The sequence below is a fragment of the Amaranthus tricolor genome, chromosome 16 (assembly GCF_026212465.1).
Source record: "Amaranthus tricolor cultivar Red isolate AtriRed21 chromosome 16, ASM2621246v1, whole genome shotgun sequence".
NCBI classification, from domain to species: domain Eukaryota; kingdom Viridiplantae; phylum Streptophyta; class Magnoliopsida; order Caryophyllales; family Amaranthaceae; genus Amaranthus; species Amaranthus tricolor.
The window spans coordinates 20,939,773-21,011,861 of NC_080062.1; the positions used below are offsets into that span (position 1 = coordinate 20,939,773).

At 32.0% G+C, this 72,089-nt stretch overlaps 2 protein-coding genes across 20 annotated transcripts in view; both read right to left on the bottom strand.

Moving 5' to 3' along the window:
• Window positions 1–9,890: 9,890 nt before the first annotated feature.
• On the bottom strand, window positions 9,891–37,791 carry LOC130802383 (uncharacterized). Of its 19 annotated transcripts, none has more exons than XM_057666368.1 (39): window positions 37,580–37,791; window positions 35,628–35,981; window positions 34,899–35,204; window positions 34,465–34,746; window positions 32,236–32,517; window positions 31,248–31,529; window positions 30,538–30,642; window positions 29,537–29,842; window positions 29,102–29,383; window positions 28,395–28,700; window positions 27,960–28,241; window positions 26,895–27,200; window positions 26,459–26,740; window positions 25,824–26,129; window positions 25,388–25,669; window positions 24,755–25,060; window positions 24,319–24,600; window positions 23,684–23,989; window positions 23,248–23,529; window positions 22,529–22,834; window positions 22,132–22,374; window positions 21,472–21,777; window positions 21,036–21,317; window positions 19,962–20,243; window positions 19,322–19,546; window positions 18,886–19,167; window positions 18,252–18,557; window positions 17,816–18,097; window positions 16,981–17,262; window positions 16,346–16,651; window positions 15,909–16,190; window positions 15,073–15,354; window positions 14,438–14,743; window positions 14,000–14,281; window positions 13,164–13,445; window positions 12,528–12,833; window positions 12,090–12,371; window positions 11,364–11,669; window positions 9,891–10,413 (listed from the first exon to the last, which is right to left on the bottom strand). In XM_057666368.1, exons 1-39 carry the CDS (start codon window positions 37,637–37,639, stop codon window positions 10,093–10,095), a joined length of 10,950 nt encoding a protein of 3,649 aa, XP_057522351.1. In that variant the 5' UTR covers window positions 37,640–37,791; the 3' UTR covers window positions 9,891–10,092. The 19 variants fall into 19 exon arrangements, with proteins under 19 accessions (XP_057522351.1, XP_057522350.1, XP_057522349.1 ...); XM_057666367.1 differs by having other exon boundaries at window positions 34,899–35,210; XM_057666366.1 differs by having other exon boundaries at window positions 35,628–35,987.
• A 23,806-nt stretch (window positions 37,792–61,597) lies between these two features.
• LOC130802390 (probable sulfate transporter 4.2) overlaps window positions 61,598–72,089 on the bottom strand; it is a 15,427-nt gene continuing 4,935 nt past the window's right edge. The window contains exons 3-17 of the mRNA XM_057666396.1: window positions 71,907–72,089; window positions 71,223–71,391; window positions 68,737–68,802; window positions 68,539–68,646; window positions 67,428–67,535; window positions 67,278–67,343; window positions 66,985–67,045; window positions 66,356–66,483; window positions 66,045–66,086; window positions 65,638–65,754; window positions 64,534–64,585; window positions 63,714–63,852; window positions 63,494–63,582; window positions 62,847–62,923; window positions 61,598–62,554 (exon numbers count right to left, since the gene is read on the bottom strand). The exon at window positions 71,907–72,089 is cut by the window's right edge and continues 19 nt beyond it. Of these exons, the coding sequence (XP_057522379.1) occupies window positions 62,240–62,554; window positions 62,847–62,923; window positions 63,494–63,582; window positions 63,714–63,852; window positions 64,534–64,585; window positions 65,638–65,754; window positions 66,045–66,086; window positions 66,356–66,483; window positions 66,985–67,045; window positions 67,278–67,343; window positions 67,428–67,535; window positions 68,539–68,646; window positions 68,737–68,802; window positions 71,223–71,391; window positions 71,907–72,089 (1,720 nt within the window). The 3' untranslated portion in view covers window positions 61,598–62,239. The remainder of the gene's footprint in view (window positions 62,555–62,846; window positions 62,924–63,493; window positions 63,583–63,713; window positions 63,853–64,533; window positions 64,586–65,637; window positions 65,755–66,044; window positions 66,087–66,355; window positions 66,484–66,984; window positions 67,046–67,277; window positions 67,344–67,427; window positions 67,536–68,538; window positions 68,647–68,736; window positions 68,803–71,222; window positions 71,392–71,906) is intronic.

Consider the following 72,089-nt stretch of genomic DNA (forward strand, 5'->3'; position numbering starts at 1 on the left):
TGTAAAATTATCTTTAATTTGATATATTTATTATATTACCATTTTCGTGTCCCCGTGTCCGCCATTTTTAAATTGGCGTTTTCCCGTACCCGTGTCGTGTCCGTGTCCGTGTCCGTGTCCGTTTTATTGCAACCTATATGCTTTTAGAAGGAATTTAAGGCAGGTAAAGGTTAACTTTCGCTAATCTTGGGCTTGGTTTAAGAGGAAATCAAGGCACTCAAAAAGTAATTACCACTAATATAAGGTCGTGGTATTTAGGGTCAATCAAGTTAACGATTAGTATTTAGTACATAAAAGAAAGTACTCCTTTTTTTTTTCTTATTTACTTTTTACATTTTTATATTAAATTTTAAACTTTAATAACTCTAATTGCAAATAATAAAAAATAATAAAAATATATGATAAAAAAATATATACATCAAAATAAATCTAACGAGATTTAACATGAATATACTTTATCTTCTAAATATGTGTCAACTACATTAATTAAAATTTTCTCCCTCAATGTTTCAAATAGAAAGAGAGAAAGTATTTTGGCTTTCAAAAATAAAACCCGATCCTTAAATATCGCCACCCTTTTCATTTTATCGCCACTTCTCTCCAAATGAAATTACGAATTTGCCCATGATTTTAAAAAAATTACAATTTTGCCACTCATTTTAAATTTCTTATTTATAATAATAATAATAATAATAATAATAATAATAATAATAATAATAATAATAATAATAATAATAATAATTAACTTTTTTATATTCTTTAAAAAAATATAAATAAAATTAATAATAATAACAGTAATAATAATAATAATAATAATAATAATAATAATAATAATAATAATAATAACAATAATAAAATTAAAAATAATTATTATTATTCAAAAAGAAAAAAAAAAGAAATTGGAGTCGCCTAGAACCGGCCGATTGGACCCCGGTTCAATCGCTAGAAAACTGACTATTGAATCGGGGTCCAATCGCCCGGTTCTGGGCGACTCCCATTTCTTTTTTTTTTCTTTTTGGAAAATTTAAATAATAATAATAATAATAATAATAATAATAATAATAATAATAATAATAATAATAATAATAATAACATTAATACAACAACAATTGGTGGTTCCCATGACATTAATTATGAAATGGTGATTCCCATGACATTAATTATGAATTGGTGGTTCCCATGACATTAATTATGAATTGGTGGTTCCCATGACATTAATTATGAATTGGTGGTTCCCATGACATTTATTAATAATAAGCCTTAATAAAGGGCATTCAAAGATTTAAATTTTCCAAAAAGAAAAAAAAAAAAAGAAATGCCCAGAACCGGGCAATTGGACCCCGGTTCAATCGCCAGTTTTCTATAATAATCCTATCTATTGATTAAATATAATTTCCTATAATAATCCTACCTATTGATTAAATATAATTAAATCCAAAAATAGGGGGTCTTTGCCTTGAACAGACTCTGATAATCGGATGACTTGTTATAGTAGGTAATTTACCATAAAAGTAAACTGAAAATAAATGTTAAATTAGAGAAAAGTTTTGCACATAAAAAATTTTAAATAATAAAAAAGACAGGAAATTTCTTATAACCTTTTTCAACATTTTATATTAATTTATCTTTTTTCTAAAAATAAAACTTGTTATAACAAATCATTCGATTATCGGGTTTACTCTTGGAAAATAGCTCCTAAAGTTTAAATTATTTATGGTTAATTAATAGGTGGAATTATAGTAGAAAAATCATAAAAAAATAAAATTATTCTAGGTAATGTCTTTTTTTATTAGCTGAATATTTTGCCCTATGAAATGTATAATAATGATACTTCAGTAATGCATAATCTTCATTCATGGATACTCATAAAGAAGGGTGTTAAATTTAATATCTAGATGTCCATTTTGGTTTAGAAATGTAATCCTATAATAGTATGTATCAGTAAGTTCATATTTCCAACTATTACAACTCAAATAAATGTAAACTTATTTTTGGTAATGAAAATCTCATTATATAATCTTGATGGATGATAATAAAGCTGTCTAAGCAAACAAGTTCATATATAAAATGTTTGACTATAAAAAGAAACACAAATAGTGTTTTGGGTTCAAGACTCCAATAATAATTGGGCCAGATATTTAGTCAACGATAGTTCATGGGTTGGTCAAAGCCCAATTTCAGGTTACGTATCTATAACACCCCGTAATTTATCGGGTTTAAAAAGAAAATATAATAAAATAAAATAAATAAGTATTATAAAATTATATTATTTTACATAGATAATTATAAGAAATAAAGTAAGTTAAATTTTAACGGTAACGAGATTTATAGCGTACGATGTTATCGCATGGCGTTTTTTTTCTGTTTTAACAATAATATAATAATTACTTAATTAATTAATTGAAAAAAAATTAGGGGAAAATGAAGGGGGTGGCCGGTTGTGTGGAGCATGGGAGGAGTCTTGTAACTCTTCTCATAATTGTGTATTATGGCACATTAAAATCATTTTTTTAATTGCCTATTAATCCTTAAGCTTCCTTTGATTTCATCACCATTCTAAATCTTCAAGTGAACACAAAAAAATTCAGGAAATTCTCTCTCTTTGCTCTTTGATTTCGGCACACTCAAAGAAAAAAATAAAAAATTTTGTTGTTCCATCTAATCTTTTGATCAAAGAGTAAGTTTAATTGAATTGTTAATTATAAATTTTATATACAAGATTTCTAAGATGAATTATATTTTATGAATGATGATATTGTATGACTTTTAAGGAGGATTGAGTATTTTTCTTGTGTATATGTAGTGTTCTCTAATAATCCTTTAATAAACTTTAATTTGTTAAAAGGATTAAGTTATGTTTCTTTTATATAAAAAAAAAAACTTTCTTGATTTATATTCTTTAACAAAATTTAAATTTGTTATAAGAATTAATTTTATATTGATATTTAAATAAATTTCTTTTATGATTTATATTTCTCTAACAAAATTTCAATTTGTTAGATGAAATTTAAATGATATGGATCAAGTAATGTAATCATCCAAGAATTTATAAATCCTTTAGCAAAATTGATTTTCTTGAAGGATTGTGTTTATATATATGTCTTGATTTAAAAGGGTAATTTGGTTTTATGATTCTCTAAAAAATTTTAATTTGTTAAGAGAATTAAGTATTTAATTTATATTATCATAATCTATGAAAATTTTAAGTTCCTTGAAGGATTTTTGTGGATGGACATGTTTCCTTTTATTTGATGACTTATATGCTTTGTTGATGGGGTTTTGTGTGCTAATATATGTGTGGAAATATCAAGTGGTTGTATGATAGAAAATTGGTCTTCTTTGTTTTATCTTAGTAGTTGTGAATGTGGCCTTGTTAGATTTATTTTGGCCATGAGATTTAAGAGATTAATAATTTGAATAATGTATATATAAAATAATAATGATAATAAAAAAAAAATTCGGGCAGCAGCAGTTCTGTCTTGGTAATGGTGCTGATCCCGAAACGTAATCGTGTTCCGTTGTTGTTTTATGTACCGATGCGTTAAAAACTCGTTAAACGCTTAAAATAATTAAAAATAGTAATTGGATGTTAGAAATTATGAAATTTGGTACCCAAGGTAATTGACGCGTTCCAGACGCAGTGGCGAAGTCGGATTTTCCATTGCGAAGTCGGATTTTCCATTTGAATTTTCTAAACTGTCCAAATTGTCCGTTTAAGTTTCTGGTTAAAATTTAAAGTTTGGAACTATTGGATATTGGATGAAAACATTTAAAATTATCAAGCCTTAGTAATATCTTAGTAGTATGGAGTGGATTAAATTTGTAAACATGTTCTGATACGTGATCGTTTTGTGTGTGTTATTAGGACCCCGATTCATAAGAGGGCGAAATTTCTATCGTGATTAAACATCGTTTGGTTGCAGCGCTTAAAGGTACATGCTTAGACCATACTGTTTATGTGGTTGTGCGAGTAGTGTTGTTTCATTTCTAATCGAGGCATTGTAAATCACATAAGGATTAGACACTTCAAATAATTTGAAAGAAATTAATTGGAAATTGAGAATTTATGTGTTTGTCACCCAAAGGGGTTGACGTTTGGTTGTATTATGTTACCCAAAGGGGGTTAACGTATTGGTTTGGATTATTACAATTATTGTTCCCATGGCAGTTTTGGATCATTATGGTCATCATGGGGTTATGCATACTTTTGCCTTTGACGACCCGAACAGGACGGACAACGTCTTAGGTCGGTGGTTGTCTTGGGATTAGCTCTCCCAAGTGTATTCCTCCAAAAGATTTGAATTTACACTTGAACGACCCGAACAGGACGGGAAACGTTACAAGTTGGGATAAACTAATAATGAATGTATTAGAGCCTATGCATGCTAGGATAAACACATTTCTTGTTTTCAACCTATTTGACATTTGTATGAAGTCTCTGACGTGTTTGGATTGTTTCTTTGGAACCTATTGTGTGTTGTCATACGACGACTGGTAGGTTGATTGCAGGTGGGGACTGGAGTGAGGTCTCGACTTAGAACCCGTAACCATCAAGACTATGCTTTTGTCTTTTGTATTTAGATTATGAGTAGAAAGAAACTCTGAATTTATATAACACGAGATAGAGTTGTTTTTTTTTTGCTCTCGCTTATTTTAATTAGTTTATCTAGAGGCCTATAGGCTCTCGAGTTGTACGTAAGAACTTCCACTGACTTATTTCTTTCACGTTGGTACTGTTTTCTGTTTTAATTTTATTTCTTTATCGAAGGAACGTTGACGATCCTAGAGGAGACTTTTCTCTAGAGTCCAAAGAGTGAACCGGAGTACGTAATTTCATATGAATTTCCGAGTCAATTAACCCCGACCATTACAATATTAGTCCGTTTCATCAATTATCGGTTCGTAAGTTAGATTCAACCAGTTTCATTATCAGTACAAATCTAACTACTATAATTACTCACAAATCACCTTAATGAAGTAAGTTTTTTGTCTAATATTGTCTATAATTGATTCAACTCTCATATTATTCACATTCAATTGTTAGCTGACAAAAGCATCGGAGGAGCTTTTCCGTGTGTCGCCGCCGGGATAGTAACCTTTATTCATTTTATAGGTTCATTCGAAGATCTTCAACCTCCCTCGACCACATTCGACCGCATTCAACGTCACAGATTTGAACTGAGCCACCCTATACTTGAACATGTGGATAATTCTCCTTGCACATACATTTGGCATTACCCTTCCCCCCACTCAATACAAATTGTAAGTAAGTTTCATTCGAAACTGCTTGGCGCCATCTGTGGAAAAAAGAGGAGTATACTCAGACATACTTTAGTTTTTAAAAGCACATAAATTGTCAAACTTCTCTACAATCTTTAATGGAGTCCATAAAAAAGTAAAATTGGAGTATGCTAGGACTCTAAAATGGTAGAGTATTTGAAAATTTCCAAGAAAGTGAAATTTATGTATGCTCGAACTTCTTCCATTGAAGAACTCGGAAACCCCATTATGTACAAGTACAATTTCCATTCAAATGGTACAAAGTAGGTTACTTTCATTGTCATGATAAAGGTGAGAAACAAGTAGAAAACTAAAGGAATTTCATCAAATACTTCATGGGCATTGATGTTTCCTTTGTATCTTTTTAAGAAATTCAACCTTACTACACTCATATGTTCAAGGCAAATTAGAAAAAACATTGGTAGGCAAAATAACATACCCGAATGTTCGACTTGAAAATTTCAATCCCCAAATTGCTTCCGATTCTCGTTATCTTTTTAGGCATGTTTAGAAGAACTGAATTGCTCTCTGTTATGAGGGGCGATATGTTCAGACTACAAAATGCATGAGTATCCGAAACTTTTCAAGGAGAAATTTCAATTTACACAACCTCTTGTAAAATGGAGAAAAAGGCAGAGAAAGTGATGAGAGATAATAGATAATGGAAGACAATGACATATTTAATTCCTTGAAAGAAGAAATGAAAAAAAGAAGAAGAGTAAGGCATTGAAAGAAAAGTAGTACAAAACCTCAAATTTGCATATGCTTGGATTCTTTAGAGTCCCCATAAATTATTTTTCTCAAAGAATCTTTTTGACTGAGAAGGAGAAAGGGGGGCGAAATAGAAGAACAAGAAGTGTATTAGTTGTGCCTGTATTCAAAAAGCAAGTGGAAAAAATAAAAAAATCAAAAGGAGAGGGGGGCATGTTTTAAAAAGAGATGGGGGGGGGGGGGGGGGGGGGGGGGGGGCATGTAATTGGTATAAAAGGTAAGGAGGGCAAGTCACAAGTGTATCATCATGATTCATGGAGAGGGAGATAGGGGGGCATGTCACATGTGAATACCAAGGCAATGCTGTGTATGCTCGGCCTCTTTCTTGGCCTCCAATGTTTTTTTAATCAATTGTTTTCTATTTTCTTATCCTATCTCCAAGTGGTCTATCCTTATTTTAGTCCTTTTTGTCTTTTTATTTTTTCAAATTTTCAAAAAATTCCTTATTCATTTCTTCTCTATCCCTTAATATTAATTTCTTGGGGCTTATTAGCCCACATAAGTTCTAAAACCTAGCTACATTCATACCCCATAGGGCTCCTTAGTCTAAGGATTTACCAATTCCAATAATTTCTCCAATAAAGGCTAAGAAATTAAAACGTCATTATAAGTCATTATCAGATTGAAGCGCTCTGATAGTATTTCACCAAAAGCCCTTTATTATCGAGTTTCCGTAATTAGTCTGACAATTATCGTTCGACATCAACGCCCAATATGCGTGGGGCTAATGTTGTGTGTCTAAGGCCCTAATATTAATTGGGCCTCATTTTTAGTCAACGATAGTTCATGGGTTGGTCAAAGCCCAATTTCAGGTTACGTATCAGTCCGTTTTATCAATTATCGATTCGTAAGTCAGATACAACCAGTTTCATTATCAGTACAAATCCAACTACTATAATTACTCACAAATCATCCTAATGAAGTAAATTTTTTCTCCCATATTGTCTATAAGTGATTCAACTCTGATATTATTCACATTCAATTGTTAGCTGACTTAAGCATCGTAGGAGCTTTCCCGGGTGTTGCTCCCCGGATAGTAACCTTTGTTCGTTTTGTAGGTTCATTCGAAGAACTTCAACCTCCCTCGACTACATTCGACCGCATTCAACGTCACAGATTTGAACTGAGCCACCCTATACTTGAACACGTGGATAATTCTCCTTGGACATACATTTAGCATTACCCTTCCCTCCACTCAATACAAATTGTAACTAAGTTTCATTCGAAATAGTTTGGCGCCATCTGTGCAAAAAAAGAGGAGTATGCTCAAACATAGTTTAGTTTTCAAAAGGACATAAATTGTCGGACTTCTCTACAATCTTTAATGGAGTCCCTAAGAAAAAAAAATTGGAGTATGCTAGGACTCTAAAATGGTAGAGTATTTGAAAATTTCCAAGAAAGTGAAATTTGTGTATGCTCGGACTTCTTCCATTGAAGGACTCGGAAACCCCATTATGTACAAGTACAATTCCCATTTCAATGGTACAAAGCAAAATTTCCATTGTCATGATAAACAAGTAGAAAACTAAAGGAATTTCATCAAATACTTCATGGGCATTTTTTTGATGTTTCCGTTGTATCTTTTTGAAAAATTCAACTTTACTACACTCATATGTTCAAGGCAAATCAGAAAAAACATTGGTAGGCTAAATAACATACCCGTATGTTCGACTTGAAAATTTCAACCCCCAAATTGCTTTCGATTCACGTTATCTTTTTGGGCATGTTTGGAAGAACTGAGTTGCTTCTTTTGTGAGGGGCAATATGTTCAGACTACAAAATGCATGAGTATCCGAAACTTTTCAAGGAGAAATTTAAAATTTCACAACCTCTTGTGAAATGGAAAAAAAGGCAAAGAAAGTGATGAGAGATAATAGATAATGGAAGACAATGACATATTTAATTCCTTGAAATAAGAAATGAAAAAAATAAGAAGAGTAAGACATTAAAAGAAAAGGAGTACATAACCTCAAATTTGCATATGCTTGGACTCTCTAGAGTCCCCATAAGTTATTTTTCTCAAAGAATCTTTTTGACTGAGAAGGAGAAAGGGGGCCGAATTAGAAGAACATGGAGTGTAATAGTTGTGCCTGTATTCAAAAAGCAAGTGGAAAAAATAAAAAAAATCAGAAGGGGAGGGGGGCATGTTTTACAAAGAGAAGGGGGGCATGTAATTAGTATAAAAGGTAAGGGGGGCAAGTCACAAGTGTATCATCATGATTCAAGAAGAGGGAGATAGGAGGGCATGTCACATGTGAATACCAAGGCAATACTGTGTATGCTCGGCCTCTTTGTTGGCCTCCAATTTTTTTAATCATTTTTTTTCTTTTTCTTTATCCTATCTCCATGTGGTCTATCCTTTTTTTTAGTCCTTTGTCTTTTTATTTTTTCATATTTTCTAAAAATTCCATATTCATTTCTTCTCTATCCCTTAATATGAATTTCTTGGGGCTTATTAGCCCACATAAGTTCCAAAACTTAGCTACATTCTTACCCCTTGGGGCTCCTTAGTCTAAGGATTTACCGATTCCAACAATTTCTCCAACAAAGGCTAAGAAATTAAAAAGTCATTATAAGTTATTGTCAAATTGAAGCGCTCCGATAGAACTTCACCGAAATTGTAACAAAGTTTCACCGGAAACAAATAGTATTATAATTAAATAAATAATCTTAAATACTATTAAAAGAACTGTAAAATCACAAATTAGAATTCTTTAGATTTTTGTCAAATGTCAAACTTTTACAAGATTTTATTTGATTACATGGCATAAAGTTATCCAGTTGGCAAACATTTGTGAAAAAATTGTAATTAAAAATTAAACATAAGATGTAATATTATAGGGTATGATGTCTGTTAAAATTAAAATTTGATTGAACTTTAAAAAAAATATCTATTATTTATTTTTTGAAATATTTAAATTTTAAGTATTGATTAATTGTTATTGTGCAATTTTGCCAGACTAGAATCAAGAGCATAATATTATTAGGTATAATTAACTAAATTACAAATAAACCATATCATACTCATAAATACAATAAAAAGAACTGTAAATAAGAAATGACATCTCTTTAGAGCTTTGTCAAATGTCATGATGTGACAGGATTTTATTTGATGACATGGCATAAAGTTACGCAGTCAGACAAACTCTTTGTGAAAAAATTATAATTAAAAATTAAATATAAGTTGTAATATTTATGGGTATCTTATAACTGTTAAAATTAACATTTGATTGAACTTTAAAAAATATATCTATTTTTTATTTTGGGAATTAGATTGATCTTTATAAAAGATATTTATTTTTTTTTTTATTTTTGAAGATATTTAAATTTTAAGTAGTGAGACCATAATCAAGTGCACAATAATATTAGGTATATTAGCTAAGTTAGCAATAAATAAGGAATATTTAAATTATTTTTAAATATAATTTCAGCTATTAAAACACTAACTTTTAAATTGGTCAATCACTAAAGTATGTGCACTTAAATTTATTGGAATATCACAAACAATTCAATCAATTAATTTTATAATTTTTCCAGACTATAATCAAGTGCATAGTATTATTAGGTATAAATAGCTAACTTAGAAATAAATAACGATTAATTAATTATTTTTAACATAATTTTAGCTATTAAAACAGTGAATTTTAAATTGATTAATCACTGAAGTATGTACACTTGAATTTTGGAATATCACAAACAATACAATCAATTAAATTTATAATGACTTCAGAATTGACTACACATATAAGAAAATTGAATCATATATACAAGACATTAAGGAATTATAAAAATTCTGAAAATTAATGAAATATTGTATGTTCAAAAATGAAAATTCGTCAAGATAATTTAAGTATATGCAGTTGTGAGATTCTATTAAATAATCATGTGTTTTTTTATATATCAATTATCATGCGAATTATGATATCTTAAATATCCTACATAAAATTACAAACTTTTTCAATTAAATTTTATTTATAAATAAAATTGTATGAGTTTCTATACTAATCATAAAATAAAACTACGTATAAAAGTAGATTTGACTTATTTCTTGTTTTTATTTAACTTGATGATTACATCTTCAGAAGCAAATGGAGCAGAAGTGCATGTCATAGCTTTTTTCACTTTAGAGATTGAATGTTTCACCTTCGATCCAACACCTGATAATATGTTTAGTGACTTTTTATGCGTTGTCTTTAGATCATCAATAGCCCCCACTGTCATGCCTGAATCAAAATCTCTTTGATTTGAAGTTTCAGTTTCCTCTTCATCACTAGCTTTTGGTTCAATTACTTGGTTGTCTTTGGTTGCATCTTTAACTTCTTTGGCTTTTGAAATATCTTGTTTGTTATCTGTAATAATGATCTGCATTTGATGAAATACGTTAGATTGTCCTGACATACGAATATATCATTACTCAGAAACCAATTAAACAAAAAGCTTAAGTCGATAGTTGAAGCCCCATGATATATTATATACTCTAATACGCTTCCTCGCACAAGAGCCCTTTGGGTTAGAAGTGTGGATGCAGCACAAACCGTCTTTTAAATTGGTTGTAAACCTGCTTTCTCAATAAATGTCGTACTACAATCACTCTCTTTGGTGTTTTAGAAGGTTATAGCATTAACTTCTTTAACCTCTATGGAGTTTATTTGTTCAAATGCTTCATTATTCTTTTTTCCTTAAATGATGTTCGTTTCCTCATTTCGATTCTAAATGTCATAGTTTGGAAATACATTTAGTATCGTATTACAATTCAAACAAATAACTATAATGTACCATTTTTCATTTTTATAAGTTTGACAAAAACAAACTTTAAAATCAATAGAATTAGTGCTTTTCTATGATATACTTTTAGTATTATTGATTGATTCAAACCCTCAATAGTGGCTATTCCAATAATGTTTTCTTTTATAATGTCCGCTTCTTTGAACTCGTTCAAAGACACGTTAACTTCTTTTTTTTTTGTTCATGTTGAAATTCTAAAATTGTTGTAGGTGTTTCACCAATTTCTTTATTTGTAACTTTACTACAAAAACCATGCTTTTTTGAACATTCATTACCACTTTATTGTTATCTTCAACAACTTCAAAACCATCTTCTAACTTAGTTTCATCATATCTTTTTTCTTTCTTTTGTGATTGAATGTTATCTAATTCTATATTTGTATCCTAAAATAAGTAATGGTTAGTCAAGTTATTAAACGATACTTAAATAGAATGAAAAAAAATAATTAGGTTGAGTATTAACCTGGTTTGAAAAAAAATATTATATCCTAAAAGATTTTATATGTTCATGCTTTAGTATGTGGTTACCTGATTTACACTGTCAACAGTGGCTATTGCACTAACATTTTCTTCAACAATGTCTGCTTCTTTGAACTCATTCGAAGACACATGAACTTCTATTTGTTGTCGATGTTGAAAATCAGAAACTCTTTTAGGCGCTTCACCAGTTTCTTTATTTGTGTTTTCACAACAAAATCTATGTTTTTTTAAACTTTCATTTGCATCCTCTTCTTTGTCATCTTCATCAACTTTGGAACTATCTTTTGAGATAGTTTCATCAACTAATTTTAATTCCCTTTTTAATTGAATGATATTTGATTCTGTATAGGAGGCCTGAAACTTGCAATGGCTGGTTAATTTATTAAATGATACCTAAATATGATGAGAAAGATATAATTGGATTTAGTGTTGTTCAGATATGTTTACTGACTATACATCACTTATCGGATTAGAGTACATTAATGTTTTTTTACCTAGAATGTTATTGAATGTCTTTGAATTATTACCTTGTACTTTTTTAGAATCACTCACTTGAGATGTTTGGTTGGTGATGTCATATATTTCTGTACTCTCATTTGATGCAGTTTGTGTAAATGATTTATTTTCCTTTATTGAATATATGAAGTTTAATTATTATAATTATAGTTTTTTAATATTTTTTTAGCGTCATATTTTATTAATTTTAATTAATCTTCATGGGCAATGCTAATCATTTTTATTCTTAATAACATGCATAAATTCCTGGTAGCTGACCTGATTTGAAGGATCGTGATCTTCTTCTTGGTCTTCGTGTTCAAAACAGGTGTTATGTTCCTCTTTTTCCATATATGTATCGTCCACATTTTCATTATCTTTGTGTTCTTCAACAAGAGGCACATCACATTTGCTTTGTTCAACAAAGATCGTACTAGAATCACTCTCTTGGTTGGTTTGGATTGTTGTAGCTTCATTCTCTTTAACCTCAATGGAACTCATTTGCTCACATGCTTCATCCTCATTTTTTCCTTGAATGATGTTTACTTCGTCATTTAAATCCTAAATGTCATAGTTTGGAAATACATTTAGTATCTTAGTGGAATTTAACAAAGAACTATAATGTACCATTATTCACTTTTCATTAGTTTGACGAACAAAAGTCTATGGTCATTCGAATAAAAGATTTCCTCAAGCCATGTTTTTTTTTTTGGTTACCTGATTCACACTGTCGACAGTGGTTGTTTCACTATTATTTGCTTCAACAATGTCCACTTCTTTGAACTCAATCGAAGACACGTGAAGATCTATTTTTTCTTGATGTTGAAAATCAGCAGCAGTCGTAGGTGCTTCACCCACTTGTTTATTGATGTTTTCACCACAAAAACCATCTATTTTTAAACTTTCATTTGCAACCACTTCTTTGTCATCTTCAACAATTTTGAAACTATCTTTAATGATAGTTTCATCATCTATTTTTACTTCCCTTTGTAGATGAATGATATCTGATACAATATTTATAGCCTGAAAATTACAATGGTTAGTTAATTTATTACTTAGATATAATGAAAATGATATAATTGATTTAGTGTTGTTTAGATATGTTTAGTAACTATACATCACTTCTCGATTTATTTTACAATAATGTGTTTACCAAGAATGTTGTTAATTGCATATCTTTAATTTGTTACCTTATACAATTTTAGAATCACTAACTTGCGATGTTTGGTAAGTGATGCCATGTATTTCTTAACTCACATTAGATGCATGTGTTGGAAATTATTTATTTTCCTTTATTTGAATATAAAAAGTTTAATTACTATAAATAGTATGCATATTTTCCATATAGCTGACCTGATTTGAAGGATCGTGATCTTTTTCCTGGTCTTCGTGTTCAAAACACGTGTTATGTTCCTCTTTTTCCATATATGCATCGTCCACATTTTCATTATCATTGTGTTCTTTAACGTGAGGCTCATCGCATTTGCTTTGTTCAACAATGATCGTACTACAATCACTCTCTTTTTTGGTTTGGATTGTTGTAGCTTCATTCTCTTTAACCTCAATGGAGCACATTTCCTTGAATGCCTCATCATCCGTTTTTCCTTGACTGATATTTACTTCCTCTTTTAAATCCTAAATATCATAGTTTCGAAATACATTTAGTATTGTAGTGGTATTTAAAAAAGAACTATTATGTACCATTTTTCACGTTTGATTATTTTAAAGAACAAAGGTCTGTGGTTAGTTAATGAAATCTGATTTAATATTCGAAGCCTGAAAATTGCAATGGTTAGTTAATTTATTAAAGAGTATTTAAATTGGAAGAAAATGATATATATGATTTAGTGGTGTTCAGATATGATTAGTCATTATACATCACTTCTCGGATTAGATAACATTAAGATTTTTACCTATCATGTTGTTATTGAATATCTTTAATTTGTTAGCTTAAACTATTTTAAAATCAATCACTTGAGATTGTTGGTAGGTGATGCCATATATTTCTTAACTTTCATTAAACACAGGTTGCGGAATTAATTTATATTTCTTTATTGAATAAAAGAAGTTAATTACTATAATTATAAGATTTTTAAAACTACACCTGTAACATGATAATTTATTAATTTTAACTAATCTACATGGGTAATGCTAATCATTCTATTATTAATAATATGCATGTAGCTGACCTGATTTGAAGGATCGTGTTCTTTTTCCTGGTCTTCGTGTTCAAAACAAGTGTTATGTTCCTCTTTTTCCGTATATGTATCGTCCACATTTTCATTATCTTTGTGTTCTTCAACGTCAGGCTCATCGCAGTTGCTTTGTTCAACAAAGATCGTAATACAATCACTCTCTTGGTTGGTTTTGATCGTTGTAGCGTCATTCTCTTTAACCTCAATGGAACTCATTTGCTCAAATGCTTCATCCTCATTTTTTCCTTGGATGATGTTTACTTCGTCATTTAAATCCTAAATGTCATAGTTTTGAAATACATTTAGTATCTTAGTGGAATTTAACAAAGAACTATAATGTACCATTATTCACTTTTCATTAGTTTGACGAACAGAAGTCTATGGTCATTCGAATAAAAGATTTCCTCAAGCCATGTTTTTTTTTTTGGTTACCTGTTTTACACTATCGACAGTGGTTGTTTCACTATTATTTGCTTCAACAATGTCCACTTCTTTGAACTCAATCGAAGACACGTGAAGATCTATTTTTTCTTGATATTGAAAATCAGCAGCAGTCGTAGGTGCTTCACCCACTTGTTTATTGATGTTTTCACCACAAAAACCATCCGTTTTTAAACTTTCATTTGCAACCACTTCTTTGTCATCTTCAGCAATTTTGAAACTATCTTTAATGATAGTTTCATCATCTATTTTTACTTCCCTTTGTAGATGAATGATATCGGATACAATATTTATAGCCTGAAAATTATAATGGTTAGTTAATTTATTACTTAGATATAATGAAAATGATATAATTGATTTAGTGTTGTTTAGATATGTTTAGTAACTATACATCACTTCTCTATTTTTTTTACAATAATGTGTTTACCAAGAATGTTGTTAATTGCATATCTTTAATTTGTTACCTTATACAATTTTAGAATCACTAACTTTCGATGTTTGGTAGGTGATGCCATGTATTTCTTAACTCACATTAGATGCATGTGTTGGAAATTATTTATTTTCCTTTATTGAATATAAAAAGTTTAATTACTATAAATAGTATGCATATTTTCCAAAAAGCTGACCTGATTTGAAGGATCGTGATCTTTTTCCTTGTCTTCGTGTTCAAAACACGTGTTATGTTCCTCTTTTTCCATATATGCATCGTCCACATTTTCATTATCATTGTGTTGTTTAACGTGAGGCTCATCGCATTTGCTTTGTTCAACAATGATCGTACTACAATCACTCTCTTTTTTGGTTTGGATTGTTGTAGCTTCATTCTCTTTAACCTCAATGGAGCACATTTCCTTGAATGCCTCATCATCCTTTTTTCCTTGACTGATATTTACTTCCTCTTTTAAATCCTAAATGTCATAGTTTCGAAATACATTTAGTATCGTAGTGGTATTTAAAAAAGAACTATAATGTACCATTTTTCACGTTTGATTATTTTAAAGAACAAAGGTCTGTGGTTAGTTAATGAAATCTAATTTAATATTCGAAGCCTGAAAATTGCAATGGTTAGTTAATTTATTAAAGAGTATTTAAATAGGAAGAAAATGATATATATGATTTAGTGGTGTTCAGATATGATTAGTCATTATACATCACTTCTCGGATTAGATAACATTAAGATTTTTACCTATCATGTTGTTATTGAATATCTTTAATTTGTTAGCTTAAACTATTTTAAAATCAATCACTTGAGATTGTTGGTAGGTGATGCCATATATTTCTTAACATTCATTAAACACAGGTTGCGGAATTAATTTATATTTCTTTATTGAATAAATGAAGTTAATTACTATAATTATAAGATTTTTAAAACTACACCTGTAGCATGATAATTTATTAATTTTAACTAATCTACATGGGTAATGCTAATCATTCTATTATTAATAATATGCATGTAGCTGACCTGATTTGAAGGATCGTGTTCTTTTTCCTGGTCTTCGTGTTCAAAACAAGTGTTATGTTCCTCTTTTTCCGTATATGTATCGTCCACATTTTCATTATCTTTGTGTTCTTCAACGTCAGGCTCATTGCAGTTGCTTTGTTCAACAAAGATCGTAACACAATCACTCTCTTGGTTGGTTTTGATCGTTGTAGCTTCAGTCTCTTTAACCTCAATGGAACTCATTTGCTCAAATGCTTCATCCTCATTTTTTCCTTGGATGATGTTTACTTCGTCATTTAAATCCTAAATGTCATATTTTTGAAATACATTTAGTATTTTAGTGGAATTTAACAAAGAACTATAATGTACCATTATTCACTTTTCATTAGTTTGACGAACATAAGTCTATGCTCATTCGAATAAAAGATTTCCTCAAGCCATGTTTTTTTTTTGGTTACCTGTTTCACACTATCGACAGTGGTTGTTGCACTATTATTTGCTTCAACAATGTCCACTTCTTTGAACTCAATCGAAGACACGTGAAGATCTATTTTTTTTTGATGTTGAAAATCAGCAGCAGTCGTAGGTGCTTCACCCACTTGTTTATTGATGTTTTCACCACAAAAACCATCCGTTTTTAAACTTTCATTTGCAACCACTTCTTTGTCATCTTCAGCAATTTTGAAACTATCTTTAATAATAGTTTCATCATCTATTTTTACTTCCCTTTGTATATGAATGATATCTGATACAATATTTATAGCCTGAAAATTACAATGGTTAGTTAATTTATTACTTAGATATAATGAAAATGATATAATTGATTTAGTGTCGTTTAGATATGTTTAGTAACTATACATCACTTATCGATTTATTTTACAATAATGTGTTTACCAAGAATGTTGTTAATTGCATATCTTTAATTTGTTACCTTATACAATTTTAGAATCACTAACTTGCGATGTTTGGTAGGTGATGCCATGTATTTCTTAACTCACATTAGATGCATGTGTTGGAAATTATTTATTTTCCTTTATTATATATAAAAAGTTTAATTACTATAAATAGTATGCATATTTTCCATATAGCTGACCTGATTTGAAGGATCGTGATCTTTTTCCTGGTCTTTGTGTTCAAAACACGTGTTATGTTCCTCTTTTTCAATATATGCATCGTCCACATTTTCATTATCATTGTGTTCTTTAACGTGAGGCTCATCGCATTTGCTTTGTTCAACAATGATCGTACTACAATCAGTCTCTTTTTTGGTTTGGATTGTTGTAGCTTCATTCTCTTTAAGCGCAATGGAGCACATTTCCTTGAATGCCTCATCATCCTTTTTTCCTTGACTGATATTTACTTCCTCTTTTAAATCCTAAATGTCATAGTTTCGAAATACATTTAGTATCGTAGTGGTATTTAAAAAAGAACTATAATGTACCATTTTTCACGTTTGATTATTTTAAAGAACAAAGGTCTGTGGTTAGTTAATGAAATCTAATTTAATTTTTGAAGCCTGAAAATTGCAATGGTTAGTTAATTTATTAAAGAGTATTTAAATAGGAAGAAAATTATATATAGATTTAGTGGTGTTCAGATATGATTAGTCATTATACATCACTTCTCGGATTAGATAACATTAAGATTTTTACCTATCATGTTGTTATTGAATATCTTTAATTTGTTAGCTTAAACTATTTTAAAATCAATCACTTGAGATTGTTGGTAGGTGATGCCATATATTTCTTAACTTTCATTAAACACAGGTTGCGGAATTAATTTATATTTCTTTATTGAATATATGAAGTTAATTACTATAATTATAAGATTTTTAAAACTACACCTGTAGCATGATAATTTATTAATTTTAACTAATCTACATGGGTAATGCTAATCATTCTATTATTAATAATATGCATGTAGCTGACCTGATTTGAAGGATCGTGTTCTTTTTCCTGGTCTTGGTGTTCAAAACAAGTGTTATGTTCCTCTTTTTCCGTATATGTATCGTCCACATTTTCATTATCTTTGTGTTCTTCAACGTCAGGCTCATCACAGTTGCTTTGTTCAACAAAGATCGTAATACAATCACTCTCTTGGTTGGTTTTGATCATTGTAGCTTCATTCTCTTTAACCTCAATGGAAATCATTTGCTCAAATGCTTCATCCTCATTTTTTCCTTGGATGATGTTTACTTCGTCATTTAAATCCTAAATGTCATAGTTTGGAAATACATTTAGTATCTTAGTGGAATTTAACAATGAACTATAATGTGCCAATTTTCACTTTTCATTAGTTTGACGAACAGAAGTCTGTGGTCAATCGAATAAAAGATTTCCTCAAGCCATGTTTTTGTTTCGTTACCTGATTCACACTATCAACAGTGGTTGTTCCACTATTATTTGCTTCAACAACATCCACTTCTTTGAACTCAATCGAAGACACGTGAAGATCTATTTTTTCTTGATGTTGAAAATCAGCAGCTGTCGTAGGTGCTTCACCTATTTGTTTATTTATGTTTTCACCACAAAAACCATCCGTTTTTAAACTTTCATTTGTAACCTCTTCTTTTTCATCTTCATCAATTTTTAAACTATCTTTAATGATAGTTTCATCATCTATTTTTACTTCCCTTTGTAATTGAATGATTTCTGATTCAATACTTGTAGCCTGAAAATTTCAATGGTTAGATAATTTATTACTTAGATATAATGAAAATGATATAATTGATTTATTGTTGTTCATATACGACTAGTGACTATGCATCAGTTCTCGATTTATTTTACATTAATGTTTTTACAAAGAATGTTGTTATTACATATCTTTAAATTGTGTCCTTATAAAATTTTAGAATTAGTTACTTGACATATTTTGTAGGTGATGCCATGTATTTCTTAACTCACATTAGATGCATTTTGTGGAAATTATTTATTTTCCTTTATTGAATATAAGAAGTTTAATTACTTTAAATAATATGCATATTTTCCATATAGCTGACCTGATTTGGAGGATCGTGATCTTTTTCCCGGTCTTCGTATTCAAAACACATGTTATGTTCCTCTTTTTCCAAATATGTATCGTCCACATTTTCATTATCATGGTGTTCTTCAACGTGAGGCTCATCGCATTTGCTTTGTTCAACAACGATCGTACTACAATAACTCTCTTTGTTGGTTTGGATTGTTATAGCTTCATTCTCTTTAACCTCAATGGAACTCATTTGATTAAATACCTCATCATCCTTTTTTCCTTGACTGATATTTACTTCCTCATTTAAATCCTAAATGTTATAGTTTGGAAATACATTTAGTATCTTAGTGGAATTTTACAAAGAACTATAATGTACCATTTTTCACTTTTCATTATTTTGACGAACAAAAGTCTATGGTAAATAAAATAAAAGATATCCCACAACCATGTTTTTGTTTGGTTACCTGATTCACACCATCGATAGTGGCTGTTCCACTATTATTTGCTTCAACAATGTACACTTCTTTGAACTCAATCGAAGACATGTGAAGATCTATTTTTTCTTGATGTTGAAAATCAAAAGCTATCGTAGGTGCTTCACCAACTTTGTAACTATCTTTAATGATAGTTTCATCATCTATTTTTACTTCCCTTTGTAATTTAATGAAATCTGATTTAATATTTGAAGCCTGAAAATTGCAATGGTTAGTTAATTTATTAAAGAGTACTTAAATAGGAAGAAAATGATAATAATTGATTTAGTATTGTTCAGATATGATTAGTCATTATGGATCACTTCTCGGATTAGTTTACATTAAGATTTTTACCAATCATGTTGTTATTGAATATCATTAATTTGTTAGCTTAAACTATTGTAAAATCAATCACTTGAGATTGGTGGTAGGTGATGCCATATATTTCTTAACTTTCATTAAACACAGGTGGTGGAATTGATTTTATATTTCTTTATTGAATGTATGAAGCTAATTACTATAATTATAAGATTTTGATAACTACAGCTGCAGCATGATAATTTATTAAATTTAACTAATCTACATGGGTAATGCTAATCAATCTATTATTAATAATATGCATGTAGCTGACCTGATTTGAAGTAACGTGTTCTTTTTTCTGGACTTCCTGTTCAAAACAGGTGTTATGTTCCTCTATTTCCGTATATGTATCTTCCACATTTTCATTATCATTGTGTTCTTCAACGTGAGGCTCATCAAAGTTGCTTTCTTCATCAAAGATCGTAATACAATCACTCTCTTGGTTGGTTTCAATCGTTGTAGCTTCATTCTCTTTAACCTCAATAGAACTCATTTGTTCAAATGCTTCATCCTCATTTTTTCCTTGAATGATGTTTACTTCGTCGTTTAAATCCTAAATGTCATAGTTTGGAAATACATTTAGTATCTTAGTGGAATTTAACAAAGAACTATAATTTAGCATTATTCACTTTTCATTAGTTTGACGAACAAAAGACTTAGGCAAATCAAATAAAAGACTTTTCACAACCATGTTTTTGTTTGGTTACCGGATTCACACTATCGACAGTGGCCGTTCCACTATTATTTGCTTCAACAATGTCCACTTCTTTGAACTCAATCGAAGACACGTGAAGATCTATTTTTTCTTGATATTGAAAATCAGCTTCTGTCGTAGCTGCTTCACCCATTTGTTTATTTATGTTTTCACCACAAAAACCAATTATTTTTAAACATTCATTTGCAACCTCTTCTTTTTCATCTTCATCAATTTTGAAACTATATTTAATGATAGTTTCATCATCTATTTTTATTAATTCCTTTTGTAATTGAATGATATTTGATTCAATATATGTAGCCTGAAAATTGCAATGGTTAGTTAATTTTTTTACTTAGATATAATGAAAATGATATAATTGATTTAGTGTTGTTCACATATGATTAGTGACTATCCATCACTTCTTGATTTATTTTACATTAAATTTCTTACCAAGAATGTTGTTATTGCATATCTTTAATTTGTTACCTTATATAATTTTAAACACACTCACTTGAGATAATTGGTAGGTGATGCCATGTATTTCTTAACTCATATTAGATGCATTTGTTGGAAATTATTTATTTTCCTTTATTGAATATAAAAAGTTTAATTACTATAAATAATATGCATATTTTCCATATAGCTGACCTGATTTGAGGGATCGTGATCTTTTTCCTTGTCTTCGTGTTCAAAACACGTGTTATGTTCCTCTTTTTCCGTATATGTATCGTCCGCATTTTCATTATCATTGTGCTCTTCAACGTGAGGCTCATCGCATTTGCTTTGTTCATCAATGATCGTACTACAATCGCTCTCTTTGTTGGTTTGGATTGTTGTAGCCTCATTCTCTTTAACCTCAATGAAACTCATTTGCTCAAATGCTTCATCCTCATTTTTTCCTTGAATGATGTTTATTTCGTCATTTAAATCCTAAATGTCATAGTTTGGAAATACAATTAGTATCTTAGTGGAATTTAACAAAGAACTATAATGTTCCATTTTTCACTTTTCATTAGTTTAACGAACAGAAGTTTGTGGTCAATCGAATACAAGATTTCCTTGAGCCGTGTTTTTATTTGGTTACCTGATTCACACAATCAATAGTGGCTGTTCTACTAGTATTTGCTTCAACAAAGTCCACTTCATTGAACTCAATCGAAGACACGTAAAGATCTATTTTTTCTTGATGTTGAAAATCAGCAGCTGTCGTAGGTGCTTCACCCATTTGTTTATTTTTGTTTTCACCACAAAAATCATCCCTTTTTAAACTTTCATTTGTAACCTCTTCTTTTTCATCTTCATCAATTTTTAAACTGTCTTTAATGATAGTTTCATCATCTATTTTTACTTCCCTTTGTAATTGAATGATATCCGATTCAATACTTGTAGCCTGAAAATTGCAATGGTTAGATAATTTATTACATAGATATAATGAAAATGATATAATTGATATAGTGTTGTTCAGATACGATTAGTGACTATACATCACTTCTCGATTTATTTTACATTAATGTTTTTACCAAGAATGTTGTTATTACATATCTTTAATTTGTGTCCTTATAAAATTTTAGAATCAGTTACTTGACATATTTGGTAGCTGATGCCATGTATTTCTTAACTCACATTAGATGCAATTTGTGGAAATTCTTTATTTTCCTTTATTGAATATAAAATTTTAATTACTTTAAATAATATGCATATTTTCCATATAGCTGACCTGATTTGAAGGATCGTGATCTTTTACCTGGTCTTCGTGTTCAAAACTCTCTTTTTCCGTATATGTATCGTCCACATTTTCATTAGCATTGTGTTCTTCAACGTGACGCTCATCGCATTTGCTTTCTTCAACAACGAACGTACTACAATAACTCTTTTTGTTGCTTTGGATTGTTGTAGCTTCATTCTCTTTAACCTCAATGGAACTTATTTCCTTAAATGCTTCATCATCCTTTTTTTCCTGACTGATATTTATTTCCTCATTTAAATCCTAAATGTCATAGTTTGGAAATACATTTTGTATCTTAGTGGAATTTTACAAAGAACTATAATGTACCAGTTATCACTTTTCATTATTTTGACGAACAAAAGTCTGTGGTAAGTCAAATAAAAGATTTCCCACAATCATGTTTTTGTTTAATTACCTGATTCACGCCATCGATAGTGGCTGTTCCACTATTATTTGCTTCAACAATGTACACTTCTTTGAACTCAATCGAAGACATGTGAAGATCTATTTTTTCTTGATGTTGAAAATCAAAAGCTATCGTAGGTGCTTCACCGATTTCTTTATTTCTGTCTTCACCACAAAAACCATCCTTTTTTAAACTTTCATTTGCAACCTCTTCATTGTCATCTTCATCAACTTTGAAACTATCTTTAATGATAGTTTCATGATCTATTTTTACTTCCCTTTGTAATTTAATGAAATCTGATTTAATATTTGAAGCCTGAAAATCACAATGGTTAGTTAATTAATTAAAAAGTACTTAAATAGAAAGAAAACGATATAATTGATTTCTTGTTGTTCAGGTATGATTAGTGACTATATATCATTCTCGGATTAGTTTACATTAATATTTTTAACAATAATGTTGTTATTGAATATCTTTAATTTGTTACCTTATACTATTTTAAAATCAATCACTTGAGACTGTTGGTAGGTGATGCCATATATTTCTTAACTTTCAATAAACACAGGTGGTGGAATTGATTTCATATTTCTTTATTGAGTATATAAAGCAAATTACTATAATTATAAGATTTTTATAACTACACCTGTAGCATGATAATTTGTTAATTTTAACTAATCTATATAGGTAATGCTAATCATTCTATTATTAATAATATGCATGTAGCTGACCTGATTTGATGGAACGTGTTCTTTTTCCTGATCTTCATGTTCAAAACAGGTGTTATGTTTCTCTTTTTCCGTATATGTATCTTCCACATTTTCATTATCTATGTGTTCTTCAACGTGAGGCTCATCGAAGTTGCTTTGTTCAACAATGATCGTAATACAATCACTCTCTTGGTTGGTTTCAATCGTTGTAGCTTCATTCTCTTTAACCTCATTGGAAGTCATTTGCTCAAATGCTTCATCCTCATTTTTTCCTTGAATGATGTTTACTTCGTCATTTAAATCCTAAATGTCATAGTTTAAAAATACATTTAGTATCTTAGTGGAATTTAACAAAGAACTATAATGTACCATTATTCACTTTTCATTAGTTTGACAAACAAAAGTCTAAGGTAAATAAAATAAAACACTTCCCACAACCATGTTTTTGTTTGGTTACCTGATTCACACTATCGACAGTGGCTGTTCCACTATTATTTGCTTCAACAATGTCCACTTCTTTGAACTCAATCGAAGACACGTGAAGATCTATTTTTTCTTGATGATGAAAATCAGCAGTTGTCGTAGGTGCTTCACCCATTTGTTTATTGATGTTTTCACCAAAAAAACCATATGCTTTTAAACTTTCATTTGCAACCTCTTCTTTGTCATCTTCATCCATTTTGAAGCTATCCTTAATGATAGTTTCGTCATCTATTTTTACTTCCCTTTGTAGTCGAATTATATCTGATTCAATATTTGTAGCCTGAAAAATTACAATGGTTAGTTAATTTATTACTTAAATATAATGAAAATGATATAATTCTTTTGGTGTTGTTCAGATTTGATTAGTGACTATACATCACTTCTCGATTTATTTTACATTATTGTTTTTACCAAGAATGTTGTAATTGCATATCTTTAATTTGTTACCTTATAAAATTTTAGAATCACTTACTTGAGATATTTGGTAGGTGATGCCATGTATTTCTTAACTCACATTAGATGCATTTGTTGGAAATTATTTATTTTCCTTTATTGAATATAAAAAGTTTAATTACTATAAAAAATATGCATATTTTCCATATAGCTGACCTGATTTGATGGATCGTGATCTTTTTCCTTGTCCTCGTGTTCAAAACACGTGTTATGTTCCTCTTTTTCCGTATATGTATCGTCCACATTTTCATTATCATTGTGCTCTTCAACGTGAAACTCATCGCATTTGCTTTGTTCAACAATGATCATACTACAATCACTTTCTTTGTTGGTTTGGATCGTTGTAGCCTCATTTTCTTTAACCTCAATGGAACTCATTTGATCAAATGCTTCATCCTCATTTTTTCCTTGAATGATGTTTACTTCGTCATTTAAATCCTAAATGTCATAGTTTTGAAATACATTTAGTATCTTAGTGGAATTTCATAAAGAACTATAATGTACCATTTTTCACTTTTCATTAGTTTGACGAACAGAAGTCTGTGGTGAATCGAATTAAAGATTTGCTTGAGCCATGTTTTTGTTTGGTTACCTGATTCACACTATCGACAGTGGTTGTTCCACTATTATTTGCTTCAACAAAGTCCACTTCTTTGAACTCAATCGAAGACACGTGAAGATCTAGTTTTTCTTGATGTTGAAAATCAGCAGCTGTCGTAAGCGCTTCACCCATTTGTTTATTTATGTTTTCACCACAAAAACAATCCATTTTTAAACTTTCATTGGTAACCTCTTCTTTGTCATCTTCATCAATATTGAAACTATATTTAATGATAGTTTCTTTATCTATTTTTACTTCCCTTTGTAATTGAATGATATCTGATTCAATATATGTAGCCTGAAAAATTGCAATGGTTAGTTAATTTATTACTTAAATATAATGAAAATGATATAATTCTTTTAGTGTTGTTCAGATATGATTATTGACTATACATCACTTCTCGATTTATTTTATATTATTATTTTTACTAAGAGTGTTGTAATTGCATATCTTTAATTTGTCACCTTATAAAATTTTAGAATAACTTACTTGAGATATTTGGAGGTGATGCCATGTATTTCTTAACTCACATTAGATGCATTTGTTGGAAATTAATTGTTTTCCTTTATTGAATATAAAAAGTTTAATTACTATAAATAATATGCATATTTCCATATAGCTGACCTGATTTGATGGATCGTGATCTTTTTCCTTGTTGTCGTGTTCAAAACACGTGTTATGTTCCTCTTTCTCCGTATATGTATCGTCCACATTTTCATTTTCATTGTGCTCTTCAACTTGAAACTCATCGCATTTGCTTTGTTCAACAATGATCGTACTACAATCACTCTCTTTGTTAGTTTGGATCGTTGTAGCCTCATTCTCTTTAACCTCTATGGAACTCATTTGCTCAAATGCTTCATCCTCATTTTTTCCTTGAATGATGTTTACTTCATCATTTAAATCCTAAATGTCATAGTTTGGAAATACATTTAGTATCTTAGTGGAATTTAACAAAGAACTATAATGTACCATTTTTCACTTTTCGTTAGTTTGACGAACAGAAGTTTGTGGTCAATCGAATAAAAGATTTGCTTGAGCCATGTTTTTGTTTGGTTACCTGATTCACACTATCAACAGTGTTTGTTCCACTATTATTTGCTTCAATAAAGTCCACTTCTTTGAACTCAATCAAAGACACGTGAACATCTATCTTTTCTTGATGTTGAAAATTAGCAGTCGTCGTAAGCGCTTCACCCATTTGTTTTTTTATGTTTTCACCACAAAAACCATCCGTTTTTAAACTTTCATTTATAACCTCTTCTTTGTCATCTTCATCAATTTTGAAACTATCTTTAATGATAGTTTCATTATCTATTTTTACTTCCCTTTGTAATTGAATGATATCTGATTCAATACTTGTAGCCTGAAAAATTGCAATGGTTAGTTAATTTATTACTTAAATATAATGAAAATGATATAATTCTTTTAGTGTTGTTCAGATATTGTTAGTGACTATACATCACTTCTCGATTTATTTTACATTAATGTTTTTACCAAGAATGTTGTAATTGCGTATCTTTAATTTGTTACCTTATAAAATTTTAGAATCACTTACTTGAGATATTTGGTAGGTGATGCCATGTATTTTTTAACTCACATTAGATGTATTTGTTGGAAATTAATTATTTTCCTTTATTGAATATAAAAAGTTTAATTACTATAAATATTATGCATATTTTCAATATAGCTGACCTGATTTGAAGGATAGTGAACTTTTTCCTTGTCTTCGTGTTCAAAACACGTGCTATGTTCCTCTTTTTCCGTATATGTATCGTCCACATTTTCATTATCATTGTGCTCTTCAACGTGAAACTCATCGCATTTGCTTTGTTCAACAATGATCGTACTACAATCACTCTCTTTGTTGGTTTGGATCGTTGTAGCCTCATTCTCTTTAACCTCAATGGAACTCATTTGCTCAAATGCTTCATCCTCATTTTTCCCTTGAATGATGTTTACTTCGTCATTTAAATCCTAAATGTCATAGTTTGGAAATACATTTAGTATCTTAGTGGAATTTAACAAAGAACTATAATGTACCATTTTTCACTTTTCATTAGTTTGACGAACATAAGTTATTGGTCAATCGAATAAAAGATTTGCTTGAGCCATGTTTTTGTTTGGTTACCTGATTCACACTATCGACGGTGGCTGTTCCACTATTATTTGCTTCAACAATGTCCACTTCTTTGAACTCAATCGAAGACACGTGAAGATCTATTTTTTCTTGATGTTGAAAATCAGCAGCTGTCGTAGGTGCTTCACCCATTTGTTTATTTATGTTTTCACCAGAAAAACCATCTGTTTTTAAACTTTTATTTGTAACCTCTTCTTTGTCATCTTCATCAATTTTGAAACTATCTTTAATGATAGTTTCATTATCTATATTTACTTCCCTTTGTATTTGAATGATATAAGATTCAATACTTGTAGCCTGAAAATTGCAATGGTTGGTTAATTTATTACTTAGATATAATGAAAATGATATAATTGATTTAGTGTTGTTCAGATACGATTAGTGACTATACATCACTTCTCTATTTATTTTACATTATTGTTTTTACTAAGAATGTTGTTATTACATATCTTAAATTTGTTACCTTTTAAAATTTTAGAATCAGTTACTTGACATATTTGGTAGGTGATCCCATGTATTTCTTAACTCACATTAGATGCATTTTGTGGAAATTATTTATTTTCCTTTATTGAATATAATAAGTTTAATTACTTTAAATAATATGCATATTTTCCATATAGCTGACCTGATTTAATATTTGAAGCCTGAAAATTGCAATGGTTAGTTAATTTATTAAATAGTACTTAAATAGAAAGAAAATGATATAATTGATTTCTTGTTGTTCAGATTTGAGTAGTGACTATACATCACTTTTCGGATTAGTTTACATTAATATTTTTTCCAACAATGTTGTTATTAAATATCTTTAATTTGTTAACTTATACTGTTATAAAATCAATCACTTGAGATGCTTGGTAGGTGATGCCATATATTTCTGAACTTTCATTAAACACGGGTTTTGGAATTGATTTATATTTCTTTATTGAATATATGAAATAATTACTGTAATTATAAGATTTTTATAACTGCACCTGTAGCGTGATAATTTATTAATTTTAACTAATCTACATGGGTAATACTAATCATTGTATTAATAATAATATGCATGCAGCTCACCTGATTTGAAGTATCGTGTTCATTTTCCAGGTCTTCGTGATCAAAACACGTGTTATGTTCCTCTTTTTTCGTATATGTATCGTCCACTTTTTCATTATCTTTGTATTCTTTAACGTGAGGCTCATCGCATTTTCTTTGTTCAACAAAGATCGTACTACAATCACTCTCTTGGTTGGTTCGGTTTGTTGTAGCTTCCTTCTCTTTAACCACAATGGAACTCATTTTCTCACATGCTTCATCAACATTTTTTCCTTGAATGATGTTTACTTCCTCATTTAAATCCTAAATGACATAGTTTGGAAATACATTTAGTATTTTAGTGGAATTTAACAAAGAACTATAATGTACCATTTTTCACATTTCATTAGTTTGACGAACAAAGTCTGTGGTAAATCAAATAAAAGATTTCCCACAACCATGTTTTTGTTTGGTTACCTGATTCACACCATCGACAGTGGCTGTTCCACTATTATTCGCTTCAACAATGTCCACTTCTTTAAACTCAATTGAAGACACGTGAATATCAATTTTTTCTTGATGTTGAAAATCAGAAGCTATCGTAGGTGCTTCACCGATTTCTTTATTTATATTTTCACCAAAAAAACCATCCTTTGTTAAACTTTCATTTGCACCCTCTTCATTGTCATCTATATCAACTTTGAAATTATCTTTAATGATAGTTTCATCATCTATTTTTACTTCCCTTTGTAATTTAATGAAATCTGATTTAATATTCGTAGCCTGAAAATTGCAATGCTTAGTTAATTTATTAAAGAGTACTTCAATAGGATGAAAATGATATAATTGATTTAGTGTCGTTCAGATATGATGATTGACTATACATCACTTCTCGGATTAGTTTACATTAATATTTTTACCAATAAAGTTTTTATTGAATATCTATAATTTGTTACCTGATACTATTTTAAAATCAATCACTTGAGATGGTGGTAGTTGATGCCATATATTTCTTAACTTTCATTAAACACTTGATTTATATTTCTTTATTGAATATATGAAGTTAATTACTATAATTTTAATATTTTTATAACTTTGCAAATAGCATAATAATTTATTAATTTTAACTAATCTACATGGGTAATGCTTATCATTCTATTAATAATAATATGCATGTAGCTGACCTGATTTAAAGAATCGTGTTCTTTTTCCTGGTCTTCGTGTTTAAAACACGTGTTATGTTCCTCTTTTTCCGTATATGTATCGTCCACATTTTCATTATCATTGTGTTCTTCAATGTGAGGCTCTTCGCATTTGCTTTGTTCAATAAATATCGTACTAAAATCACTCTCTTGGTTGGTTTGGATTGCTGTAGCTTCATTCTCTTTAACCTCAATGGAATTGATTTGCTCACATGCTTCATCCTTGTTTTTTCCTTGAATGATGTTTACTTCCTCATTTAAATCCTAAATGTCATAGTTTGGAAATACATTTAGTATCTTAGTGGAATTTAACACAGAACTATAATGTAACTTTTTTCACTTTTCATAGTTGAACGAACAGAAGTTTGTGGTCAATCGAATAAAAGATTTCCTCGAGCCATGTTTTTTTTTGATTACCTGAATCATACCATCAACAGTGGCTGTTCCACTATTATTTTCTTGAACAATGTGCACTTCGTTGAACTCAATCGAAGACAAGTGGAGATCTGTTTTTTCTTGATGTTTAAAATCAGAAGCTATCGTAGGTGCTTCACCCATTTCTTTGTTTATGTTTCCACCACAAAAACCATCGTTTTTTAAACTTACATTTGCAACCTCTTCTTTGTCATCTTCATCAACTTTGAAACTATCTTTAAAGATAGTTTCATCCTCTATTTTTACTTCCCATTGTAATTGAATGATATCTGATTCAATATTTATGACCTGAAAATTGCGATGTTTAGTTAATTTATTAAAGAGTACTTAATTATGATGAAAATTATATAATTGATTTATTGTTGTTCATATATATCTTTAATTTGTTACCTTATACTATATTAGAATAACTCACTTGAAATGTTTGGTAGGTGATGCCATATATTAACTCTCATTAGACGTAGGTTGTGGAAATGATTTATATTTCTCTATTATATATATGAAGTTTAATTACTATAATTCTAAGATTTTTTTTATCTACACCTGCCGCATAATACTTTTTAAATTTTAACTATTATAAATGGGCAATGCTAATCATTATATTCTCAATAACATGCATATTTTCATTATATGTCTGTTCTTCAGCGTTATGCACATTGCATTTGCTTTTTTTCACAATGATCGTACTATATTCACTCTCTTGGGTGATTTGGATTGTTGTAGCTTCAATCTCTTTAACATCAATTGAGCTCATTTGCTCAGATGATTCATTATTATTTTTTCCTTCAATGATTTTTACTTCCTCATTTAAATCCTAAATGTCATCGTTTGGAAATCATTTAGTATCCTATTAGAATTTAACAAAGAACTATAATGTAACATTTTTCATTTTCATGATTTTGAAAATAATTAAATAAATAAATAAATAAATCTCTGGTCAATCGAATATAAGATTTTCTATGGTCATAATTTAGTATGGTTACCTGATTCACACAATCAACAGTGGTTGTTTCACTGATCCTTACTTCAATAATGTCCGCTTCTTTGAACTCATTCGAAATCATGTCAACTTCTATTTTTTCTTGATGCTGAAAATCAAAAATTGTTGTATGAGCTTCTTAAATTTCTTTATTAGTGTTTTCACAACAAAATTTTCTTTAAACTTTCATTTGCAAACTCTTCATTATCATCTTCTTCAACTTTGGAACTATCTTTAAAGATAGTTTCATCATCTATTTTTACTTCTCTTTTTAATTGAATGATATCCGATACAATATTTGTAGCCTAAAACTTGAATGGTTAGTTAATTATTTAAATGGTACTTAAATATGATGAAAAAAAATATAATTGGATTTAGGGTTGTTTAGATACGTTATTGACTATACAATACTTCTCGAATTAGTTTGCATTAATGTTATTACTAAGAATGTTGTTTAATATCTTAAAATTTTTATTTTGTAAGAATCACTCTCTAATTGAGATGTTTGTTAGGTGATGCCATATATTTTTTAACTCTCTTTTGCATTGTTTTTGTAAATGATACATTTTCCTTTATTGATTATGTGAATTTTACTTATTAAAAGTTTTTGATAACCATACCTATAGCATCATATTTTATTAAAATTAACTAATTCTCATGAGAAATACTAATCATTATATTCTTAATAACATGCATAAATTCCATGTAGCTGACCTTATTTGAAGAATCGTGGACTTCTTCCAGGTCTTCGTGTTCAAAACGCGAGTTATGTTCCTCTTTTTCAATATACGTATCTTTCTCATTTTCATTATCTTTGTGTTCTTTAGCGTGAGGCACATCGCATTTGCTTTGTTCAAAAAAGATCGTACTATAATCACTCTCTCGAGTGGTTTGGATTGTTGTAGCTTCAATCTCTTTGACATCAATGGAGCTCATTTGCGTAGATGCTTCATCATCATATTTTCCTTGAATGATGTTTATTTTCTCATTTAAATCCTAAATATTATAGTTTGGAAATGCATTTAGTATCTTATTAGAATTTAACAAATAAATATAATGTACCATTTTTAATTTTCACGAGTTTGACAAAAAAACACTCTGGACAATAGAATATAAGATTTTTTACAGTTATGTTTTCGTACGATTACCTGATTCACACCATCAACAGTGGATGTTCTAATAATATTTTGTTAAACAATGTCCACTTCCTTTAACTCATTTGAAGACACGTGAAGTTTTATTCTTTCTTGATGTTGAAAATCAGAAACTGTTGTAGGTGCTTCACCAATTGATTTATTTGTGTTTTCACAACAAAAACCATGATTTTTTAAACTTTCATTTGCAATCTCTTCTTTGTCATCTTCATCAACTTCGGAACTATCTTTAAAGATATTTTCATCATCTATTTTTACCTCCATTTGTAATTGAATGACATCTCATTCAATATTTGTAGCCTAAAACTATGTTAGAATCACTCACTTGAGATGTTTGGTAGGTGATGCAATATATTTCTTAACTCTCATTTGACGCAGATTGTGTAATGATTTATTTTCCTCTATTAAATATATGAAGATTATTACTATCATTTTAAGTATTTGATAACCATACCTATAGCATCATATTTAATTAATTTCAACTAATCTTCATGAGCAATAATAATCATTCTATTCTTAATAACATGTATAATTTCCATGTAGCTAACCTGATTCGTAAAATCGCGATCTTCTTCCTGATCTTCGTGTTCAAAACGGGTGTTATGTTCCTCATTTTCAATATACGTATGTTCCTCATTGTCGTTTTCTTTGTGTTCTTCAGCGTGAGGCACATCACATTTGCTTTGTTCGAAAAAGATTGTACTACAACAACTCTCTGGGGCGGTTTGGATTGTTGTAAGTGCAATCTCTTTAACCTCAATGGAGCTCATGTGCTCAGATGCTTCATTACAATTTTTTCCTTTAATGATGTTTACTTCCTCATTTAAATCCTAAATGTTATAGTTTGGAAATACATTAAGTATCTTCTTAGAATTTAACAAAGAACTATTTTCATTTTCATGAGTTTGATGAAAAAGACTCTGTGATCAGTCGAATAAAAGATTTTCTATGGTCATGTTTTAATACGTTTACCTTATTCATACAATAAATAGTGGTTGTTCCAAAAATAATGGCTTCAACGATTTCCACTTCTTTGAACTCATTCGAAGACACGTGAACTTCTATTTTTTCTTGATGTTGAAAATCAGAAACTAATGTAGAAGCTTCACCAAATGTTTTATTTGTGTTTTCACAAAAAAAAACCATGATTTTTCAAACTTTTATTTGCAACCTCATCTATATCATTTTCCTTAATTTCATAATTATTAAAGATAGTTTCTTTAATTGAGTAATATTTGCTTCAATATTTGTAGCCTAAAACTTGCAATAGTTAGTTAATTTATTAAATAGTACTTAAATATAAAGAAAAATAATAATTGGATTTAGTGTTGTGCAGATATGTTTCTTTACATACATCACTTCTCGGATTAGTTTACATTAATGTTTTTACCAAGAATGTTATTGAATAATATCTCTAATTTGTTACCTCGAACTATGTTAGTTACGGTCATTTGAGATGTTTGCTAGGTGATGCCATATATTTCATTACTCTCATTGCATACAATTCGTATAAATGATTTATTTTTCTCTATTGAGTATATGAAGTTCACTTACTATTATTATAAGTTTTGATAACCATTCCTATAACATCATATTTTATTAATTTTAACTGATCTTCATCTATTCTTAATAACAAGCATATTTTCCATGTAGCTGACCTGATTTGAAGGATCGTCATCTTGCTCCATGTCTTTTTGTTCAAAACAAGTGTTATGTTCCTCTTTTTCAATATACGTATGTTTCTCATTTTCATTATCTTTATCTTCTTTCGCGTTAGGCACATCGCATTTGTTTTGTTCAACAATGATTGTACTACAATCACTCTCTAGGGTGGTTTGATTATTGTAGCTTTAATATCTTTAACCTCAATGGAGCTCATTTACTTAAATGCTTCATCTTCATCTTTTCCATGAATGATGTTTACTATCTTGTCAGAATTTAAACAAAGATTTATAATATACCATTTCTTATTTGCATGAGTTTGACAGAAAAAGCTCTATGGTCAATAGAATAATGGATTTTCTACGTTCAAACTTTAGTGTGGTTGCAAGATTCATGCCATCAACAGTGGCTATTTCACTAATATTTGCTTCAACAATGTCCGCTTCTTTGAACTCATTCGAAGACACTTGCACTTCTATATGTTCTTGATGTTGAAAATAAAAAAATGTTGTAGGTGCTTCACCATTTTCTTTATTTGTGTTTTCACAACAAAATCCATGAGTTTTTAAACTTTCATTTGCTAGCTCTTCTTTGTCATCTACATCAACTTTGAAAGTATCTTTTGAGATAGTTGCATCATCTATTTTTCCTTTCCTTTGTAATTAAATTATGTTTGAATCAATGTTTGTAGCTTGAAACTTACAATGCTTAGTTAATTTATTAAATAATTCTAAAATATGATAAAAAATATATAATTAGATTTAGTGTTGTTCAGGTATGTCTAGTAACTGTACATTACTTCTAGGATTAGCTTATATTAATGTCTTTACAAAGAATGTTATTAAATATCTTTAAGTTGTTTCCTTGTACTATGTTAGAATCATTCACTTGAGATGTTCGGTAGGTGATGCCATATATTTCTTAACACTAATTTGACGCAATTTGTGTAAATGAATTATTTTCCTCTATTGAATATATGAAGTTTATTTACTATAATTATAAGTTTTTGATAACCATATCTATAACATTATATTTTTATTAATTTTATTAAGAATAAAATGATTAGTACAAATCATTCTATTCTTAATAACATGCATAATTTCCATGTAGCTGACCTGATTTGAAGGATCGTCATCTTCTTTCTGGTCTTCGTGTTCAAAACAAGTATTATGTTCCTCTTTCTCAATATATGTATCTTTCTCATTTTCATTATCTTTGTGTTCTTCAGCATGAGGCACATCGCATTTGCTTTGTTCAACAAAGATCGTACTACAATATCTCTCTTGGGTGGTTTGGATTGTTGTAGCTTCAATCTCTTTAACCTCAATGGAGCTCATTTTCTCAGATGCTTCATCATCATTTTTTCCTTGAATAATGTTTACTTCCTCATTTAAATCCTAAATGTTATAGTTTGGAAATACATTAAATTCTTATTTGAATATAACATAGAACTATAATGTATCATTTTTCATTTTTATGAGTTTGACGAAAAAAACTATAAGGTAAATAAAATAAAAGATTCTATATGTTCATACTTTAGTACGGTTACCTGATTTACATCATCAACAATGGCTATTCCACTAATATGTTCTTCGAAAATGTCTACTTCTTTGAACTTATTCAAAGACACATGAACTTCTATTTGTTCTTGATGTTGAAAATCAGAAGTTGTTGCAGGTGCTTCACCAATTTCTTTATTTGTGTATTCAGAACAAAAATCATGATTTTTTAAACTTTCATTGTCAACTTCTTCTTTGTGATCTTCATCAAATTCGGAACGATCTTCTAATATAGTTTCTTCATCTCTTTTTACTTCTCTTTGTAATTGTATGTTATCTGATTCACTATTTGTTGCCTGAAACTTGCAATGGTTAGTTAATTTAGTAAATGATACGTAAATATTATAAAAAAGATATAATTGGGTTTAGTGTTGTTCTAATACGATTAGTGAATATGCATCACTTTTGGAATTAGTTTACATTAATGTTTTTACCAAGAATGTTATTGAATATCTTTTATTTGTTTCCTAGTACTATGCTAGAATCACGCACTTGATATGTTTGGTATGTGATGCCTTCTATTTCTAACTCTCCTTTGACAAAGTTTTTTTAAATGATTCGTCGTCCTTTATTGAATATATAATGTTTAATTACTATAATTTAATGTTTTTGGTTACCATACCTATATATAGCATCATATTTTGATAATTTTAACTAATATTCATGATTAATTATGATCTTTATAGCTTGATAACATGCAAAGTTTAATTGTAGCTTACCTGAATTGAAAGATGATGATCTTCTTCCTTTTCTTGGTGTTCAAAATATGTGTTATGTTTTCGCTTTTCGTTATGTGTATCTTTCTCAATTTTGTCATCTTTGTGTTCTGATTCAATGCTACTACCCTGAATCATGCCACATTCACGTACATCATCAAAGATAACTTCATTGCCTCCATTTAATTTGATGGGAATAATGTTATTATCTCCTAATGATGCATTACTATAATCACTTTCTCCTATGCTTTGAATATTACAACTTCCATTCTCATCAACATCCTTCTGCAACTTAGATTCTTCTTCTCTTTTTCCTTCCCTTTGTAATTGAATGTTATCCAATTCTTTATTAATATCCTGAAACTTACGACAATTAGTTAATTTATTAAATGATATACACATACGATTTTGGACCTACATTTACCAAAAAAATACGTTCGTTGTTGAGAGGTTTGGTTGATGATGACTTGATCTTTTTCTCGACTCTCCTTTAATGCGCTTAGTTTTGGTTTATCATCATCCATTTTTGCATGAATAATGTTTAATTCCCTAATTAAATAATTACTTTATTAAAAAATAATTGACAAGATTTATGATGTATTCCATTTTCATTAGATTAATGGAAAACTATTTGTGTAATTGTCGCTCCCTAGCGCAGCAACCCTAACTTTTGCCATACGTAATTTTATATATACTTTCCTTTTATTCTTATTCTCATTATAATCTTCTATAATGTTAATAAGGGAGCCTATTTGTATTATAATAAAATATTGATATATAGAGTATAATTATAGCATGTAAGAGTGAGTAAGAGTAATTGAATACTTATTAAGTTTGTTAATTACATCTTTTGGCAATTTACTAGGCTTAGTATGTTATAATAAGAATATGTTTCTATTGAAGATAAATATTTAAGGGAAATAAAAGTTAAATTATTTATCGGAGTAGGCATTAGATCGAGTATTAATCTATTCACATTTTTGTTCCTATATTTTTTGTGGAATTTATATTGTTAACTCACCCTTTCCTTAATTTATTTAAGAAGAGAATTGCAGTTATAGCAATCTAGAGAAAGGTTTATGTTTATTTTAATCCATGATACATGTTGAGGTGAAAGAGTACACGCTGACGCAGGGTGGACTTAGATTAAAAATACCTAATTATCACTGTAATATATTAAACAATTTAACATATATACCCTTGGTTCTGTAATACTTGCTACATTATAGTTATTGACAGTATTATTTATCATTTAAGTTTATTTTATATATTGCGGTTAATATGTAAGAATTAATATATTCATGTGGGACATTATTTATGTGTAAGAACTGATTTGGTCAAGTGGGATCTTGTTTCAATCGTCTAATCGCATACTTTCGTATTATTATTTTTATAATTTTTAGATGTACATAAATTCAATATATAAATGTCAAAATAACACGTTAAATTGCATTAATGTCAAATTTTGCAAATATAATGAAGTGTTGGAATAACTTCGGTTCCCCTGTGGCCGAGTAAAAGGTGTTTTTTCTTCGATGTGAGAAAAATTTCACATGTGGGTAATAATGGGCGCATTATAACACTTTCCTCACACGTGAATATCTATAAAATTTTAGCCCACTAAAAGAGTTGCAAATAAATCTCATTGTGAATGAACATCACTAGCAATAAGATTAAATTCTCAGTCATAAAGGTCCAACAACAAAATGAGTTCTGATATCATGTTAGCTAAATTTAAAATATGGGTCCAAGCAATTCAAACTAGGAGAAGAAGAGGTAACTCACATACAAACCGAAAAGATAGTTCACTATTAGGAGCAATTGATAATAGTAGGAATTACTCCTGGCATATCCTCTTTTCTCCAGATGTAATGCAACTCATATGTAGATAATAATAAGCACTCAAACGACAAATAAAAATAAAGAACAAGATGGCATGAAAGATTAATGCTTACATGGTTTAGTAAGAATTCTGGAGAATCAGCTTGAGGTTGAGATGCCATTGTTTCGTTCATCTTAAGTTAAAGCTGCAAGAATGCTTTGGTTTTTTATATAATAATAATAATAATAATAATAATAATAATAATAATAATAATAATAATTCCAAGACATAAACAAAGTTAACATAAATGTATATATAGAACTACAAGTATAGTGGATGGAAATAAATAAGTCTATGTTAATTAATTTGTAAGGTGATTTTAGTACTAATAGAAAGTAATAAAGCGACAAGGTGCATGCCACATGTTCAGAGGTGTTATTTGTGCTGAGCTGGATGGTCCTACTTGACTGGATTACCTGAGTGACTTGATTACTTTATTTACATATTCTTTATCCTAATTTGTCACGTAGTTTAATACATTAATTTAATTTTTAATATCTCTATTTATATAATAAAAAATTATAAAAATTTGATATTAATAATCTTTGCAATGAGAAAAATCAAACAAGATCTCACTTGACTATGTTTTAACTTATAGATTAAAAGACTAATTATAAATTAAGGATGATGAATAAATAGTATTATTTTTTTAAATGTTGCAACTAATATGAAACCGAGAAAGTATTAAAATTGCTACATTGATCATTAATATAAAGAATTTTTAAGAAGGAATGTTATATTTTCAATGGGACAATATACCACACTATTATATTAGTATATTTTAAGTTAGAAGATTTTATTTTGTGATTATGAAGTTTTGGCTTTTTCACAAATATTTTTTAATTCCGCATGATTTCCTGAACTTTGAAGTTTTCCATGTGGTAGACAAAATATTAAGTTTTTGGTTAAATTTAAGTACTTATTTTGACTGAATTTGAAATATGTAGTTTATTAAGGTGATTATTATGTTTAATTTTTGAAAAAAATGTTATTACATTGTGTAAAAAAAAGCATAAAATTAACAAAAAGAATTTCTTTTGTCTTACCACGTGGAAAAGTTAGAAGGTTAAGGTGACCACATGAATTAGAAAACATTTATGGAAAATCAAAAATTCAGAATAAGGAGAAGAAATTTTTTTAAGTTATATATATGAAAAGAACGAATCAATGTTAACATGCAGAGGAACGACCGATAAACTCCCTTTTCTAAATCATTATAGAGGCTATGTTCATGTTATGTGTTCTTGGTTGTATACATATTATAATAGTGAACGAACGAAAGAAGACCAAAGTTGGGATGTGAAAGCAGGTTGTAAATTTTAAAAGCTTATTTATTATAATTTTAACGAATTTAATGTAATAAAGTTGTTGTAAGTAAAATTACATACAAAATAACTTTTGAGAGAGTTTTATGTTAAAGATATATGAGTGATCATATCCATAAAGATAGAATTTGATATGAAGACTTCAAAAAGAGTACATTTTAGTTGATAACAATAGAAGAGAAAATTATTTATGATGATTTAGACATATGCAAAAAATATTTTAAAAATAAATTAATTAGAGTAAAACATTGAAACTTATTTGAGAAGCTCAAACATGAAAAATTAATATTTGCATGATTATATGGCAATAGATATAAATAAATAGAAGAAAACTTTTTATTTATCTTTTTCATAAAAAAAATAAAACTTGATATAACAAGTCATCGGATTACCGGGTTTACTCTAGAAAAATACTTTTTAAATTTGAATTTATTCATGGTTAATCAATAAGTGGGATTATTGTAGAAAAATCATGAAAAGATTAGATTATTCTAGGTAATTTTTCCTTTTTATTTTATTCTTTTATCAATTTTTATAGCAATTAACCTACAAAAATCGGTTACTATTTAAGCAACAATGTTCTTAGGTAAGTGATCCTAAAATTACAATTATTTATGGTTAACCAAAAGTTATGATAATTTTAGGAAAATTCATTAAAAAAAATTGATTTATTTTATTATTTTATTATTTTTGTAGTAATTAACCAGTAAAAACCAGTTACCACGGACAACAATATTCTTAGCAAATAATTCTAAAATTCGAATTATTTATAGTTAATCAAAAGTTATAATTAATTTAGGAAAATCTATAAAACAATTTGATTATTGTAGCTAATCATAAGTTTAGCCGAAGTGAATTTTGTGGTTGAGGGGCATAATTCTTGAGAGACTTCAGAATTTGGACGGCTAATGGAATATAATTTGTCTCTTATTTGCGCAGCTGAGTAGATATTGATTGAGATTGTAGTACTTGTTTATGTCACAAGTCACAACTTGAATGTTGAAAATAAAAAAAAAGTAATGCAAAACAAAAAAAGGGACCTAATCAACACCGCCCAAAATGAAAAAATTTAGAGCATCTTTCTTCTTAGCAGCCCTTTTGTTTGATTAAACATTATTTGACAAATATTGATGACATAAAATGTCCTTGCTTGCTTGTTAGCTTCCTGTGAAATTATTTCAATATATTGCAATTATATGTAAAAACAAAATTGTTAAGAAAAAACGTATATCCCATTAAATTTTGTGGAGAGGGCAAATGAAAGAGAATGTGTGGCCAAGAACTAAACAAATTATGAGGATACTATCTAAATTAAAAATGTTACAAAGTTAAAAAAAAAACACAATAATACAAATTATGGTGATCTCTTATATTGCTATTTTTTTTTTCTTTTAATAAGTTTTCATGAAGAGCCATATTATTATAATTATTATGGCCACTAATTTGTAACTAGAGGCGTTTACTCTCTCCGTTCCATTAAATTTGCATTATTTTTCATTTTAGTCTGTCCCACTTAATTTATATCATTTCTATTTTTGGTCAATGGCCTACCATTTGCTTTTAATCTCATCCATATATTTTAATTATCTTTTAGTTTTATCCACACAATTTATTTTCTCTCTTTATTTATTACTACTTTTTTAAAACTTACCCACTTTCTCTTTGATGCAATTTAAAGAGGACAAATAAGTATAACTTACTGAATTACAAAAAGCTTTTTCATTTACCATATGTTAATAGTTTGGTTTTTATTGGAATAATTAATTAATTATCACTTATTAGGAGTATCGATTCTCTTTCTCTATCTTCACTTCGAAAGAGTTTTTTCTCTTTTTTCGTTTTGCGTATAAGAAATTATTCAATCTTAACCTTAAGTTAAAAAAAAAATTTATGTTGAATGCAACTTCATTAATCATTGTTACTTATTGATTTGGTACTAGAGATCAAAATTAAGAACCTAAAAATTAGATTTCATAACACCTTATTCAATCTCTACTAAACTAGTTTCCGTCAGGGGCAGATCTATGTATGGCCCCTCGGGGCAGGTGCCCTATCGGAAATTTTTTTAATTTTTTTTTATTTTAATCTTAATTTTAAACTTTATGTTCAAAAATCTTGACCTTTTTAGGTATTTTCACTCTTAATCTTTATGTTTTATCTTTAATCCTAATCTTAATTTTAAATTCTTAATCTTGTTGTTCTAATCTTTATTCTTAATCTTGATTCTTATTGCATATAAGTGTTTTTTGGTATCTGATAACAAATAAATAGCACACCAAGTACACAGATTCACAAAAGAGCATGGATTCTTAAGAAATTAGAAGTGGGAGTAGCAGATTATGTTTTTAGGTATTTGGTTAGAATCTCACATGAATTACTGTGAAGCTAGACTGCAAATTCAAAGTCGCGAGTCATGGTTTGGGGTGGATAGATTTGAGTTTGTTGCTTAATTAATTTTTGGGATATTATTAATGGTACCTCTGTGTTATTGCACTTTATCTTTGGCACCCCCATGTTTTTCGTAATTCCAATGGTACCCCCAAACTATCTTGCTAATTACAAACGTGACACTTTTTAACTTTTTTTCGTTAAGTGGCCGTTATTTTTTATAAAAAACTAACCATGGTTAGTTTCTTCTTCTTCCCTTTTCCCTCTCCTCTTCCTTCTGTCCTTCCATGATTGCTTCTTTAAGGTTTACTACTTAAAATGCCTTAGGTTTACTACTTCCACAACCCATGCTCAATTACCACTATTGAAATAATCCCTAATCTAAAATTTTATTGTAAATCATCATACATCAATCAACCCCAATAAAACCAACTATTAAGAATTTTCAATACAATAAAACCTAACTTTAAAATAGAACTCACCGAACTGATCTAACCGGGAGTTTTCAATACAATATCGAACATTACCGGGAATTTTTTTAAGAAAAAATCTTATTTTTTTTAAATTTTCCAATGTCATACGGCTTGCGTATGAGCCTAATCCAAAACTGATCTAACCGACTTTATCTTCATCAACAAAGGGTTTGACAATGGTGGAAATTTATCAGAGTTCATCACAAACCAATAATAAAGCAATTAGGCTATCGATCTTCTCTAACGCTAACTTATCCGCGATTGTCTTCAATCTTGGCTTCCCGCCATAACCATTTAGAGTTGATGCTTTGTTGTTTACCAATGCGCTTGTGGCACACACCCTGAAGAAGAAGGAGGAACGTTAGTGATTTTTGGTTTATCATCAAGTTTTGGTGTGTTTTTTGTATATTATTTCAGTGTAAAATGTTCATATGTAATGGCCACAACATATATACATGAGTTTCTAAAGTGACTGTAAGAAACTACTCCTAAACTACTCCTCATTAACAGCCACATTGTTCCACTAACTGCCATACTCCTAAACTGCCATACGCATACAAGTAACCGACTGAAATACATGGTTTAACACTCCCCCTAAAGTTGGGTAGTAGGGTCACCAACACCCAACTTGCGTAAGACTTCTTCAAAGAACTGAGTTCCAACTGTTTTCGTAAGAATGTCTGCTAGCTGATCTTTTGATTTTACATGTGGAAGCTTGATTATTTAGCCTTCTAATTTCTCCTTTATGAAATTTATGTCCTCTTCTACATGTTTCGTGCGATCATGCTGAACTGGATTTTCTGAGATGTTGATAGCCGCTTGATTATCGCAATATAACTCACAACTCTGTGTAGGGGTGAATCCCAGTTCGGTTAATAACTTTCTCAGCCACAGAACTTCGGTGATTCCCTTTGCCACACCTCTGAATTCAGCTTCTGCACTGGACATGGCAACTACCTTTTGCTTCTTACTCCTCCACGTGACTAGATTTCCTCCCACTAAAGTGAAGTAGCCTGATGTTGACTTCCTATCATCTCTATCTCCTGCCCAATCTGCATCTGTATATGCCACAAGATCAAGGTGACCATTTTTCTGATAAAGTACTCCCTTACCAGGGCACCCTTTGAGGTATCTGAGAATCCTATAAACTGCATCCATATGCTGAACTTGAGGCTTGTGCATGAACCGGCTGACTACTCCAACTGCATATGCGATATCTGGCCTTGTGTGAGCTAAGTAGATTAACTTCCCTACCATGCGTTGATACTGCATGCGATCAGCTAACTTTCCTCCTTTAATCATCTGTAGTCCATGGTTCAGCATCATTGGTGTCTCGATAGGCTTGCAGTCCAGCATCCCTGTTTCAGTTAACAGGTCTAAAACATACTTCCTTTGGGATATGAAAATTCCTTTGTTCGATCTAAGAACTTCAATCCCTAGAAAGTACTTCAGCCTACCTAGGTCTTTCATCTCAAATTCTTGAAATAGTTTCCCTTTCAGAATTGCAATTTCGTCTCTATCATCCCCGGTAATGATCATGTCATCGACATAAATTATCAGGCATGTTGTTCTGCCTCCTCTTCGTTTAAGGAACAAGGTGTGGTCTGAATTGCTTTGCCTGTAGCCAAATTTCTTCATTGCAGAGGTAAATCTTCCAAACCACGCTCTAGGGGATTGTTTTAACCCATACAATGCCTTCCTCAATCTGCACCCCTCATTCTCTGAGAATCCTGATGTAAACCCTGGTGGGGCTTCCATGTACACTTCCTCCTGCAGCTCTCCATGTAAAAATGCATTTTTCACATCAAATTGATGAAGGGGCCAGTCTAAGTTTGCTGCAATGCTAAACAGAACTCGAATTGTATCAAGCTTAGCAACTGGAGAGAAGGTTTCTGAGTAATCAACCCCATACGTCTGAGTGTATCCTTTAGCCACCAATCGAGCTTTGTACCTTTCAATCGTGCCATCTGACTTGTATTTGATCGTGAATACCCATCTAAATCCGACGACTTTCTTTTTATTTGGTAAGATGCATTTTTCCCATGTGTCATTCTTGTTAAGAGCGTTAATCTCTTCCTCCATCGCCTTTCTCCAATGTGCAGACATTAGGGCTTCTTCGACTGTGGTTGGGCTCTTGGTTGTATCTAAAGTTACCTTGAATGCTAAGGCACTCTGTGACAAATTTCCTGATCCGGACAACTTCTCAATAGGATATCTCGAACGTTGTGCTTCATACTCAGGATCATATCTTCTTGGAGGGACCCCTCGAGTGGAGCGAGGAGGTAACATATATGATGTATCATGACCCCTTGCTTCAACTATGTCTGTGGCAATTTCCTCACTTGTCTCAACTATGTTTGTGTCAATTTCCTCAGTCAATGTATCATTTATCACATTATCACTATTAGTGCTCGCTGAAATATCGTTATCAAGAGAAGCTGTATGACTTACCTGATGATCAGACAGGATTGGTAGTGGTGGAGTCGACAGAATATCTTGGTGAGGTGACTCTGTAGCATTGTCAACTTGTTCTTTTGGATCAAGGTTGGGCAACCACGGACTAACTAGCCAATTGAGACCGTCGTCGTCATGATACTTCTCCCCCTGACGGCGAAGATGGTGATAGTAGTACTCGTGCTCAATGAACTCGCAATCCATGGTGGTATAGACTCATCTAGTCGAGGGATCATAGCACCGATAACCCTTTTGACTGCGACCATATCCAATAAGAACACATTTCAACGCTCTAGGTTCAAATTTATTTCGTACCCTTGCTGGACAATGAACGAACACGGTGCACCCAAATATACGAGGAGGTAGAATATGCGTAGAGGGTATAGGGAAATGGGTTTGGAGGGTGGCAAGGGGTGTGTGGTATTGGAGACTCTTAGTGGGAAGTCTATTGGTAAGGTAATTTGCAGTAGCGATGGCTTCCGGCCAAAGATAAGTGGGAACACGAGAGTCAAGCATAATAGTACGGGTCATCTCAAGAAGTGTACGGTTTTTTCGTTCCGCCACGCCATTTTGCTGGGGTGTGTCAGGACAAGATGTTTGATGTATGAGGCCTTTTTGCTTAAAGAAAAGGTTCATGTTAGAATTGATATATTCTCTACCATTGTCAGTTCGGAGCATGCGAGGTTGGGTTTGAAATTGGGTACAGATCATATTATAGAACCCAACGAACACATGAAAACTTCAAATTTTTGTCTAAGAAAATAAATCCAACTCATGCGGGTACAATCATCAATAAATGTAACAAAGTACGAAAAACCATGTAGACCTACAACTGGAGCAGGGCCCCACACATCAGAATGAACAAGCATAAAGGGCACATCAACTTTATTCAAGCTATTAGAATACGAATGTTTATGACTCTTTGCAAGAATGCACGTTTCACACTTAAACGCAGGTTTTAACCGTTCAAAATTAGGAAAAATTTTTTTCTAAATACCCTACAGAAGGTTGTCCCAATCGTCGATGCCATAGTTGTCTTTCCTCTAGTCCGCGAACAAGTGCCGCTTTGCCTTTTTGAGTCTCCTCTTCCAAGTAATACAGTCCATCTCTCTCAACACCACACCCAATGATGTTTCCTGTCTGAACTCCTACACAATACAACACCCGGGTTTCATGAGAACCGTACAGTCAAGATCTCTCGTAAGTTGACTTACAGACAATAATTTATGTGACAGGTCAGGTACAAATAAACAATTTTTTAAAGTGAGGTTTTTTGTAAAAGAAATAGTTCCGGATCCTCTCACTTTAATCCCTTCCCCATTCGCGGTTTTAATAATGTCTTTCCTAGGTATGTCATGAGTCAAAAAATCAATCGGGTCAAATGACATTGTATCGGTAGCACCACAATCGAAGATCCAACCCCCCTTAAAATAAGATGAAACATTAAAAGAGGATGAAAAGTTTTGAGTTGGGAGTACGGGTACACGTTACCCCCCTTCCTCCTTTAAACACCCCTATTGCTCCCCTATTTAAAGGCTGTTGGGGAAGCCACTCCTCCTCATTCTCCCCTTCTAACCCTAAAGCTGCGCCGTTTCTAAAGGAGAGAGAAACTCTCTCTTTGCTTCTTCTGGTACCTTCTTCATCTGGAAAAACTCTCTCTTTGCTTCTTCTGGTACCTTCTTCATCTGGAAAAACTCTCTCTTTGCTTCTTCTGGTACCTTCTTGCCTTTCCCTTTCAGCTTCATCTATGGATGCATGTCCCTCAGTACTCCACCCCATGGCCACCTGTCCGGTCCGATTTTTCTCCGGAAAACGTACTGGTTTTCTTTCCCCCCTCTTTTTTGCATCTGGCCACCATTCCGGGTAGCCTACAAGTTTGAAACACTCATTCTTTGTATGTCTTGTGCCTCCACAGTGGGTGCATTTGAGGTGTGTTTTGTCATCCTCACGTCGGTAATTCCTTCCTTTTGCCGAGAAAACTCCACCGCAGCCCGATGATTCCATATTTGATGAGGGCTCTGATTTCATGATTCCACGCCTCAATATTTCTCTTCTTATACTTGCATAGGCCTCCTCCACTATAGGAAGTGGATCTAAAAGTAAGAGGTCACGTCTATCCTTGTCGAATGTCTGATGGATTCCTGCTAAGAATTGGTATAATCGATTTTTTTGGATTAATTGACTGTAAACAATGATGTCGTCTGGATCTTTCATTGGATTTGGTTGCCTTCTGTCGATTTCTTTCCACAACATGATTAGCTTGCTATAATATGTTTCAATTGTGTCGGTTCCCTGTTGCATTTTGTTGGCTTTGACTGTCAGGTCGAATATTTGCAGGCCGTCTCTCCCACTATTGTAGAGAGTTTCAATCCCTTGCCACAAAGCTTTGGCTGTTGGGAAATCAAGATACTGATTCACTAAATCAGAATCTATATTCTCTAAGATCCATGAAATAACAATCGAGTCACGTTTGATCCACTGGCTGTACGCTAGGTCATTTGTGGAAAGAGGATCGTCTATGATGTGATTGAGACGATCTCGTCCACTGATGGCTAAGTGCATCAGCCTGGACCATTTTGTGTAATTTTGATTTGTTAATTTCTCTGAGATGGAGAGGGTATGGGTGTTGGTCTCGGTTTCAGTGGGCGGTTGATTGGAGTTTAACTGTTTGAACAGTTGCAACAATTGCCCCATTGTGACCGGTTGATCTGGTGCTATGACAGTTCTTGATTCGTCTGCCATTTTTGGGTTTAAGGTATGTTAATGGTAAATGATGAAGCTACAAAAACGATTTAGAATCGTTGCCGCTCTGATACCATGATTTTTGGTTTATCACCAAGTTTTGGTGTGTTTTTTGTATATTATTTCTGTGTAAAATGTTCATGTGTAATGGCCACAACATATATGCATGAGTTTCTAAAGTAACTGTAAGAAACTGCTCCTAAACTACTCCTCATTAACAGCCACATTGTTCCACTAACTGCCATACTCCTAAACTGCCATACGCATACAAGTAACCGACTGAAATACATGGTTTAACAGTTAGAAAATTCTGGATTTCAATTTTAATTTCCTCCAAGACTCTACCAATGAATGGATATTGATTTATATCGTGTTCATAAATTATTGCCCAAAATGGTCACTTCATTCGTAATTTTGGTGAAATCTATTTTAAAGTTAGGTTTTATTGTATTGAAAATTCATAATAGTTGGTTTTATTGGTGTGGTTTGATGAATGATGATTACAATAGAAGTTTAAATTAGGGATTATTTAAATAGTGGTAATTGAGCATGGTTTGTGGAAGTAAACCTAAGGCAATTGAAGTAAAAAACCTTGAAGAAGCCTTGAAGAAGCAGCCATGGAAGGAGAGAAGGAAGAGGAGAGGGAAAAGGGAAGAAGAAAAACTAACCATGGTTGGTTTTTTATAAAAATTAACGGCCACTTAATGGAACAAACTTAAAAAGTGTCACGTTTGTAATTAGAAAGATAGTTTGGGGGTACAATTGGAATTACGAAAAGCACGGGGTATCAAAGATAAAGTGAAATAACACAGAGGTACCATTTATAATATCCCTTAATTTTATGAATGTTGTTTTTTAAGTGAAGTCAAGATTCAGGTTGGCTGAATAACAAAACCCCATGGTTGACTTTTTCGATTGATCAATAATGAAGAACCATATTATCATTATTATGGCCACTAATTTGTAACTAGAGGCGTATGCAATTTAGTCGTGAATGAGAAGTGTTATAAAAAGCTTTTTCATTCACCATATGTTAATAGTTTGATTTTTATGGGAATAATTAAATTAATTATCACTCATTATAAGAAGTATTAATTCTTTTTCTCTACCATCACATTGAAAGAGTTTTTCTTGTCAAGGAACTAATTCAACTAAAAGTTTAAACTAATGGTTGAGGCTTCAGGATATGTTATATATTCTAACATGTAAAAACGGTTAGAGATGGTGAATGACAACAAGAGGGGCGGTGAATTATTGTTTTAATAAGTTTAAGTTTTTTTGCCCTATTTTTGCGGGATTAGATTGCGGAATTAAAACTCAAACTTAATGCGAAAAAGTGAAAGGAAACAACACAATTTTACATGGAAACCTTCTAGGCCTAAATAGAAGGAAAAATCACGACCCCTTGGGATTTCAAAACTCTCCAATATGTTTTAGGCAATTAGTTACAATTACATAAAACAAGTACACATAACTAGGTCAACTTCTCTTTCTCTTTCTCTAGCTTCACTCAAAGCTTCTCAAATTCTCTTGCTTCACTCGAAGCTTCTCTAATTCTCCTGCTTCACTCGAAGCTTCTCTAATTCTCTCCTAGACTTACCTAAGACTAATTACAACAATTCTCTGAAAAAAAAATACCTTTACGAAGGATAAATTCCTAAGGATAAAATTAAAAAGTTACACAAGAAAATTATATAAATTAATTGGCAATTTTTGGAACAAAAATATTTCTTGTTAATTTTAATCTCTCACGTATGGATTCTCCAAGTCTAAGCACTTCGGTCCAAAACAAGTTCCCTATATATAGAAGTTTAAATAGCTAGTAAAAATAAATAACTACCCACAATATCCTTATTCCTAAGATTAAGGAGAATTAAGTGGATCTTGAATCTTAAGAGGAAAAACTCATGGTTAATTTCTTATGATAATAAAGAAATAAGTGGAAGCATGATTTTCAAGTAAGCAGCCACGGTTTATTTTTAACTAAGAATAGGAAAATTAGTTTTTTCTTAATTAGATCCAAAACACAAGCCTATTTATGTGGAGAAAAATAAGGAGAGACTTTCTCCACTCTTAAAAAGTGTACGGTTATTTTTAAGGTGGTTTCAAAAATATTTTGCCAATTAACTTATTTAATAAATAATGCAACAAATTAATTTTAACCAATACATCAACTAAAAAATCAGAAAATATATTTAACAGAATTTTCCAGCTGATGTAAATTCTCCAGACTCCAGTCTTGGAAACAGAGCACTGTCTCCATCTACAAGTATTGTCAGATCATCAAACTTGGGAAAAGTAGACCTCCTGTCTATATTTGACATCCTAAGCGATCTTCCTTATCTAACTTCCTTGGATACACTTGACATGTACAACGTTCATATACTAAGTCAGAGGCACTATCAACGATCCTTATCAAGACCGGATATCAACCTGCATACAATCTCTAAAATACATTTGTTTATATTAAGTGTAGTCATCATCAAAACCTAAGAGCGCTAACATAACATAGGTGCTGAATTTTTAAATGGAGGGTGGTTGAAATTTAAATCTTTGACTCTTGTCACGTTAGCTTCTGATACCATGTTAAGGAACCAATTCAACCAAAAGCTTAAGCTGATGGTTGAGGTCCCATAATATGTTATATACTCTAACATTTCTTTTCCTTCCTTTTGAATATAAGACATTCTTCAATCTTAACCTTAAGTTAAACAAAAAATTTATGTTGAATGCAACTTCATTAGTCATTGTTACTTGTTGAATTGATACTAGTACGGCCCGTTTGTTGGTGGTATTAAATCGTGGATATGAAAATGAAAATTAGTGTAATTTTAGTTGAAATATCTCTTGGCTACCTTGATATCCATGCTCGTCCAACTTTAATCATCTCATTTTCTTCATAAAATTCATTTCAATGGTATACCATTGGTAGAGGTGGTATTAGGTAGTAATGGAAGTTCTTAAACAAAAAAAAATTTTTGTGATCAAAGTTTCATTACCATGGGAATGACATAGAATTTTTGATGAAATTTTAGACTTTAAATCATTCCCATTACCACCATTAATACCACTAACCAAATGGGCCGGTAGTGTAATAACATAACTAGAGATAAAAATAAGGACCTAAAAATTTAGATTTCATAACACCCTATCAATCTCTACTAAACTAGTTTCCTCTGTATTGAGATTATCAAATAATTGTCAAAATAAGATATGAAAAATGTTGAAGATGATTGGATTTTTCTGATCTTTTACTTCCTTAAAGATTTGTCAAAATAGTTTATCAGACATTGTAATAATTGGGTACGAGGTACATTACGTATAAAAAATATATTTGGAAACAAAATTAATTAGAATTATTTTTTTTGCTTTAAGAAATTGTTTTTAAATGGAATTTTTTTTGTTTTCTACGTTTTATCTCATTTTCCTTTATTTTCATTCTTTGATTACAAATGAAGGCCAAAACACTTTTTAAAAAAAGGTCAACCTGTAACAACCCCACTTACCGTTAACTAAGTAAGACAGGTCATCACGGGGTTTACTTACCCAAAGAACTCAAATCTCAAGCCATACACTAGTGGAAAAAACCTTATATGTTGCGCAACATATGCTGCGGCTTTATAAAAACACAGCATAAAAGTAGTTGAAAAATTAGGCAAAAAAAATAGGGTATATGATGCAGTTCTCAAAGAACCGCAGCATATACCCTTTTTTTGATAAAATCCCGCCTTCATTCATACAGCAGATTCAAAACCCACGAAAATTTTTTTTTTTTCAAAACCCGCCTTACTTCGACATTTGCTCATTTCTCTTCATCTTCTTTAACCTTCTTCAACCCATGAAAATTTGTTGTTCTTCCTTTAACTTCTTCAAAACCCACGAAAATTGTTCTTCTTCTTCTTCTTCAAAACCCACGCAATTCTTTTAGGGCTTCATTTTTTAAGGTATAATTTCTTCTTCAAAACCCACGAAAATTGTTGTTGTTCTTTTTCGTTTTTTAAGTTATTCAAGCTTCATGGTGTTTAAGGGCTTAGTTTTTGTATGCTAGTTATGTGAATCTCACTTAGGTTTTTTTATGGTAATGGTATTTATTGTTGTCTTCGTTTTTTAAGGTATATGTTATTGTCTTTGTTTTTTGATGCAAGTTATGTGCATCTCATTTAGGTTTTGACAAATTGGTGTTTGGAAATTGGTATGTGAAGCTATTCTTAGAAGTAGGCATGGCCACGGTCCGGGTTGATCCGGTTCCGTTCCGGTTCCATCCGGTTCCGGTTCCATTTGGAACCTGTCGCGAACGGTTCCGGTTCCGGTTCCGGTTCCGGGCGGTTCCTTGGCGGTTCCAACTCACGGGACGGCCGGGTCGGACCATCGGTTCCATTTTTATTTTTTCTTTAAATATTTATATAATAAAAAAATACTATAATATTGCGGACGTACCTTTGATGATTACTTGATTATTAGCGAAATTCATTGCATGTCAAATTGTCATCGTTATTGAAATATTTACTAAAAAGAATGAAAAAAATAAATTAATAACAAACGAATCAATGATAATGTCGATAAAGATGATTAATATAAAAAAGGGAGAAAATGGACTTGAACCTAGTACCCAAAGGAATACTAAGCTGCCTACGTATCCCGAAGGAATCAAAGCCCACGTAGTTCTTTGTCATACCTTTTATTTATAGTTGTTGAATGTTGATTTATCCTTGTCGGATTGATCCTATTCGTCTTCGTCATCATCATGTGGTTGGTTAGATGCTTCCGCTGACTCTCCTCCTGATGATGATGCAGATGTATCCATCATCATCCATGGATCATCATCGTCGTCTTGATCATCATCATTCCTTAGTCCTTGTGTTCGAATCTCCGCTTGATCACAATCTTTCTTGCAAACACATATTTGAATACTCTGTGGAGCAAGACGAGATCTCTTTTCGTCCAAAACTCTTCTACCTGCACTAAAAGCAAACTCCGACGCAATTGTTGACGCGGGAATTGCAAGGATATCCTTTGCAATTCTCGATAAAATGGGAAATTTTACAGATTTTTCTTTCCACCACTCTAAAATATTATAGCTACCTTGGTCTATTTCAAAGTGGTGTTTAAGATAACTATCTAGTTCTAAATATGAGGTCGAGGAAGAAGATGATCCTACAAAACTATCATCTTGACTCATTATGTTAGCTATTACCGAATTATAGTAAGAGGGACGTGCCGAAACGCTAGCACGCCTAGACGTATCGCGTTTTGGGTTATACACACTAGCGTAATAATCATAGAGCTCTGCTAAATATTTTTTACATGTTCCTACATAATTATGTACATCAGTAGGCGGGTGATCTAACGATTGGTAGTAAAATCCTATTACTTTAGTAAGGACCTCAGTTTTAAAACATGGGTCCAAAATGGTTGCGATTCCATAAATATAAGAAAATTCGGTAAAATATGTCTTCCATTTTTCCATCATATCTGCAAGAATCGGCTTCAAATATGGGTTAGTATCATCATGCGTATATTTAAGGAGATGATAAAAAATAGTAACACACTCACTTATTACTAAGTGAACGTTCGGTTCATAAACATATGAAAAAATCTTAGTCCCGTGGTCATACGCTTCTAATATGTTATGTACACCTATAGCTAATTCCCAAATGTCATCAGCTATGTAACTATCTGTACACTCACTATATAGTTGTGTTCTAACTGGACGATAAGCAATCGCCTTTCTTAATAAATCGTTGGTTGAGCCCCAACGTGTAGGAGTATCCAATGACCAATACACTTTTTTAAGTTGATATTGGTCACATAATTGTTTGTATCATCTCTTTATCTTTCCAATCCTAAGCCACTTCACTATATCCCTAATTGGTTCTAATAAATCGCTTAATTGTTTTATGCCAGCTTGGCAAGATAAGTTAACTATATGCGCACAACAACGTATGTGTAATAAGCTACCCCCAAGGATAAAACTAAATGCAGGTTCGTTATACAAAAGTTCTAGACATTTAATGTTCGCGGTTGCATTATCAGTTGAACAACAAAATATCTTATCTAATAAGTTCCATTCTCTACATATCTCTACTAATCTATATTTTATGTTTTCACCGGTATGTCTTTCTAACATTGTCTCAAAAGCAATTATTCTTTTTTGAATAATCCAATTTTGATCTATCCAATGTGCTGTTACACACATATAAGATTCTAAATGTGGGGGACTAGACCAAATGTCAGTTGTTATGCTAACCCTACTATTAAAAGATTTAAACATTTCATCTAATTCATAGCGCATTGATTCATATAATTTAATTGTGCGTCTTTTAAGAGTGCTCCTAGGGATTGCTCTATATTGTGGTTGCATAGTTTTTCAAGCGTAACGCTCATATGCCCTACTTTCACCGTGGTTAAAAGGCAATTCATCACAAATTACATACCTAGAAAATTCATCAATCATATCATTACGATTATATCTAAAAGGCATACCTGTGCTGGGAATGTCCCACTGTGTCTGTCGGCTTCCAGTTCCACTTGTGGTCCCGCTGCCGCTTGCTGCATGAGTTTCTTTTGTGATTCCATGCTTTTTTGCCAAATGTTTGTTAAAAGATCCCGTACCACCACCTAACACGTATTCACAAAACACAATAAATAAATTTTTATAAAATATGAATATATAATGTATGTATAAAAAACTTAAAAAGTATTTACCTCTGGCGAAATTGTATGCAACTAAGGGCTTTACTCCTTGACTTTCACAAATTTGACAAGTGCATAAGAAAATATCTGGATTCTCGGTTGGTTCTTTGTGAAATACGACCACACATGTGAAACAGCTCTACCACTAGGAGGTGGCATTGCCGGAAAAGGTTGTCTTACTGGTTCATCTTCATCTAAATAAATAATTTAAAATTATAAAACTATAATTAAATAAATAAATAATTTAAAATTTAATTAATTTGAAGAATAAAATTATAAAACTAACCGATAGTTTGAAATTGACTCGTTTACCACGAGCTTGTCTTTGTTGTTGTTGTTCTTCATGTGATCTTGTTGATGACTGTCGAGATATATGTATCCCAATAGGGGTCGTTGGTTCCTCTTCTTGTTGTTCTTCTTCATCAATTTGTATTTCTCTTTCCACTTCTTCTGCATAATTATGTAATTCTGGGTCGTACCCTTCTGGATAATTTGGTTCATAATTATAATTACTAATGGAAGGTGTCGTTGATACCGACGGAGTAGAAGTGACCTTTCTTTTAGAGGAGCTGGAACCTCCCAATGATTTTGCCACTTTAGTAACTTTTTTTGAGGCTTTTTTCAAAAATAAAGACATGATTGATAATATTGAAATAATAATAGAATTAAGAAATAAATAAATAATTAATAGACTAATTATGTAATTAACTAAATTAAGAAATAATTAAAAGACTAATTATGTAATTAAGAGAATAATTGCGTAATTAAAGAATTAAGTAGAGAGAGTAAGTAGAGAGAGTAGGAGAAGAGATGAGTTGTGAATGAAAATGATTGAAAGTGATGAGTATTTATAGGGGAAATTCCAACGGCTCTCTAACGGTCACATAACGGCTAGTTTTGGCGGTTCCGGTTCCATGGAACCGTTGAGCCGGTTCACCCGGACCGGTCCCGGTTCCGGTTCCATGGAACCGTTGAGCCGGTTCAACCGGACCGGTTCCGGTTCCAAACCGCGGTTTTTTTGCTCCGGTTCATGAAGTATTTTTCCGGCGGTTTCACGATTCCGCGGTTCGGGGCGGTTCGGAACCTGTTGCAAACTGTTCCGGTTCTGGTTCCGGATCCAGTTCCAAGCGGTTCGGGACCGGTTCGGTTCCGGGTAACCCGCCCCGTGGCCATGCCTACTTAGAAGCATACAATATATGAGGGCTTTTTAAACAATCTAAGATATAATTTCTTCAACCTTTTTGTTTTTCAAGCTTCATTGTATTTTAGGGTTTATTCAAGCTTCAAGCTTTGAACATATGTTGTGTATGAGTTTGTTTTTGTGTATAAGTATGAATTTTAAAGTATAAGTTTATAACTTGAATGTTGGGTATAACTTGAAATGTTGTGTATAAGTTTATTTTTGTGTAATATAAGTATGAATTTTAACGTATAAGTATATAACTTGGAATGTTGTGTAAAATATCATTGTGGATTTTCCGTAGTGTCAATCTTTTTCAATAACACTCTCTTGTGTTCAACTTCATCCCGGATGAAGTTATACTTAATATCAATGTGTTTGGACCTTCTATGAAATGTGTTTTGATTCCTAGCCAAATGAATTGCACTTTGACTATCACAATGCACACTTACCTCACACACCTTATTGCACATTTCACCAACAAGACATTTAAGCCATTTTGCCTCCTTGAATGACTCGGCCACGGCTATGTATTCCGCTTCGGTTGTTGAGAGAGCAACCACATCTTGCAAAGATGATTGCCAACTTATCGCCGAACCACCCAAAGTAAACACGAACCCACTTGTGGACTTTCTATTATCAAGATCTCCACCATAATCCGAGTCACAAAACCCGGTTAGCTCGCTTGAATTTTTCCCATACATAAGACAAACATTAGAAGTATCTTTTAAATACCTCAATAACCATTAATGTCCCTTCCCCGGATTAGACATATATCTACTCACCAAACTCACCGTATGAGCAATGTCGGGTCTAGAACACACCATAGCATACATAACACTACCAACGGCACTAGTGTATGGGATTCTTACCATTTTCTCTTCTTCCGCCTTTGTTTGTGGACACAACTTCTTGGATAATTTGAAATGAGAAGCAAGAGGAGTAAACACACCTTTAGCGTCATCCATAGAGAAACGTTGCACAACTTTCTCGATGTACTTCCTTTGACTAAGGTATAGTATACCCTTAGCCCGATCTCTCAAAATCTCCATCCCAAGAATCTTCTTGGCTTCACCAAGATCCTTCATATCAAATTCTCTTGAAAGCAACTCTTTCAAGTTCTCCACCTTAAACAAAGAGCTACATGCTACTAGCATGTCATCAACATATAAGAGCAAATATAACAAAGAACCATCTTCAAATTTCTTAAGATAGAAACAACTATCAAAAGAACTTCTAATAAAATCATGTGAAATCATAAAGGAATCAAACCTTTTGTACCATTGCCTCGGAGATTGCTTCAACCCATACAATGACCTCTTCAATCTACACACATGATTTTCCTTACCGGCTACCTCAAAACCTTACGGTTGCTTCATAAAGATTTCTTCTTCAAGCTCACCGTGAAGAAAAGCCGTTTTTACATCCAATTGATGTAACTCCAAATCCTCCATCGCCACCAAAGCAAGCAATGCCCTTATAGAAGAGTGTTTCACCACCGGTGAGAAAACTTCATGAAAATCAACACCCTCAATTTGAGAGTATCCCTTTGCAACTACCCTTGCTTTGTAGATGGGAGGAATGTCACTAGAAGGACCCTCCTTCCTCTTGAATATCCACTTGCACCCAACAATTTTCTTTTTCTTTGGTGCTTCAACGATATCCCAAGTTCCATTCTTTGTAAGAGACTCCATCTCTTGCTTCATAGCCATCAACCACTTGCTTGAGTCATTTGAGGCCATAGCCTCCTTGTACGTACTTGGTTCATGTAACCCTTCGACTTCGCTAGCAATGTAGAGAGCATATACCACATAATCACACTCTTCAATGTACCTCCTTGGAGCCACGATCTTCCTTCTTTGCCTAGTTGTGGACATAGAAGGAGACCTTTGTTGAACATCATCATCATTTTTCTCATCTTCAATATTGGGAGGTTGATCCTCCACTTGTGCATCATCATTTACATTATTATCATTGGACTTTTCTATACTAGATACAAGCATGTTATTTTCATCAAAAACAACATCTCTAGAAACAATTATTCTCTTTGATTCATTACACCACACCCTTTCCCCCTTTACACCCACTCCATATCCCACAAAAATACACTTTCTAGCCCTAGGTTCTAACTTACCATCATTTACATGAATATAAGTTGGACAACCAAAGATTTCTAAGACTAGAATAATTTACCGGAGTGTTGTACCACACTTCTTGTGGCGACTTGAATTTCAAGGCGGTATGAGGTGAGCGGTTGATCAAATAACATGCCGTAGCCACCGCTTCGGCCCAAAATTGCTTCCCCAAATTCGCTTGTTTTAGCATACACCGAGCCCTCTCCAACAATGTTTTATTCATCCTCTCCGCAACACCATTTTGTTGAGGACGACCTGCACAAGTTCTATGTCTAACAATGCCTTCATTAGAACAATATTTAAGAAAATTTTTATCAACAAATTCAAGACCATTATCGGTTCTTAAGGTCTTGATGCACCTACCGGTCTTCTTTTCAATCATCTTCTTCCATTCCAAGAAGACATCAAAAACTTCATTCTTATGTTTTATAAAATAACACCAAACTTTTCTTGAAAAATCATCAATAAAGGTCAACATGTAATTACAACCACTAAGGGAGGACATTCGTGAAGGCCCCCACAAATCGGAATGGACGTAGTCTAACATCTTTACTTTAATGCTCCCAATCCCAACAACCTTACAAGTCGTGTTGTTCCCCATGGTAACATTTTCCCCATCAACACTTTCAAATGTATGGAAGAAAGTTTTGTTTGAAGTCATGTGGAATGTGCACCCCGAGTCAAGAATCCACCTATCGTTATCTTTGTACTCATGTGTGGCAACTAAAACATCACTATCATCACTATCATTCACATAACTAGCATTTGCATTACTAGTTCCTTCCCTAGCCTCCTCTTCATTTTTCCTTTTTAACTTCAAACAATCCTTCTTGATGTGGCCCTTAAGCTTGCAATAATTACAAGTTTTATTTTTATTTGGCCTAATAGACTTGGACCTCCCTTTACCCTTGTTTCCACTCCCACTAGTGGAGCCTTTCTCTTGTGACCTCCCTCTCACAAACAAACCATCACTAGCATTGCTTTGTGACTTTTGTGATAATTGTAAATCGATAAGATCCCTTTGTGTCAAGGCACTCTTCACATCATCACTACTCAAATTATCTCTACCATAGAGTAGAGTTTCTCTAAAATTTTTATAAGAAGGGGGTAGACAACATAAGAGGTAAATTGCCAAGTCTTCATCATCAAGCTTGACATCAATGTTTTGCAAATCCATAACAATGGAATAAAATTCATCTAAGTGAGGTTTCAAGGATTTACCTTTCTCCAAGCGTAGATCGTAGAGTCTACTTTTCAAAAGTAGCCTATTGGTAACACTCTTGGCCATATAGAGTGATTCTAACTTCTCCCACATACCCTTGGTTGTTTTTTCTTTAACAACCTCTCTTAGAACTTCGTTGGAAAGGCATAATTGAATTGCCGACAACGCCATTGAGTCTATCTCTTCCCACCTTGATGCGGTCATTCCTTCCGGCATCTTATCTACACCATCAATGGCCTTATGCACACCATTTTGAATTAAAATGGCTCTCATTTTGACTTGCCATAAGCCAAAATTTACATTTCTATCAAACTTCTCTATGTCAAGCTTCATTGTAGTCATGATTCTCAAATAACAACTTCTTAAGACACCGTAAAATCAACTTGGCTCTGATACCAATTGCAAACGTTTGCCAAAACCGTTACGATGCTAAGAACGATACAAACAACAATGAACAAAACAACGTTTGACAATTTAAACTAAACAAAAGAGACACAAGGATTTAAGGAGGTTTACCCAATGATGGCTACGTCCTCCGTGGTGTGTAGTTTCTTTTTATATTGTATCAAAAAGTATAAACAACACTTCTAAGTGAAGAATTACAATTAAGTAAGAGATAAAAACAAAAGGCTATGTGTTTGGCTTAGGGGTTGTGTTTGATGTGTTTGATGTGTGAGCATGAGAGCCCTATATATAGTACTAGATACTAGAATATCAATAGCTCACTTGAATACATAGTTAATATTGACTAATGAATAATATGAAATAACTCTAAGAACTTGAAAGGTCGAAAATCAGCATCCCATGCATATCAGAAGATCCGCTCGACCGAAACAAGGAGCTCGCTCAGTCGAGCGGCTCGGTCGAGCGAACATGAGCTACATTCTGGAGCATTCTGTCTGACCGCTCGACCTACCAAAATGATTCGCTCAGTCGAGCGGGTAGGTCGAGCGACCTTTCTGATCCTTCTGTCAGAATTCTGATCGAGCTACCATAAATCAAGTCCCTTCTTCTTCTTCATTAATCTTCATTAACACTCATAATTCATCATGAATACTCTCCACATAATTACATCCATTTGCATTCCACAAACCAAGAGTCACACACATGATTATAAACTTTAACTTGTGCACTCAAGTCACACATACCATTCCTAACAGTAATACATGATGCTTGTCTAAGAATAACTTTTCACTATGAATTTATAAATATTAGAAGTATCTTATATCTCAATTCCCATTTAGAATTATTCTTTATGGCTTATGCAATGGATATAAAAATACATAGAAAATACATGGAATAAGTGTACTAAAACTACACCTTTTGATAGCATAAAATAATGTTTAGGACTAGTAGTCAAGTATATAATGATAAGTTTAGACACATTTTTTAAGCATCATAGTGTTAGGATTTATCAAAGATGGGGTTATCATTCTTGGCTATTTAAACACATAGGATAACTGGTCGATGCTTTCACAAAGTCTAAGGATCGGAATTTGTTGAACATATGTCAAAGGGAATTAGTGTATGTCTTAAAACTTATGAGGGAACCAGATTTAATGCATGATATGATGTCACGTATTAGATTCAATAAGGTGTAGTCTTCGAGTATGAGAAGGCTTACTTGTCATGGACACAACACCTTTTTATGTACAAGATAACCGGTCTGTGCATATTTTAGCGTATGTCACTATAAAGGATGTCGAACTGACATAATAAACTTCTGAGACTTATGAATACAAGCCTAAAAGTGTCACAGAAACACATAAGTGTGTTATGTATCAGTGTGTGGACATCATACTATTAAACCACATTAGGTATGAAGTATAGGTTTCAGCTCATTTCAAGTGACATAGATAATGATGCACGAAATGAACAAAATTTAAAGTGTTTCAATAATTACCAAGTATTCCAAATAGGGGAGGATGATTAGATATTTAGAGTATTAGTAAGGTCAAACTCAAAAAGCTATATTTCCCAATATAAAAATGTATTTGCAGTGATTTAAGTGTCATATGAAATTTTAGGATGTTAGCTTTCCAATGACACCTTACACGTCTTATTTTGATAACCGAGCAAAAAATGACAATCATTTAAATTTTATTGCGCAAATCAGAAAACCAAAAATGGTAGGAACATTAGATCAGTAGGATCACAATCCTATCGATTCTAACTGATTCTAACAATCCTATGGGCGATTCTACTATAGAATGTTCCTAACACTGATCCAACTCGATTGGTGTAACTTGGATCTACGATCCAGATGGAAATTCTAATAATATTACATCTCATTCTTTCATGAAAAAACACATCGTTACAAAACATAGCAATTGTTCATGGAACAAGTTAATGCTTCACGAAAAGACAAGATTTGCTTCACAAACGACAGGATTACAGAAACTGTTGTAACCATGTGATTGAACGGGCATTTTTGTTGCTCAAACAAGCACAATGCTTCAAACACTTGGTTCTTTTGTTTCGTATTTTGCTTTGTTATTTCAAGCACTTGGACTCTTAACCTAAAGCTTATTCGTCTCACTACTACATAGTAATTTAGAGATATCCCAATATGTTGTAAATATTCCTACAACTAAGCACGGACAGTGCATACAACGAAATACATCTTACAAAAATAGCACCTTATACCAACTACTACAAAGAGCTCCTCACCTCGGATACACGGACACGCCAATTGACACACGTGTCGCGTGTCGGACACGGACAAGCGACGGACACGCGAAAATCCGTGTCCAACACGCCAAATGAAGTGTCCAATATTTTAATATTTTTCCGGACACGCGGACACGGCAAGGACACGCAAGGGACATGGCAAGAGTGAAGGACACGTTTTTAAAAAAAAAATTGAAAACAAAAGTAGAGTTTGAAATGAGAACACTCAGAAGTTCTGAACTTAAAAAGTAATACACCCTTTTTTAAACTTAAACCTTGCAAAATCCCAGCAAAGAGAGTTGTAAAGAGAGTTGCAAAATCCCAGAAGTTCTGAACACTCAGATTATTGAAGGGAAATGTTGAGGAGGGGAGAGATTTAGGAGTAAAGAGAGTTGTAGTGGACGAGAACGATGAACTGTGAAGGATTTGATGATGAATTGGCCGCCGAATTTGAGGGGTTTTACTTTATTGTTGGATTTGAAGGAGATTGAAGGAGAAGATTTGGGGGTTGATTGAGGAATTTAATTGAAATTTGGGTGTTTGTGTTTGAGTTTTTTGTGGGTGTTTTTGGTTGGATTTTTTGGGTGTGGGAGTTGCATTTTTTGGTGGGAGGAGGAAATGGGTGTGAGAAATGAGGGAGTGAAGTGAAATACTGAAATGGAATGGGTGTGTATGACTATATTTAAATACTCATGTTGTTTATCTGGTACTTATTTGCATTTTATGTGAGTTTTATGTTTTTAAAGTGTTTATTTACATATATCAAATGAAAGATTGTAAAATTATCTTTAATTTGATATATTTATTATATTACCATTTTCGTGTCTCCGTGTCCGCCATTTTTAAGTTGGCGTTTTTTCGTACCCGTGTCGTGTCCGTGTCCGTTTTAGTGCAACCTAGCTCCTCACAAGACTATATATATGTTCCGAAGAAATAGCCCCAACTACAAATGAGGTAAAGCTCAATGGTAAAAAGATATATTTTATGAAAAAATAAAATAAATATGAAGATGAAATAAAAGGAAATTAAATGTGTAGATTGAAATAAAAAAAATAAGATTATGGCAAAAAATAACAAGGCACATTCAATAAGACAGACAAAAAACATAAAGCTAACTCTTTAAAACAATGATCGTATATATAAATTAAGCATTTGATCTTATTCTTTAAAATAAAGCTAATTCTTTAAAACAAATATAATATCTATAAACAACTATGATCATGACATTTTCTATATATAAATTTGTCTGATTAAATTTATTATATATTTGATCAATTTTTACTCTATTGTAGATGTCATATAAAATTTTTATCAAAAAAATTATTAGGTTCCTTTAATAAAAAAAAAAAAGATTGTATCTATAAATCATGCAATGTGAGTAATGGTACTACATATATTTATATACATGAGAAAACTTCTTAAAATGATGCTTCTTAGAGTGGAAATTAGTGTTAAGTCCTCCCACGTAAGAGTGGCTCCTGTAATTGGTGATCAGAACTGCTTGAGACCAAAGACGTCTCAACACCGGATTCTAAATCTACCGTCGTCGCAATTTCTTTGGTTGAACCAAATTTCTTGAAGATGCTTTGTTTTCCGTCTTTGGCGGAATCTGGTGTTCTTGGCGTTTCATTTTCCTGTACATGTTTAAAGCAAACCTGAGCAGCATCATGCACTCTCACGAAGTACCATTCCTTCCCAATCAATTCTACGAGGCCAGCTCTTGTTAGCGTTTTCAGAACTTCTTGATTAGGATTGGAAATAACAATCTGCAAAACCAACAAGGTGAAGCTTCAATTTTTATATTACTCACTTTTGTAGTTGTTAGAGTATATAACATATTCTGGCCTCAATCATTTAAGCTAGTTTTTTAGAGGGAGGTTGACTAACATACATACTTGATGGTCTACTCCTCCTAATACCAATTGGTTATAGTATGGAACATCATTAGGCTTATATGCAGTCAACTCTCCTCTTGTATGGGTCTTGTTGTATACAAGTCCAATCACCAATGACAAATTTATCAGTAACCATCGTAACAAGTCTATATTATTTTCAGACCTGGATTCCCCGAGCTTTATACTCATGATATAAGTCCTTTAATGCTTGAGCAGCACTTGAATCGATATAAGTCACAGCTGCAAAAGAAAAGAAAAATAAGGGCCAAAAATATCAATGTATGCTCATTATTCAAGGACTCAGGACTTAGATTCTATTCATGTCAGGAATAGGAAAACTTTAAGTTTAGATCATAAAAACCAAAGTTGTAGAACCAAAAATACGTCAATTTTGGTGTATACTTTACAACATCATGCCAAGTTCTGTCGATGTTTCGTACGCTTCGTGTTAACACCAATAAGAAGAATGTAAAGGCACCAATTAAGTGCCTCTCACGAAGTTTCTACAGCCCCGAGTCCCTGACTACGGCAGTGTTGAAATCTTTACCCTGCTTTCTAAAATGGCACTACTATCTAGTTGGCTGCGAATTCATTATGTTCCAAGCCTCTAATTTGTGGCAATTGGTTAAGACTTAAGAGTGTGTTTTGATTAAAAAACAAATAAAAGATAGAACGGAAAGGAAAGGGCAGCGAGGGAAAGATGATGCGTTTTCCTTCAAAATCTCATAAATATATGACGTAACTCTTCCATTAGAATCCACGCACAAACATAGGAAGAACAAAAGAAAAGAAAAGGTTGAAGATACTCACGTGACAACTCAAGAATCACAAAATAAACTTGTTCTACTTCAGGACCACGTTTTATAGATCCATCACGATTGGACTCATATTCCCGCAGCCTACAAGAGATAACAAAGGTTTTTATAGAGCGTAAACTACAGATATGAGAACGGTCAAGATGAAAATTTATTCCGACAGAAATGCAGCAGGAAATCAAATGGAACCATTCTGAATAAATTAATTGAAATACCTGTCCTTTATGTAACTCGTGTTTGCAAAATACATAGGTGCATCAACACGAACAACCACTATCCCATGGTATGTGTATGCTTCTGGATATTGTTGAACATTCCTATAAATTGTTGTGCCGGGAAGACGACCCAATACAGCTGCAGGATTACAAAAAAAACAGTTGATCTCATGAAATAGCAATCTTGTTTGTGGCAGCTATCAGGTCATACTAATCTCGTAGCCTAACACCAAGGGATATTTGTAGGAAGCATCTTCTAGAAGGCGTCTTTTTATAGAAAAGTACATTTCTTTTCAATTCTCTTTAAAAACATATAGGACACCAAAATCTATTGATAAGGGGAGACTTCTAGCATTGATGCACCTCATTTCATTTTAAAATTCTTCAATCTGTCCCTTCAACTTTGTTACAAAGAAGTTAAAAAAACAAATGAAAGAGAGAAACATATGGAACTTTGTTACAAAGCAGTAAAAAAAATCCAAATAAATGGGAGAAACATAAGGACAAGATTAAGAACAAAAGAATAAATTTGTGGATGATATTAGAAGAGAAAATCAAAAAACGAGAAAACACTGCCAAAACAAAAATGTAGCAAAATTAAAAACACGACCAAAAAAATTGTAGTCACAAAGAGACTAAGGGAGAATGTTTTATGCTAATTTTAATTTAAAAAAGGGTACCTTTACAAAGCCTGAAACCTGAACTTATGTTAAGGAACCTTTTTCTCATAAAAGGTACAATATGATAAGAAAACCCTAAAACAATATATCCCACCTAAGTGAAATAAGACTTGGAGACAACTACAGTTATTGCAACTCACCAATATGTGGATTTGCTGATTCATATATGACAAAAGCAAGAGAAAATCCAACCTACAAAAAAAGTTGTATATATGTCAATCATTTTCAAGCAAAATGGAATTAATTCTGTTAAATTGGTAAAAAAATCAAGATCCAGTAGCATAGTATGACTTTCAGCATTGAGCTCTATGATCATAACAACTTGAAGTTCCTAGAGACGAGACAGGTGCTGCTCAATCGGTTTTTATGCAGGCGGAAAGCATCATCAATAATAACGGTCAATCAAACTGCAATAGAATAACAAGACTATACACAGAAAATAGCAATAATTTGCAACACAGAAACATATATCATTCATGTAAGCAACGCACCCTATCATGTATTCAAGAGAATAATAGAAGAGCAGCTTCAACTTTGGAAACCCTCAATGGAGATACACTGTCACAGCTCATAAATTTATTTGTAGAAGCAGAGACGAAATTGCAGTACATTGAGTGATGGGTATACAATCAAGTGGAAGTTTAGATAAAGAGCAAGAATTTAGTTTCAACTTTCAACTTAACAAACAGTCAACAGCGTCTTTATAATCATGTGTTCTTACATCCAACATGCCATTAAAGTAACATCTCAATCCCAATTTTGTAACTATGCCAACTCTTCAACATGAACATACCAATTGTGATTAAGTCCAATTAGCACAATAATGACATCACACACCACATGACTCCAACAGTGAATAGTGTCGAAACTTGGGGACACCACAATCTAGGCAGCTACCTAATCCAGTCGACATCAACATAAATGAATCTAACAAGTACTTACTTTTAGGAAAAAGCCAACTTCCTGAACTACTCCAACAATAATTAGGTAACATAATCTTGCAAGGAAGCTTCTAGAAAAACAACCTAACCATTCAAACAATTTTCTGACTGCACAAAATCTAGATGTATCCTATCCAAACTTATCTAATTCATAGTCAAACAATAAAGAATGAATCTCTGGCATGTTGAAGCCAGACATACAACTGCTTATCAATGAAGTAATATCCAAAGTTTATGGCATTTATACACGACAAAGAAAACGTTTTAATCTAAGTGGAGCATATACCACAATGAAGTACTAACCCCAACTAGGACACCAATCTCAATTCCAAGGAACAATGTTGATGCAAAAGTGACAGTCCAAAGGAAAAAATCTTTTTTATCGACATGCCATAGAAGCATAGCCTCCTCATAATCAACCTGCCAAAACAATAAATTAGAAGATGTATTAGTTGAGAATTTAAATATAGAGAAGATTAGCGAATCAAGTAACAGCGTTCCAGCAACATCGCCAGGAAATATAGCAACTATCATTTTGGGTGGACCCAAAATCTTAATCTCATGTAAACTACAGAGAAGTACACAATAACATCGCAAGCAAAAGAAGAGCGACATTTTTCAACATTTAAGCAAGCGACAAATTAAGTAGGATAACCAGTTAAATTATGAACAAAAGAAGCATAACATATTTTATTATTTAATTCACTTACCAGACCTATCACGGCAGAGATCACGATAGCAGCCAGAGCGCACTGTTGAGTTAGTCAACAAAGCAAAGACCTTGTTAGCAAGAATGACAAACAATATCTAAAACAAGTACAAAAAGGTACAATTGACATTAAGTTGCTATGAACAAACAAAAGAATACAGATAAACAGAGGTTCTTAGTTGAGCCTTATAAATATTATCCAAGATAAATACCTTTTACAAGAAAATAAAATGCATAACTTGATGTGGCCTTCAGGCAGCTTTTGAAATTTTACGAGAAAGAAATACACAAGTTCTGAAACAAGCATCACACCTGAGGTATGTCAACAAATAATTGAGTGAGGAATAGGAGAGCACAACTCATAATGATTCCAGTGAGTATCCCAGCAAAGCCAGTTTTTGCTCCACTTTCATGGTTCACCGCAGATCTAGAAAATGAACCTGCAACATCAAAAAAACAAAGACATCATTCTGCAAGGAACTGGCTATATGGGAACAAATTTGGAATAACATTAGAGTTTATGGAGATTGGTTCAGAAAAGAAGGCAAAATACTAGTTAGAATCTCAGCTTGATAGTACAAAAATATAAATAGTTTATCAGGGAAATAAAAGAAAAACAAAAATGATTGGTTAATTCAATTCTCATTGGGACAGTTTCTTGTCTCTCGAAACCAAAACGTAATGTGTCAGCCTTGTTTTTTCTTGATTAGCGGTTACCATAAAATTCTATTATTTATTGGCGTAATCCATTATTCTCCCCAAGGAATAAGCATTTTAATATCCATCTTAATCTTCTTCGATTGTGAAGTGGTTGAATTCTCAATTCTGATTAGGAGAACAAGAAAAACTACATATAAGACCAAAATTTAAAGTCCACGCAGAAAAAAGTTAAAAGAACCTAGCCAGGATGCACAAGAAGCATTGACAGACAAAAATCTCACCTGTACTAGGATATGAAGAAAAAAATGATCCGACAATGTTGGCTACACCAAGTCCAAAAAGCTGTTAAATGGAATTTAGTCGACAAAAAAATGCTTTTAGAAAACTCGGATCAAAAGTCTGTAGGCGGAAAAAAAAAATCAATACTCCAACCTAATTATTGATTTGTCTATTTCTCTTTCATTTCTCGTCTCTATGTAGAAAATTTAAGGATATAATTTCATTTTTATTGACTAATTGCCATATAGTCGTCATATAGTCAATAAAACACAAGAAAAATGATCTTTAAACACACCTCTTGATTAGGATCTAAGTCATAACCATTCTTTGCTGCAAGAGCTTTGGCAATTCCCACAGATTCCTGAAGATCATCCATCAATTCAAATTTAGAGCTCCATCTGGAATATATATGTTACAAAGCTGAAAATTTATTTACAATCCGTACCAGTATGGCCACGCCAGTTATAAGAAATGCTGTTGGAATCAAAGAGTTAAAATAAGCAAAGGCATTAGGAACTGAAAACTCCGGGAGCCCTTGAGGTATTTCCCCAACCTACACCAACAATTCGTAGTTATCAACAAAAAAAAATCAGCATCTTTAGCATCTCAATTATCTAGCCAAAAATATCATATTGTAGACCCTCCAATGTTCTATGTGAATATACTTACACAACAATGCCAAAGTCTTGACCCCAAAACCTTACCTCAGCTATGTGGAGTCGGCTAAATGAGCAAAAATAAATTAAACAAAATATTGCAGCACATAATCCCCGCAAGAAACCCAGGTTCCTACTTTTTTAACCCTTTTAAATTTGACAAATTATAAATATAATTTCCAAAATGGCTAAAAATAACTAAACTACAATAATAAACATTTATTTAGGCTACTCATTATTAAACACTCAGACTAGGCTAAATTCTAATTTACATTTTGACTTTGTTTCGCATCAAATATACATAAAAGGCCATAACAAAACTCTCATTAGAATAAAACAAACTTGGGAAAATAAATTCTACTCAACTCACATTATTCTGCAATTGCTATAAGGACAAAGGATCACGTAGACTAGGGAAAATTGGGGGAAAATACGGGGGTTTGGAACGGAAACTTTTAGAATTCGGAAATTTTATGTAGGTTCATTCTGAACTGATGGTTGTTCCTGACTACCATGTGATAACTTCCATAGATATTATCCTACACATTTTGGTTTTGAGTCGGAAGACATTTGACAATAGAAAAATAGTGATTGAAGAGTTCATTAGCTCAAAGCATAGTGGTTAAAGAAGCCATTAGGAATCCACCCTTCTCGTTTCGCTTGTGCAATAATGTGTTAATTAGGCCAAAAATGTGAAATGAAGCATTTTATGGAATTAGTACAAGAAACTTCTTGACCTCTTGAAATTTGTGCTATAAACATATAGACCGAAACAATTACATACAAATAATAGAGGACTTTCATTAATAGCTTATGGTTCATTGTTAGATAGAAAACTTTCAGAAACAAACACTTAATCAACAATTTCAAACTTCATATGCAAAGATCAAAGTATCTCACCACACTGATGGCGGATGGATGAAATAATTTGACAATAGCAGTACCCAAAACAACTCCTGTCAATGGGCCTGCTGCTCGAATAAATCTCAAATACTTCCTCGTTTTCCCCTGAATAGTCACCATTCAATCAAAAAATGATTTTGATTCACTAAAATTTCAAAAGAAAACATTACACAAAGTCCATAGAAAGATCCTTACCAGGTGCTTCATAATCAACATAATTGCTAGAATCAAAGACCCCAGCATAAATGGTGGCCATGAGAACTACATATGAATACAAAAGTTGTTAAGGACATTGACTTGTTATGCCAATAAAAAATCAAACAAAGAAAGGGAAGAAAATACACAAACAAAAACAAAGGAAACAAAAACATGCTAAGAGTTGAAAGAAAACATTGTTGGAGGAAGGATAAATTAGGTGATTAGGTTAAATGTTTGGAAAGCATTTTAAAAAGTTAATAGAAATATTTTTTTTCAAAAAAAAGAGGAAGCAAAAATTGCATGTGCAGAAAAACATGTTATATTTCTGGAAATAACATCAAATATGTAACACATTAGTATCTATTATGATAATTTTATAGGCTACACTGCTACAAGGAAACAAGATAATGTTATGAATATGCAAGACTCAAAACCAGCCATCAACTATACATACAGCCGACGTGGACGGAGAGACATGAGTCGTCATAATAGGAGTTCTCGACAGTTGCTTATTTATCATGGGATAATAGTTGGAATAGTTATTGTTGTATTTTTATTGTTTTTTAGCCTTTTTTATTGTTAGAACCGTTGGGCTATTTTTAGTATTTGTTAGGGGTTTATTTGTTTTGTATTCCTATATAACGCTGGTGGGGGTATGTGGAGATTATCTTTTGGAAAATTTGCAAACACAGAAGCTAAGTCTTCTTTAGGAGTTGGGGGACTCGAATAACCCACTGTAATCATTTGACATAGAAAGCAATAAAGAGGTGCATTCAGACATTCATAGTTCTTAATAATTGGTGTTATCAATCCATTCTTGGCTCTGGGCAGGTTCAGCATTGAGGAAGGCAGTGTTACAGATAACACTAAATCAAATAAATAAGCAAGGATTCTGATCATAGTTTATCCATCATGTAAGGATCTGATATTTACATATCCAAACAACAGACCCTACAGGGAAGTACTATGCTTTAGATATCGAGTGCACAAAAGAAGCCTACAGAAATATTTAATCAAAAAGGATGGTTCAATATGCATCAGCAAAAACAGAAGCACATATGAATGCCAATTATTTATTTATAAAAAAAAATTTAACTTAAATTTAAAAAAATATTATAAGATTAATATTTTCCAAAGTTCCTTACATTTGACTATGTTACTATAATACTTTTTCACCTCAAGTACTCGAGTTTAACTGCTAAACCATGTATACTTGACACCTCATTTTGGAGCTGGAACAGTAACTTAGAAAATTCTATAAAATGGACAAGTCTTGATACTAGAGCACGTATGCATCTTAATTCCTAACAGTGTGTAACAATGTCAAAATCTGCTTTTATATTTCTTCGGAGTGCCTTAATACAAACTCCTTGTCATCAAAAGATCGCACAGCAAAAGAAAGGAAATGTTAGAATAGATTTGTTTTTATATTTATTATTTATTAATCATTATCTGGAGGAAACTCTTCAGTTCACCTAGACACAAGTGGCAATTCATGGAATTCGCATTTATACAGGTATGGGAACTTAACACAAAATTTATGAAATTAAAGTGCAATACTTGACACATATAGAAACATTCAACAATGTTCCCAAGTCAGAGAACACATAGCCACGACAGGAACCTAGCATGGACATCATATTCAAGAAATCCTAAAAGTTTCAAAGGATATAGCTGCATAGTGCATTTTCGTGATAAGATGAGAAACATCATCAAGAAGTGTAACTTCCGCCTCAAATTATTTGTTTTAATCCGAGTTGTTCATATCGGCAAGGGAAAGGAAAAAGAAAAGTAGCTTTAATAGGATACCACCACTTCAGAATTTCAATGGTAGTTTTCAAATGTCACCATACTAAGCCGTGTTTTATAATTACCATGTACAGTTTTCTGTTTGATTTAGTCTCATAGACTTACCAAAAGCTGGTCCGAATTTCACGCTAGATGTATTTCAGAATATACATTTATATTTGAAATCCAAAGGTAGGCATTACTTTACTTTGCAAGGGAATCTCTCAATTCTCACACTCTCACGAACCATTATTTGTGTGCTAAAAGATGTTGATGAAAAAACTATCACATGACAACCATTTCAATGTTACTAAACTCGTTCAACAATGACCTCTGAGGATCTTCTTGAGCTTTAGCATATGTCAGGAATAGCATTTTCATGACAAAACTTAAGCTTATACTTAGGCTCCCATTTAAAATGATCCACAAACCTGAAAATATACACAAATTTTGTGAGGAAAAAACCGAGTTCTCTGATGCAGACTAATGTGAAAGGAAGACACAAGAAAACTAAATCATCAACACATAAGCTTTAAATTTGGACGTAAAAAGCTTGCAGTAGCTGATTATAAAACAATCTTCAGTTCATCATACATTCATAAACAAAACATAACACCACATAGAACTTCAAATGATGGTAAAGGGTGTAGTCAACAAGGAAAACTCATAAGTTTGCACAAGATCTGAAGACATACCTTATCAATCCCGGCTATGATACTTTTTGCAAGAGGAATAATTTCACTGCTTCGAACTATATCATAGCCCAAAAAGTATTTTGCTTGAGACAAGGCAATCACTATAGCTGATGCAGTGGTGAAGCCAGAAATCACAGCATGGCTGATAAAACGGATAATCCATCCAAGCCTGAGAGGAAGAAGGATAATTTTCTTCTCAGTAGATTGAAAAATCATACAATTGGTGGTAGAGAAGGATGGAACTTTAATGACCATAAAACATAAGTTTAAGTCCTATGAGTTACCGCAACTCACCAATATGTGGATTTAGTGATTCATATATTACAACGTATCTACTATCTACATGTTCGCAAGCAAATATGAATTTTAAGACTTTGAGTTTAAGAAACATAGGGTTTTAGGATAACAAAGGGGACATTATTATGACATTGTATGATACTAATCTTGATAATACTAATCTCGGGGTCAATATTTCTACTAAATTCATACACGCAACCACACTGTGTACACAAAAGTAAAGGAAATTGACAATAGCTTTCCAACTAGTCCAAAGAGAAAGACTTTAAAAATGGTGGATTCCCATGTAATTCAAGTTTACATGGAACTTTTCCGAAAGAAGTAAGTCATACATCCAAAGAAAATCTTATTGTATCAAAATGATTTACTAGCGTGTGAAATAGCAACCTTAAGAGGCCCATTAAGCACTCCAGTATGCCAACCATGAGTGCCAATGTGATTGCAAGTTCTGTGTACAATTCATCAGATGGACTAGCAAGACCACTTAATATATTAGAAACCAAGAGAGATGTTAATGCTACTGGACCAACTGCAAGCTGCCTTGAGGAACCAAAAATTGCATATACAAAT

What these genes read in the sequence shown, in the direction of transcription:
- LOC130802383 (XM_057666365.1), bottom strand. Translation starts at nt 37,639, where the DNA reads ATGAACGAAACAATGGCATCTCAACCTCAAGCTGATTCTCCAGAATTC. An exon ending in CTGTCGATAGTGTGAATCAG is followed by an intron (nt 23,530 to 23,683) that starts GTAACCAAACAA and finishes TATGACATTTAG; the next exon opens with GATTTAAATGACGAAGTAAA. An exon ending in AACACGTTACTTCAAATCAG is followed by an intron (nt 19,547 to 19,961) that starts GTCAGCTACATG and finishes TGCAATTTTCAG; the next exon opens with GCTTCAAATATTAAATCAGA.